Raw genomic sequence first — 72089 nt, 5'->3', positions numbered from 1 at the left:
AGAAAAACATGGATCATTTGACCATGTTTTTTAAAACTTGTTTTTAAAAACTGGTTTTAAATTAAAGAATAAAAAATAATTTTTAAAATCAAGTTTCAAAAAACCATGATTAAACAGAACCAATATTTTATAAAAATAATTTGATCTACTAATATCCTTCTAATGAATTTCAAAATTTTTAAGATCCCAAGTTGGTAAGAATACCCAAACCAGGGTATTCTCCTTCATAAGATTGTTTCTTCTATGCATAAAGTTATCTCCATCAATCCAATACAAATTTTATCGTGTTTTTATGTAACCTTTCTCTGAAACCTCCAACATTTTAAGAACAAAGTGAAGTTAAATCTTCTGAATTAGAAGATTGAAATAGAAATGTCTCACTTCTCATCCATATCCAAGCTTTGATACAAATTTGTTTGGGTTAAAAATCGAAAACAAACACTAGACCAAATTAAGAAATTAACGAAGAATACAAGAAGCTCAAAAGTCACTGATTTATATACCTAATTAACCCTCCAAATATAACTGAGATACTAACATCACTTCAACTACCTAAAAGTTAAAATTTGACTCTACTATTTGTACTAAAATCCATCGGGGCTACAAGAATTTCCCATGACTCAAGATCAACGTTGGTTCTCAGTATTATTCAGAACTCAAACTGGGAACGGGCTCAACGAGTAATGACAACACTCGATCCTTAGTTTCACCATATTCAATACCAAACCCATCTCCATGCTGATACATGCACTGGGCCATCCTAGCAAGATTCGTTGCAATTCCAATAAAAGTTTCAGGGAATGGAGACTCTACAGCTCCATCTTCATTTAGCTTCTTCCATGTCTCTCCAATCAAATAACTTATGTGTTTACGGGCTTCTTCAGAAGCACCAGTTTCATACATGTAACACTGGATTGACTTGGGAACATCTCCTCTTTTCAACTCATCCTAAGACCAGCATAAAAAAAACCATTATAATGTGTCCATGAACAGAAATTACAGAAATATACATTTATTAGGACTCGTAAGGAGATTGTGAGAGAGAGTAGCATACAGACCAGTGATGTTCCCAGATCATCTGAAAGCCTTAAAATCATTGATGACCAACGGATAATATTGTGATATCTCTCTAAGGACTGCAAGGCCTCCTTGGTGATTGGATTTGCGACAAGAAAATAGGCATTGTCTAGTATTACAGGACCTGATATTGAAATCCATGAATTGCTAATGTATTCTTGTAGGCTTGGTGTATATCCACTATAGTACCACTTTGCCTCCAGTAAGTAAGATTTACATAAGTCTGCCCACTGAAGGATTAATCATAATAAAATGAGTCAAGAGTATTACATGCATGTAGACAGCATATGGAAACTTATAAAAATTTAATATCAAAGAAATGGAATGAGTTCAAAGTTGCAGACAATACCGCTTTTCTAAGATAGAAAATGATGTGTAAACCATGTTCCTTAAGAGCATCATAGGCCATTTCATTAGTGGAGTTGTAGAGGGCAAGGAAGCACAACTTCATATATTCTGGAAGTGGATCCATTGCATTGATATCCCACCTAAATATGTAAAGAAGATATTTGAATTTTTAGAGCAGCAAACTTAATCAGAAGCATATGATGCATAGAGGATATGGAAAGTAAGACAAACAGTAACCTGTCAACAGCATTTGTAAAAAGCTCAAGTTCATCCAATGTACCATAAATGTCGTAAACATCATTAATTATAGTTATGAGCGTGTTAACCTTCGTGGACATCCTCCTATAATATCCATACTGAGGCTCAAATATCTCTCCCACAGTCCATAGGAAATTCTCCATCAGCCTGTCCCTAGCAAATTTCAACTTTTCTCCCAGGCGTGTACTCCTCCACCAGCTTTATAGGAGCTCAGGGAGACAATAAAAATATTATAAGAGTATGATATAGAGTTTTTGGCTGGATCTCAAAACATTGAGAAAGTGGATGAACTAATTACCTAGACATGTGTCTTAGATCCTCCTGGTGTGTAGCTTGTACCATATTGAAGTCCAATTTAGCAAACTCCAGCAAGATAGGATTCATGTCCTGTCTTTTCTCGTATACGTCTATGAACCACCTTGCCTCTAACCTTGGCATTCTCCAATGCAATGGAAGCTCTAAGGCATGGTTCACCTCAATGGCAAGATTTTGATCTATGTTGTGCTCAAGGCCCTTTCCAAGATGTCTGTGTGCGAAATCTCTGGCCTGCTCCAAGGTACTTTCTCCTTGTACACAAAGGTATGAAGCTTCGTACAAGCAGAGCACTCCCTTCATATCTTCACACAGGCATGCCTTAAAGATCCCTGTTTCGTCCTTGAATCTACTAAAAACATCTGCATTAATAAGAGTGCTTTCTAGTTAAGTACCTAATTTTATTTGGGATAAAGTCATAGCTTACACATATCTGCAAAAAGCATTATAAGAGCTTCCAAAAGAAAAAGGGATAAACAAATAAGAGACCAATATTTGTATTGTTGCCTATAGTTCATTTAAATTTAAGTTCTTAACTTATTTAAAACAAACAAAATGAATAAGTGAATCCTACACAGCCACACCTTCAGGCACATCATAGCCATGCTGCCTTAACAGTCTAAATTCAAGAGCTGTTGCGTATAAATCATCTTTCTTCCACTCTTCGTGCTGATTGTACTGGTTGTATATGCTGTCCAATATTCTCTTTATTGCATCCTTGAAGTGATAATATAGTCCAAGCCTTTGCAAAACATCGATTAGCTCCAGCTGATCCAAAGGCTTCTTCACTTTCCCAAGCATTGGCTTCACATCTCTCTTTAGCTTATCAAGTCTTCTGGTGTATATTTCTCCCTGCATACATAACCATGTATTTGTTAGTAGCACCAAGTGGAACATTAATAACTAGAATTAACCTGTTAGCAATATTCATGATATATAAACCTACCACATAATCACTTCTCAGTGACTGAACATAATCATAGTCCCAAATGGGAGGATGGTAGTTTGCAGTACGCCGAACAATGATTTCCTCGCAAGTGCTGTTGCCAATCATGGATTGGTTTCCTGGAGGAGAAGCCTTGCAACTGCTGGATCTTCTCATAATTGGAAGTCTTGTGTGAGTGATCAGAATAGGAATTGAAGCAAGCATGGAAAGAGCCGTGGAGATATGTTAGTATTTATAAGCATCTACAAAGGTTTCAAGCAACGCTTCCAAACCTAACTTTATAAATGATTTTCAAATTGTTCATTTCAAAAGATTTGAAACCACCTCGAATACTTTTACTATTTTGGCAATATGAGAATAGGACTTGGATCAAGTAAATCTAAAAAAGGGGTTTTGGAATAAATTTGTAACAAAGTTGTTTTAATTTAGACTGTAGAGGCCTATAAAAACATTTTTGGCCAGTATTGAATTGACTTTGCTGAGACAGTTGAGAAGGTTGGTGTTGCACAGTTCTAGGGGGGGATCATTGGATATTGAGCCTTTAACATTTTTAATTAAATAATTCTATTAATTTCTTCAAATTATTAGATCATTTTTTGAATCTCTCAAATATCCTAAATTATGGAGTGAGTATAGAAAAAAAAAAAAATTTTAGCTTATAATACTTTTATTAAAATAACTTCTATTAGAAATACATTATTTACAAGAAAGCAATGAATTTTTAAATATAAACTAAATTTTTTTTACTAATGTGTTTTATAACAAAAAAAAAAAAGAAAAAGAAAAGAATAAAATGCCTATTAAAGTTATATACATTTATAATTCACTAACCATATTTTTTTTAGGATTGAAAATGGAGATGCAGGCAAGATAATGATACCTACGTAACAATAAAAAGAGACTAAACAAGGGAAAAGGAAACCTTTGCATCCAAGCAAAATGTTAAATACTTTGTTTATCTTAGTTAAAAAACTTAAATAAAAAACTTTGTAATAAAAAGAATTGGTATCAAAGCATGATTCTTCTATACTATACCACATGGTGACACCAATAATTTGTTTTCTTGTATATATAATAAGATAAATCGGTTAACAAAAGGAACGTAACCAAAGAAATTTAAATAAGTTTGGATTGCATATATATCAAAAGTATAATAACTTTGCAACTTTTTTTTAGTTGGTCAATTATTATTTTGATAAGAATTTTTATATAAGTTTATGATTTAATAAATAAAACAGTTCATTAAGAAAATTAATTAAATATATTACATCTAACATTTGGAAAAATTAATATTTATCTTTATTTTTTAATTTTGTAGGAAGGAGAATGAAAAATTGTAGATTTGTGTAACTTAATTAGTACGCTAAAAATGAATTTCAATTTGATTAATGATGAAGAAAATATAACACAATTGAAGGTCTCATTACCTTGAAACATTCTTCATTTATTTTATGTGAATATAATCATGTAAAGAAAAATATCATGTGAAATAATAATATTGTTTTTTATATCCCTCATATATACATATTTTGATTTATACTTTTTTGCATTTAGATTACAAATTTTATACCTTGATATTGTTATTTCATTCTTCATACCTTAAACACATTTTTCATACTTTGGTCACAATTTTTTTTTTATCTAGATTACATTATTTGTATCTAAATCACTTTTTTTTTTCATTTCTAGATGGTATACTTTGTACATTGATACTTTGATAACATTTTTTGTATCTTAGTACCTTAATCATATTTTGTCATATTTTTTGTATCCCGCGGTCACTTTCTTTATACTTAGGTTGCATTATTCATACCTTAGCACTTTAGTTACTCATGTTGTATTCTAGTTATATTTGTTGCATGCTATAACAATTTTTGTATCCATGTAACATTTTTTTATATTTTAATAGTTTGATAACATTTTTTGTATTTAAATCACTTTTTTTTACACCTAATTACCTTGGTCACCTTTTTCATACTTCAATAAGTAGGTCATATTCTTTATACCCTAGTTACATTCTTTGTACCTAAAACATATTTTTTGTACCTTAGTCCTTAGTCATATATTTTTCACCTTATTTGTATTTTTCAAATTTATTCAAATTATACATACCTAGATCATTATATTTTTAAATGATCTTCTCAAGCTCTCATAAACATAATTTTCCCTATCTATGTACTTCGACTATATTGTACCATTGTCACATTCTTCATACCTTAAACATACTTTTCATACTTTAATCATATTTTTTTTATACCTTGATCACATTCTTTGTACCATGTCATGTTGACTTATGTTGGTATCTACTTTTAGAATTTAGAAATAAAAAAAAACATTTTTAATCTCTTTGAAGGAATTAAGACATTTTATTTTTGTATTAAATTTTTAATTGAAAATAAAATACACATATTATTATTATTATTATTATTATTATTATTATTATTATTCTTATTACTACAACTACTACTACTACTACGTCAATCACATAACATGCATGATGTTATTGAAAACTTAATATTATGTAGGGCAGACAATGATGCTTAACAAAAGACTTAGCATTGAAACAAGACATATAGGGGGAGATAATGATGCTTACATAACAATAAAAAATAAAAATAAATAAATAAATAAAAGACTAAGTAACTCCTAAAAAGGTACGTAATGATGCCTCAAACGAGACTTAGCATTAAAAACCGTCAATCACATAGCATGCATGATGTTACAAGGAACTCCTAAAAAGGTAGGTAGTGATGCCTAAAATGAGATGTACCATTAAAAAACATCAATCACATAACATGCATGATGTTATAAGTAACTCCTAAAATGGTAGGTAATGATGCCTAAAATAAGACTTAGTATTGAAAAAGGATATGTAGGGTAGACAATGATGCTTAACAAAAGACTTAGCATTGAAACATGACATATAGGGGAGATCATGATGCTTACATAACAATAACAATAAAATAAAATAAAATAAAAAGACTAGGTGGTGTTTGTTTTTTGGCTGAATAGAAAAAGCCAAATATTTTGGCTTTTTCTATTCAGTTAAAAGTAACTCATTGACATCAACCAATATAATTAAACTAAACTTATTGATAATAAGTTCACTTTAGTTATGTTGGTTAGCATCAACAAGGTACTTTTAGCTTAATAGAAAAAACCAAAATATTTGACTTTTTCTATTCAGCCAAAAAACAAACACCACCTAAGTAACTCCTAAAAAGGTAGGTAATGATGCCTAAAATAAGACTTAGCATTAGAAATCGTCAATCACATAACATGCATGATGTTACAAGTAACTCCTAAAAAGGTAGGTAATGATGCCTAAAATGAGACTAAGCATTAAAAAACATCAATCACATAACATGCATGATGTTATAAGTAACTCCTAAAATGGTAGGTAATGATGCCTAAAATAAGACTTAGTATTGAAAAAGGAAATGTAGGGTAGACAATGATGCTTAACAAAAGACTTAGCATTGAAACAAGACATATAGGGGAGATAATGATGCTTACATAACACTAGAAAAAGACCAAGTAGTGGAAAAGGATGAGCCTTTGCACCCAAACAAATTGTTATACAGTTTTTTTATTTTAGTTAAAAAAATTAAATAAAAAACTTTGTATTAAAAAGGTTGGTAGCGAAACATGATTCTTCTATACCATACCACATGGTGGCACCAATAATCTGTTTTCGGAGAAAAAATAAAATAATAATAAAAACAAATTAATTGATTAAAAAATGAAAGTAATAAAAGAAATTTAAATGATTTTGGATTACAAACAAATCAAAAGTATAAAAACTTTGCAAGTCTTTTTTAATTTGTCAATTATTATTTTAACAATATTTTTTATATAAGTTTATAATTTAATAATTAAAACAATCCATTAAGAAAATTAATTAAATATATTACATCTAACATTTAGACAATTTAATATTTAATAGAGTACAATAAGCACAAAGCTTTTATTTTTATTTTTCAATCATTTATTTATTTATTTTTTAAAAAAAGAGAGAATGAATAGTTGGAGATTTTTAGAACTTAATTAGTATGTTAAATATGAATTTCATTTTAATGATGAAGAAAATATAATAAAAAAAAAATTGAAGGTTTGTAGACCCCAAAATTTATCCCAATTTTATTTTTACATTAATTTTGAGTTAAATTTTATTCTTAGATTTAAATCTTGATTACATATGATATTTTTTACTCACTCACCATTTAATTATTTATTTTTATTATTTTATATCATATTATTTTATTTTATTATTATTATTATTATTATTATTATTATTATTATTATTATTTTCCCTCCTATCCATTCATTGTCTCCAAAAAAATGTATAGGTTTATTGTTGTTTATGAGATTTGGATTGTTGAATTAATATGAAATTTGACTTTTATTAATTAATATGGAATTTGGGTTAATTTGTTGTTGGTGAATTAATATAAAATTTGTGTTAATTTATTGTTGGTGAAATTAATTTGGAATTTACTCATTCAGGTTAGATTAATTGATAATTTATAATTTATATGGTTGTGTTCATTTGAATTATTTAAATTGGACATAATATAATATTGTGGTGTATTTTTGTTACATTTGGGTTTGCATATTAAATTAGGTTGATTTTGGTTATGGATTTGAGTAAGGGTCTCCAACGGGCGGGCCGGGCCGGGCCGGGCCGTAAATAGGAGGCCCGCGGCCCGGGCCGTAAATAGGAGGCCCGCGGCCCGGGCCGGGCCGGGCCTATGGGCCCGTTGACTGGTCAACGGGCCGGGCCGGGCCGGGCCGAGCTCAAATGCTAAGCCCGCGGCCCGGCCTATGAGCCCGCGGGCTAGCGGGCTGGCGGGCTGGGGGGCGGGCTGGGCGGGCCGGGCCCGCGGGCAGGGCCGACGGGCCGGGCCGCGGGCTTTTTTAAATAAGCCAAAATGGCTTTTAAATAAAAGAAGGAAGAAGGGGGGATTCGAACCCCTCCCCTCAAGCTTAAATTTCAAGGCTCTAACCAACTGAGCTACATTTCTTTTGTGCTTATTAAATGAATTAGTTATATATATATAAAAATATAGTATATTATTTTTTTTTTAAAAATAAAAGGCGGGCCTAAGGGCGGGCCTACGGGCCGGGCCGGGCCTAAAGTGGGCCGCGGGCCGCGGGCTTTTTGGAGACCCCTAGATTTGAGTTTGCTTATTAAATTGGGTTTGGATTTGGGGATATTGAATTTAGGCCTAGTGGAATTTATTTTAATTTATCATATTTTGAACTTATTAGATTGTTCTTGTATTTTGGTTATTAATTTAAAATTTTTGGACTAGGGCTTATGGCATGTGAGATATTTCTGGTTGGTAAAATTTGCTAATTTAGGCTCATTTTTAATTAATGAAATTTATTGGACTAATTTGAAGTTTAAATTTGAGCTTGAATATTTATTTTGAACTTTGTAAATTTTTGAATATTTACATTTGGACTATTTTTGTTTTTGCATGGATTCATTCTACAATTATATTGTCTGAGCATGAATTTATTACACGTGGAACATGAAATTTCATGGAAAAAAGTGAGACTCGAAAAGTTATAGGAAGACATTGACCTTGTTGTAGGCTTGTTTGGGTACACATTTTATTTCCCATTACTATTTGGCTTTATTTTTTATTAGTTTCTATAAATATTTATTTATTTATATTTATTCATTATGTACAGAATTGAATATTGAACAAACCAAAAATCTTGTTTAAATAGGAAGAACAATTCAGTAAAAGGTTTTAATAAAATAATAATTCAGAAAATATTCTTTTTAATAAAAATAATTTTTCTTAATAAAAATTCAAAAAAGTGTTTCTAGGAAAATCTAGAAAATTGTTTTTAATAAAATTTTTATAAAAAGAAAAAAAAAATTAAATGATTGTCCAAAAATTTCTTAATTTCTTAATAATAAAATTTTTCTTAATTAAAATGTGATTAAAAGTAATTTTTAGAAATAGAGGATTTAAAAATATATATATATATATATATATATATATATATATATATATATATATATATATATATATATATATATATATATATATATATATATATATATTTAATAAGAATAGGATGTGAGTTATTTTTGTAAATGAAAGTTGTAGAAATTATTTTTTAATAAATTTGGATTGAATTTTAACATTTTTGAATAATGCTATAAAAGTCTTTTTTTTTTTTGCAAGTAAAGTTATTTTTTTAAAAATTATTTGTATAAATCACTTTTTTTAAATGAAAATGAATCAAAATACTTTTGTAAATAAAATTGTAAAAATTCATTCCTTTTTAGTAAAAGCAAATAAAAATAATTTTTGTAACCAAATTGAAATTTTATAATAAATTCTTTTGATACATAAGTGTAAATAACTTTTTTTTTAAAAAAAATAAAAAATTGAATACAAATAAAATTGAGAAAATAAAATTAACTCTTTTTTGTAAATAAATAAATTAAAATCATTAATTCAAAATTGTTTTTAATAAAATCCTTTGAAATTTCTTGAAAACTATTTTTTTAATATTTTTTTTATTTAGTTCAATAAATCATTTTGCATAATTCTCTTGTTATGTATTGTGCCTATTCTTGTAATTTGATTTTTTATCATAATTTGTACATACTCATTTGTGCAGAAAGCAGCTCTAAAATATTGCTCTGCCTTTCCAGACTGTCATTCCCTGAGATATTTGCTTCACGAAACTGACTTTTGGCTTTGCCAAATGGATGTCGCAATTTTTTTCCCGTTTCTTTTTCTTTGTTTTGGCTCACCTAATGGATGTTGCAATTTTTTCTTTGGGAAAATTACCCTTTAGGGTAGGTGGGGGTAAAAAATGACCGGAAAGGGTGGGTGAATATGATAATTCTTTTGAAGACTTCATATTTTTATTTGATCAAATTGCCATTTTGATTAAATTCTAAAATTACAATTTTTTAAGAAAATAAAAAAAATTGAAAAAGAGGAGAAGAAACTTGTCGTTATACTGCTCTACTCATGAAGGTTTCCCTTTTACATTGTTGGGGTGTTTTCATGATGGTATCGTATTGTGTTATTCACGAAATAAAAAAGAAATAAACATGAGATATATTTCATATTTTTTTCAAAAGCAAATATTTGAATGTAATATAATTTTTATTTTAAATAAACATGTAACATTAAACACTAGGGTGTCCATTATATTTTTATTTTTTTACAAACCAAATATAAGCATAACATCCACGGAATATAATATAAAAAATATATATATATTTTTTGATAGGTATAATATAATAGAATATCATATCTAACTAGAAATGATATATTAGGATATCCACATCTTATCCTATCTTATCCTGTTAACCAAACATAACATGAGTAAGAAAGGTATCATAAATTTAGCTTTAGAATTTAGAGAATGAAACAACTTCAAATCCTTTTAGTCAAAATGCATTATAACCTTTAAATAGAACAAGAAGAATTTTACATTTTAGATGATCGTTATTTAATAGGAAAATGACATTTTGATTTTATTTTTTATGAGTAAAGCAAGAGAATATTCTAAACAAGAAACACCAACAAAGTGCCACAAAGTACATAGGAAATATACAACAAATGCCTAAAAATAGCTCCACAAGAAAAGAGGGGCAACAAAATCTACTAGAGAAAGGGGACCAAAAACTATAAACAACTTAAACCAAACCAATAGATAATAGAAAAAAAGGTGTTTCAACTCTTGATCAGAATGCTCCTCATTTTCAAACGATCTACTGTTTCTTTTCTTCCAAATTGTCCAAAACAAGCATATGGGGGCCTTTTTCCACTTTTTACTCATAAACAAGCCATGTCATCCCAAAAGCATCTCTATGACCGAAAAGGGAAGCACCCAAGACACACCAAATAAGGAAAATAGTAAATGCCATTAAACCCTTGTCATTACATAGTGAATATGGATATGGTCAATGGATTCCTCCTCTAAATGACAAAGGAAACATTTCTTTGCCAAAGACCACCCTCTCCTCTTTAAATGATCCAAGGTCAAAACCTTTTCCCAAGTAGCCTCCCAAGCAAAAAGCCCACCTTCAGTAGTACCCAAGAGTTCCAAGTACAAGGAACACCACTAGTAGTAGCACTGAAGAAAAGAAAAGTTGAAACTATACCCTGAGCCTAATTTGAAAATTTTGATAGGAATAGGAAGGGTGAAACTGTCAAAGATTCTAAAAGTCTATGAGGACTAATCAATTGACCTTGCTCTCACACATTTAAAGCCTGGAATGGAAACCAGAGAGGTTGAATCCATATATGCAGTGCTCCAAAGTAAAATTGTTCTACTAGGTAACAGAAAATTCTCCATATGGATAGAAGCACTTACCTAGAAAATCATCCTACCACTTTGGGATCAGGGCATCATTAGCTGGAGAAGACTCCAGCCAAACATATGGCTAGGCCCATGGCAACTAGCAACCAATGGCATTGTGATTGTTGAGCAGTGAAAGATGACTGGTAATAACAACATCGAATAACAACAAGTACCTCAGTAAGAGTACAAATCAAATAATGGCATCATCTTCTTCGATTCCCTAAAATAAGCTCCACCAAAGATGATACCCTAACATGACAACTCTTTCTTGTCCTTGTTGTAAACCTTCACAATATTATTTAAACAAACGCATTAACTGATAAGCTCTTTTGGAGTACCAAAACCCTCGATTGAGCATCTATCCATCCACATTAAAACCATACCTAATCCACCTCACTTCTTCCAGAGGCCTGGTCCTTAGCCCAATAAAGTTACCAACAACATTGAAAATAAAACTTAGAATGCCAGTACAAGCAAACAGTTTGCACTAGGACAATCGTTGAAGCCCAAGATGGAAGAAAATAGAACAAAGTTTTGATTACACAGGGATGCTTAATGCACCTTACAACAGTAAGGCCATGTCATCAAAGTAAAACAAAATTATAATTAACTTAGTATATTTCAAGTAGCAGACCATCTGAAAAATTGTTTCCCATCTATGCATCCAAATTTAAGGGTTGCATATCCCTGTCAAGGCCCCTAAACTAGAAATTCTAATATCTACTCACTTCCCCCCTTTAATCAGATAATTGAATTCCGCTTCTGCATATTGGTTATTGAAGTAAATAATAAATATAAAAACTACAAAGACTTCATTATAATAGTACAAACAAACTGCAAACCCATTTGGCTCATGAGCTGTACTTACCATATCAAATAGTTTGTTCTATTTCTAAGGATATCTTTAATTGGTTTTATGGAAGATATTGTTAATTGGTTTTATGCAATAAAAGAGTCAAACAAATAGCACATCAATAATACAAAACAAAACTTCAGTGATAATCATGACTGGAAAAATATTTATTAGGAATTTTTTTAATGCACAGGTGCTTGAAAGCTGGCCATGCCTTCCTGTTTAGCTATTGGTTTGTCTATCATTCTAGCAATGACTACTTTTGAAATTTACTTGCACTATGTCAAATTGAAACATCAATGAAAACACCATGGAAACCAATGCAATGGTCTAGCACTAATGTGATAATGATTAACCACCAACCACAAATGACCTCATGAAACCACTCTCCAAAACAATCAGAAGATAACAAGGACAATGATTAAAATCAAATTAAAAGCATATATGTGTGTGTGTCTTGAGCATGTCTGTCAGAAGATGACAAGGCCAATGATTAAAATCAAATTAAAAGCATATATATGTGTGTGTGTGTGTGTGTGTCTTGAGCATGTGTGTCTTATACTTTTAAAATGTTGTGCCATAAAACACAACTTACTTCAATTTCATTAGAGATCAATTGTCTTGACCCCACGATATAGCTCCATTAAATCTGGAACTTGGTCCACGTACTTGTTCACATAATTGGTCAAGAACTTAGCCTCGCTTTGTGTGAGCAACCATGCAATCTTTTTGTGCGTCTTAAGCAGCTTCTTTGAAGCCAAGATGTTCAAAACATTAAACCTTGGTTGTATCCTTGCATCAAATGAATACAAAAGAAGCCTAGGATAAGTAGCTATTGCAGATGGCTTCAACTTCATTGTGTAAGTATAAAAATTCATTAAACTCTTGATTTTCTCCTCTGAACAAGCCATAAAATATGGTTGACGCTTGATAGCTTTGAAAATCTCAACTTCGGTCAAACCAAACTTCTTATACAGTTCCACTTTCCTTTTCCAAGTTGATTCGGTCATCAAGAGAATCACTGGAATAGCAGTTACGTATGTAGAATCGGTTGGTTTGATATCCAAACTTCTGGCCCTTTCTGTGGCATACAACATCCTATCAACATTTTGCACTATAGCCCTCGGTTGTCATGTAATCAATTGCGATATTCTTTTACGAGGGAACCCTTCTTTTATCAAAAGAAAAGTGTTTGGCTTCAAAATTCCCTTCAGATCGAAGCTTAACAACCATGATCCGCGCTTTATAGCTGTTACAATTTTCTCATTGGTTTCAAGGAACTCCTTGAGAAAATCGAGTGACGGTTTTATATGTTTATCCAAGCCAGCGTTCAAAAAATCGGCCGAGTCCGGTACGACTCGGCCGAGTCCGGTACGACTCGGCCGAGTCGTATCCGCCTCGAAGTGGACCGTGACGAGTCCGATACCAGATACCTAGACTCGGCCTGAATCGGTTGGACTCGGATGAGTCGACCGATATTCCGAGTTAAGTCGATCAACTCGGGGAAAAAATTCAATAGATTCTCTGCAAAAAGCCCCACAACAAATCTTGATTTTTCAGAGAAATCAGAGATTCCTCTACAAAAGAAAACCTATGAAACCTATGAAAATTAAAAAAAAACCCGTGAAGATTTGACAAACCTGTGAGTCCGTGACCCTTTCAATTTTTCAAAAGCCTTTAAAAAGAGGCTCGGTTGAAGAAATCCACCATTGCCGGAGTCTATAATCCTCATCTTTGGTGCGGTGCTTGGTGGAAGGTAGCAGATCGTGCCACGAGAGGCTGCATCTTCGTGGTTTGGGGAAGAAGACCGCATCAGTGCATCAGAGCATCTTCGTGGTGTTGCTGAGTTGGGGAAGAAGAAGAAGAGGGCCTTCGTGGTGTTGCTGTGTAAGGGCTGTTGCTGTTTTGGGGAAGAAGAAGAAGATAGAGGCAAAACGCGGTGTTGCTGGGGAAGAAGAAGAAATAGAGGGGGTTAGGGCAGCCTGGGCAGGAGGTTTGAGTCGTTTGACCGATAGGTAACAAATTCATATAGACTTATATTGAATAATTTAATTCAATCATAGAATAGGTTAGAATTTTATTACTTGATTTAATAGGATTTAGTCTTGCAAATCTTAAATATTGTTCCTAATTTATATGATATATTATTCCTTTTCAATTTAATATATGTAATCTCTATATATAATTGAATATTGTTGCTATATATAATTTGTTATTCATTTTCAAATATTGTTGTCATATATCTTATAAACTAAATAAGATATAATTAATAATTTTAAATTATTTCATGATTTTTTTAATTTTTAAAAATAATTTTGAAATCTAAAAACCAATCTAATTAATTACATATAAAATAAATTTTTTTATAATATTATGTTGATAATTCAATTCTAAATGAGTACATAGAATGAAAATTTTGCTCATTTTTAAAAAGTTAAACTTTATTAATTATTCAATTTAAATAAAATATTATGAAAAATTATTAGTTTAAATATTTATTATTAATTTTTAACCCAAAAAATGATAAAGATGTTAATATTTTTATGTTTCTAACATATGCTAAAATAGTATTTTTTTTTTATAAAAATAAAATAAAATTAACCTATAATTTTATTTAATATCATATATATAATATGTTATTCCTTTTCAAATTAATATATATAATCTTTATATATGGTTTAATATGTTGCTATATATAATCTATTATTTCTTTTCAAATACTAAATAAGACATAATTAATAATTTTAAATTATTTCATGATTTTTTTAATTTTTAAAAATAATTTTGAAATTAAAAAACCAATCTAATTAATTACATATAAAATAAATTTTTTTTATAATATTATGTTGATAATTCAATTCTAAATGAGTACATGGAATGAAAATTTTGACTCATTTTTAAAAAGTTAAACTTTATTAATTATTCAATTTAAATAAAATATTATGAAAAATTATTAGTTTAAATATTTATTATTAATTTTTAACCCAAAAAATGATAAAGATGTTAATATTTTTATGTTTCTAACATATGCTAAAATAGTATTTTTTTTATAAAAATAAAATAAAATTAACCTATGATTTTATTATAATATCATATATATAATATGTTATTCCTTTTCAAATTAATATATATACTCTCTATATATGGTTTAATATTGTTGCTATATATAATATATTATTTCTTTTCAAATATTATTCCTATATGTCTTATAAACTAAATAAGACATAATTAATAATTTTAAATTGTTTCATGAATTTTAAAATTTTTAAAAATATAATGTACAAGAAATTGTCTTGAATACTTTAAAAATATCACTCAATTTTCTATTAGTATAAATAAATTTAGATTATATTAGTGACAAAAAATTTCCCTATTACTCAATTACATTAATACTATATCGCAAAATTAAATTACTATACAAAATTAATCATTATTGAAATTTTTTTCTTCAAATAATCATAAATGATTTAATAATACGGAATGAAGGGTATGCATTTACATGGTCAATTACATTGATTTTAATTTAAAAAACATATAAATAAGTGGAAAAAAAAAATGATGAACTTAGGTGAGATCATGTTTATTGCTTTTTTAGTACAATTTATTTTTATATGGCAACAATATGAAACATATAAGTGAGTGGAAAATTGAACATTATAATTCTTATATAAATGTGTTTATATATATTCAATTTGAAAAGTAAATTGTTTTCCTTTTATACATGGTTAGGTTAAAATTTCAAAATGGCTTCAAAACATGATATTGGTTGGGAGCATGCAGAACCTGTTGATGGTAGTAGAAGAACCACAAAGTGTAAATATTGTGGGAAAGTTATACATGGCGGTATAACAAGATTAAAGCAACACATCGCACATATATCTGGACAAGTGGAAGGATGTCCACGTGTACCGGTAGAAGTGTCACATAGTGTTAGACAACATATGTCTAATACTTCAAAAGAAAAAGCACAGTTAAAGAAAAAAAAAGAACGACTTTTGAATTCCTTAAATAGAGATAATTTCTATGAAATTGATGAGGGTGATTCTGATGATGAAATTGAGGAAGTTGCTATGGCTGATTTTGAAAGAAGACAAATGAAACAAGCAATGAAAGAAAGTCGTCGAATTTTTGAAGAAGGTGGACAAGAGCATCAGCAGGATGGTAGTTCCTCACAACCTTCTAATGCTAGGATTAAGCGCGGACTGACACGTAGCTTCAGTGTAAGAGAAGGAGCTAGCATACCTCCAAAAGGAATTGATCCCTACATGTTCCCATTAAAGCAGAAATCAATAAAAAGCTTGTTTTCTACTGAAGGCGTGAAGAAAGTGGGTAAAGCTATTTCTAAATTCTTTCTCTTTAATGCAATACCCTTTAATGCAGCTGACAGTGGGCCTTACTATCAATCAATGATTGATACCATAGCAGAAGCAGGTCCAGGCATCAAGGGTCCCACGGGATACCAAATTGGAAATACATATTTGGAAGAGGAGGTGCAAGAACTTGAGGTATACATAACAACATTGAAGGCTAAATGGCCTATTTATGGGTGCACAATCATGTGTGATGGTTGGAGTTCTAGGACTAGAAAGCCTATCATCAATTTCATGATTTATTGTGATAGAAGTATGATATACCATTCTTCAGTTGACACTACCAACATACCTAAGACAGCAGACTACATCTTTTCCCTTATGGATAAAGTTGTAGAGGAGTTTGGGGAGGAAAATGTTGTTCAAGTAGTCACTGATAATGAGGCAAGTTTTAAAGCAGTCGGTATGTTGTTGATGGAGAAGCGAAAGCATTTGTTTTGGTCTCCTTGTGCAGCCCACTGTATTGATTTAATGCTTGAAGATATTGGAAGCATGAAGCAGATTAAGGAGACATTAGATCAAGCTAAGATGATCACAGGATTTATTTATAATAGCTTGAAAGTGGTGAATTTGATGAAAGTGTTCACCAAGGATAGAGATCTGTTAAGGCCAGGAATAACCCGTTTTGCCACTGAATTCATTTCACTTGAGAGTCTTATACGTTATGAGGCTGATTTGAAGAGAATGTGCACAACAAATGAGTGGCGTGAATTCAATAAAGATAGGAGCAGAAAAAGTGTAAGAGATAAGGTATCCAACCTTATCTTAACTGAGCGATTTTGGAAGAAGGCCGGAGAAGTTCAAGCCATCATGGAACCTCTCGTCAAAGTATTGAAATTGGTTGATCAAGATAAAAAGCCCACACTATCAATCATTTATGAAGCAATGGATAGAGCTAAATTGGCTATCAAGGCATCGGTCAAGCAATGGGAAAAGTATTGGGAAGTCATTGATAGAAGGTGGGAAGGTCAATTGCACAGACATTTGCATGCTGCAGGTAATAAAAAAATTCTTTATATATTTTTTATTAATTTTTTTAAGTACAAATTATTATAAACTGATCATTATTTAACTTATGGCAGCATATTTTTTAAATCCAATGTTCCAATATTCAAAGCATTTCTCCAACCATCCGGAAATTAAAGTTGGATTAAAGGAGGTTATCAAGAGATTAGAGCCAGATTTGGATAGACAAGCAAAAGCTATTAACGAGGTATAATAATAGTTTGTGACCTTTATATAATGCATTTTGTATATGTAATGTGCATTAACAAAAAAAAAATTGTTAATGATGTAGGTGAAATTATTTGTTGACGGCCAAGGAGAATTTGGAAGTGCACTCACAAAGAAAGCAATAAATCAATCTCTTCTAGGTACTCAATACATTTATGTCTATTACAAATAAGAAGTTGTCATCATTTTTTGTTAAATATATCATAGTGATTAATAAGTATGCATTTTCTTTATTATAGCTGAATGGTGGAACAACTATGGTGACGAAGGTCCACATCTACAAAAGATTGTTGTTAAAATTTTAAGCCAAACTTGTTCTTCATCAGGTTGTGAAAGAAATTGGAGCACATGGTCATTGATTCACACAAAGTTGCGCAACCGTTTGGCAATGAAAAAGTTGCATAAGTTAGTTTATGTGCACTACAATATGCGACTTCGAGTTAAGAATTTGATGCAAGAGCGAAGCAATGAAGATTCATACAATCCAATTGATCTGAATCATATCTTTAATGATGATGATATATTAGATGAGTGGATACAAGAAGGAGAGGAGCCTATTTTATCATCTGATAATTTGGATTGGTTGGATAAAGGTCTTCCCACTAATGAAGAAGGTAGAGAAAGAGATGTTGATTCCCGTCGTAAAGGTAAGGCTTCTAGAACAATTTCTTCAAGTTCTAGTAGTGATGATGGTGACAATAGGGGCAGTAGGCGGGGTGGTGGCACTAGTGGGGGCAATAGAGGAGTTGGTGGCACTAGTGAGGGTATTGGGGGAGATGGTAGCACTGGGGGCGGTTATGTTAGTCAAGTAGATCCTGGCATGTCATGGGCACAAGGAGGTGAAAATTACTATGCCACACAAGATACAGATCATGGATATCGACCAGGGATATGGGAACAACGAAAGCATTTGGAAAGACTAACTACATTTCCCAGCGGTGATGATTATTCTAGTGGGCATGATTATCATAGATCAAATCATCACCGTATTGATGAGCACTTACAAAATTTGGGTATATGATCAAGGCCATATTTCAGAGGGGTAGATGATAGATCATATCACAACTTTAGAGACTGTGATAGCTCTTCCAGTACTTTTAGTAGAAATGATTTTAATCAATTTCCAATGATGCATCCAGAGGGATATTCAAATACTGGAACACGAGCTAGTGACTCATATGGATATGATCAATCTTCTAGTAGCAGTAGCATTGCTTATCGAGGTTTTGGATACTATCAAGCTGGTGTTGATCCCGAACAGCCTTCGAAACCATATTTTCCTAATTATGGATCATCAACCCAATCATCTCACCCACCATATTTGAGTTATGAACCACTCTTTCAATCATATCCTTACTACGGGAATTGCCACCCCAATTTGTATGCTCGTCGTAGGACTGATGATGATGATTGATTCATGCCCAGTTGGTGTCTCAGCTGATCCATGTCCAGCTGGTGCTCCTTGGATGAGGGAGTAATCAACAAAATTTATACCTATAACACCATACACTAGGGTAGCAAATAAAAAGCTACTATAGTATAGTGGCTCTAGGATCGTTCACTGGGAATGATGAACAAGCAATCAATGATACCAATTCCAAGTGAATTGGTCTTGTTTCATTTCAAGGTTAGCTTAAGAAATAAAACACAAACTTTGATTGGTAAAGGTTTAGACTTAAACTAACTAACTAAACAGAAGTTTGGAATAATTTAGGAAGAAAAGCATTCCCTGGAGAGTTAGGTTCACTGGGGTGGTTCCTCATGCAAAAGACATAGCTCCGGTCAGATGGTTCATTTCCTCGCATTAGAGATTCAACATGTAGTCAATTCTCTAACCGGTGATGTACAGAGACTCCTTCAATTAGATTTCACTTTAATTCTCTCACTGATGCAACTTGCAATGGTTTCAGCCTCTCACCAAGCCCCAACCATTCAAGGTGATCTTTAACCTTGGACTTCCCTTCACAAACTCGCAAGAGATAACTAATGGAGGTCTCCTAGGAGTCCAAAAGCTTACCAAGTGTTGGTAATTCCAGAAAATCCTACCTTGAAGTCACCTCCCAGAGGCTCGCAAGGGGTAAACTAGTGCATTTCCATGGTTGGAAATCACTTGCCTTACCAAGTGTTGGCCCAGGTGACTCCAAGGTGTTTTAAGTTAACTAAAAACATTGAAATCACTAAAGGATTTCACTTCCTCTTCATTACTAGCTAAAACCACAAAGCTTTGCATTCTTGCACTTGGAACCTTCCCCGGCAACCTTAGCTCCAAGGAATTAGAGGTTTAGTTACTCATTCTCTGGGGAAAACTCCTTAGAGAATTCATAACTTAGAAATAAAATGAAAATACAAAGCGAGAAGGTAAGGCAGTAGAAAGAAAAGAGACTTTACTTGCTTACCCAAACGTTTACAGAAGGAACTCCTCTGTGAGAACAGGCTCCCGAGAGGTATATATATATGAACATAATATAAAACTAATTATTACATAGATATTTAGTCTTTTTACTAACTTAAAAACTAAGGAATCATGTAATTGGAGGCTTACAAGGAGTATTTTGGGAATTAGACAACAAAAATCTAATGGAAAATATCTCCCAATGTCGGTAGCAAATATCGGGAGGCTTCAGGAACCATTTCGCAGGAGAAAAATGGTGTCTGCGAGATTTCGCAGACACCCAAGAGGGCTGCGAAATAATTTCGCAACACCAAGCTAAACTCGCAGGGCTGCGAAGTGGCTTCCACCTTGAGGTTCCAAGCTTCCTTCTCGTGGCATAAATCGTGCATCGTCAGAAGGAGAAACACCTTACTGTACAAAAATGCTGCGAAATCACTTCGCAACAAAAGGGTGATTTCGCAGCACTTTGCAAAATACTTCCTTCAGCTCTGAGTGATTGGCTTGTAATGGCTGTAACTTCTTCGTTTCAACTCCGAATTGCACACCGTTTAAAGCATTGGATTGTTGACTTCCTGAGCTTTGAAATGGTATATAGCATGCATCATTTGGACTTCAGAAAGAGCTCCAAAAGTGGCTGCTACGACTGTCATCAAGAACATGCTTTATGGCAGATTCTCTTTGCTTTTTCTCCTTGCAATCCGGATTCACTCTTGGCAAATGAATTCTAAGCTTTGCCCATGATTCCTCATAGCTCTCCTCAGTCTTGACTTGCTTTGGTGATCAAAATACTAACAAAAACACCAAAACTTACACAAAGTGATTAAAATTGCTTTAAAGGATCCTTAACATGCCAATTGAGTTAAAAGGCCTAAACTACTACTCAAAAGTGTTTAAAAGGATTAATTAAAGGCTATCAAATAGCACTTTTTGAGTAGTAATCACTCCCCCCAACCGACATATTGCTAGTCCCTTAGCAATATAGGAGAGAAAAATGAAAATAAATAGCAAATTATACTAAAATTTACAACATCATGCTGAAAGGAAATAATTCTCAAGTGGCATGATGATCTAATTCTCACATGAATCATTAAAGAAATACAAACCCAAATCTCAACAAGAGTCATAACACCTATGCTAAACACTGTCAATCAAGGGAGTGCATTATGCAAACTGAAGTTTTAAAATCATTTCCACTTTCTAAGAATCAAACTTTAATCTTCCACAAAAATCTATGTGTATTGGTTCCTTAGCTTCCGAGAATAATATGCTACTAATTGCACCCCCCAACCTATCTTTTTTTTTTTTTTTTTTTTTTTTTTTTTTTTTTTTAAGGTAGCTTTATGGGGTACTCTTTCTGACTTGTCCATGTAATGGGGGTCCATCAATGACTCCCAACCAATTAAGGTTTAGGGCACCAAGTTTTAAGGATCTTTCAACCACTAACTCCTCGGATTTTTCCCCGGACTTTTAAGAATGAGTTTCTAATACCCAAGCACCTACCATATGCTAACTCCACCTATTCACCCTTATAACGAGCATTGAGGTCGGTGACTCCCAACCAATTAAGGCTTAGGGCACCAGGCTTTAAAGATTTTCACCATATACCCCTCAGACTTTGCTCGGGTTTCAAGGCAAGCAAACAACTTTCTTTATTTCAAAGGCTCATTGGCCTTTTGCAGGGTGTTTCAATTTTTATCAAATGAGGTCAAATATACCAAGTCCCAAAATTATCCTAAGTCAAGAGGGAAATAGCTTTTCATCTTATAATCAGAAACTAATGTGCACAGTGTGTGAATAGCTTAAAGTGGAAGAACTAAATTCAATTTCACTAGAAGCTTCAACAATTGAACCACTTTAGTAAGCATAATCCATACTCTAAGTTAAGTGAAAAACAACAGTTCAATTTCTCTTGGTTTAATTTGAAATTTTTTCCTCAAAATTCATGGAGAATAGAGTAACAAGAGTAAAAAGTAAAAATTACAACTAATTAACCAATATACTTGCAATACCAAAAAGATTTAGCATACTTCCTTCCTCATACCCCCCAACCGAACTGAGCATTGTCCTCAATGTGATTTGAGTGACTGTAATAAAAGGGAGGAAGTGGTACCTCCTTGCTGATATCAAATTCGAATATTGATTGGGGAAAACCACATGTTTCAAAAAGAATAGAATATGTGAGAAAAGGAAATAAGAATAACTTAATGCTAACTTTTAACAAGAAATATTCAACTTGTATTACTTTGAGTTCATTTGATTACAATGCTAAGGACAAGTAACACAAGGAATCCCATATATAGTACCAAAATACTGGGACTTCATTTCAACTAAAAAAAAAACAAACATGCATAAAAACATAAACAACAAATATATATAATGTCTGATTAATGGGGTGGTGGTGCTAAGCAGAAGGATCTACCTCCTCAGTAGGTGGATCAGCTGGGGCTTCGGGCTCTGGAGGATGAGACTCTGAAGGCTGAGAGTGTGGCTCTCGTGGAGTATCAGTGGAGGGCTCTACAGCTTGTGGCAGATCGAAATGGACTTGGAGCTGCCTTAAGATGGCAGCTTGTTGAGCCTGATTGGCTAGCATTTGCTCTTGGCATGATCTGATGGCTGCCATCTCTTGAGCAAGACTGCTCTGAGAAGCTGTAAGAGTCTCCAATGCACGGCACAACTCTCGATATTCAGATATAGGAATAGCCATCCTCGGTTCAGCTGATGTGGATGGCTGAGATGAAGCAGGTGCAGCTGGTGGAGCTCTAGGAATGGCAGGAGTGGCAACTGTTATATCTTCAGGTCTATGTCTTGGGGATGCTCTCCTTGCAGCTGGTTGAGGCTACCCAGGCTGATCAACTTTGTAGGCCGTCATATTATTCCATTTATCAAGAGTAAATGGCTCACGGCAAATTCGCTTTCTCTCCAGCTGAGGCTCAGCCGGGTATCCTAGATGCTCCAAAATTTGGCATAGCAGCCGTGGGAAGAGGAGGGGAATGCAATCTGCTCTCTGAAGCTTCTTTCTGTGCACCTTCTCTTCAAAATAGAGAAGGGCTGCCATGATCAGATGATGAGGCCCAAAGAAAAATCCTTCTGACATCTTGTAAAGAGCTTCCAAGAGGACTCCCCTTCTTTGGGTCCAATGCTGCAGGGGATAGATATTATGCCTCAAAAAGGCATCAATAAAAAACATAACTGGAGGAAGCTCCCCCCTCAGTAGATGTGATCGATTTGCAGCTCCTCTGGAAAGGGTGCTCACCATCTCTAGCTCAGTAGGATTTGTCCAAGCTCTAAAATTGTCGAATTGGGTTGGCTCAAAAGGAATTTGCAGGGCTTCAGCAATATGTCTTGCTCCCAATATACCATGTCTCTCATCAATAATAAAATGAATCAAGGTTGGATTCCTGACCTCTTTAGTTGTCATGGATTGGTAGAAATCCGTGACTACCCGGGGATAGAAAAAATCTCTTGGAGCTAGAAGATGCTTCATATGGTACCTCCTCAGCAGCTGGAATGATTGGGCAAGCTCCGGCCTCACTCTGAATGCTGCTAAGTCGAAGCAAAGCTCGGAATGGAATGCCCGAGTTCGACAATCCAAGTTCCCCTCAATCGGGGGCTGAGGTAGCATTGGCCTCCGGATTACTTCTTCCAGAGCTGTTTCAGCTTGAATTTGGGGCTTGGGAAGTGGCGCTTGAGGCTCCTGAGATTTTTCTTGCGGCGCCGGAGATGGTACCGGCGATGGAACTGGAGTTGCAACTGGAGAAGGATTTGGTGAGGATACCGGAGTTTGAACCGGTGACTGCTCTGGGGATTGTTCAGGGGATTGCTCAGTCAAATCGATGGGTTCTGAGCTCTCAATCCTTGGCTTCTTTTGTAATGGTCGACTTCCGGACCTGGTTAAATATCGTCTTGCCGGCGGCTTTGGTGGTGCCGGCTTCACTGGAGGAGGATTTGGTCTCGACGGCGAAGCCTCTGGAGCAGAACCTGGACTTGGCTCCTTTCGCAGCGTCTTTTTGCGGTTCGAAGGAGATAAAGATTTAGCTCCTCGTGTTCGCGCCATTTTGGGCTATCGAACTTTGGCCAGCGTTGCTGAACGGAGGAGATGACCGGAGGTTCGGACGGCGTGGCTTGGTGAAGAAGACGAAGAGGCTGCGAGAATGGTGCTCTGATTTTTGAAACCCTTTTCGCAGCAGAAATGACCGGTATAAATAGGAAAAACGGAAGCCTAAGGGTCAGTTTAAGTTTCGCAACAAAACGCCAATTTCGCAGCAACTTCGCAGTGAGTTTCGCAGCTGCGAAATGAGAGTTCCTGTGCTGCGAAGTGGCACTCGTGTGCCAAAACCACTTTCGCAATTGCGAAATACCCTGCGGAATGAGACTTTTGGTGCGAAATTACGCTTTTCCATTTCGCAATGAGTTTCGCAGCTACGAAATGGATGCTACTGTACTGCGAAATGGCACTTGTGTGCCAAATTTGGTTTCGCAGCTGCGAAATACCCTCGCAGAGACTTCTACAGTGTTGCGGAATGGTTTGGCAACAAAATGCCCAATTCGCAGAGGTTTCCTTCATTCTGCGAAATTTCGCAGAGCTCTGTTTTTCCCTTGTTTTTGCTCTATTTCTGCTCCGATTTCGACCCAATTTTTTTTCTTTCAATCTCCTTGAAATTTCTTCCACCTGGGATCATTCAAAACGATTAAAACACACCTAAAAACATGATTTAAGATCAAAAACTAAGATCAAAAGTATGGAAACAACTTAAAAATTTACAAAATTTACAAAAATTTTGGACTGTGATAAAACCACGTCCAGCAAACCCTTTTTCACTTAGGCTTTTTGAGGTTCAAGGAGGTTGATTGCCTCCTTTTCTGGTTTGAATGGCTCCATGAATGGCTTGAGACGATATCCATTGACTCTAAAGCTGTCCTTGCCATTGGAATTCAATAAGTCCACCACTCCATTGGAATATACTCGGTGAATAATGAACGGGCCTATCCACCTCGACTTGAGCTTCCCAGGAAAGATATGGAGTCTTGTGTCATACATCAGAACTTTTTGCCCTTCCTGAAATTCCTTGTTGTAGATGAGTTGATCATGCCACTTCTTCATCCTCTGTTTTGCAACTTTGGAATTGATATAAGCATTATTTCTTAATTCCTCCATCTCATTAAGGTCTAGAAATCTCTTTTCTCCGGCCTTGATCAAGTCCATATTTAGCTTCTTTATTGCCCACCAAGCTTTGTATTCAACTTCCACAGGGAGATGGCATGCTTTGCCATAGACAAGACAATAGGGAGACATCCCAAGAATAGTCTTATAAGCTGTTCTATATGCCCACAATGAATCATGAAGCCTAATAGACCAATCTTTTCTGTTGGAATTCACCACTTTCATCAAGATGTTCTTTATTTCCCTGTTAGCTAGCTCAACTTGCCCGGAAGTCTGAGGATGATAAGGTGTGGCCACCTTATGCTTCACTCCATACTTGGATAACAGAGCTTCAAAAGGTTTGTTGCAAAAATAAGCACCTCCATCACTGATTATGGCCTTGGGCACCCCAAATCTTGAGAAAATGTTCTCTTTAAGAAACTTGAGAACCACCCTGTGATCATTTTGTTTACAGGGGATTGCCTCAACCCACTTAGAAACATAATCTACCCCCACCAAAATGTAAGAATTACCAAAAGACATTGGGAAAGGTCCCATGAAGTCAATGCCCCATACATTAAATAAATCAACTATCAGAATGGGGTTCATAGGCATTTGATTTCTTTTTGTTAGCTTTCCAAGCCTTTGGCATCTATCACAACTCCTACACATGATGTGGGCATCTTTAAAAAGAGATGGCCAAGTAAACCCTGATTGCAATACCTTCATGGCTGTTTTCTGAGAGGCAAAGTGGCCTCCACATGCATTCTCATGACAATGAGATAGAATCCCTTGCTGCTCATCTTCAGGGACACACTTCCTAATAATCTGATCTGCACAATGCTTAAAGAGAAAGGGCTCTTCCCAATAATAAGAATGAATTTTGGCAAAGAAGTGCTTCCGGTCCTGTGCATTCCATTCACTTGGAATTTCACCAGTTACTAAATAATTAGCAATATGAGCATACCAAGGAGTTTTTACTAGGAGCATGAGTGATTCTTCAGGAAAATCATCATTGATAGGCAAGGGATGGGAATTATGTGCTATAACTAACCTTGACAAGTGGTCAGCTACTACATTCTCCACTCCTTTCTTATCTTTGATTTGAAGATCGAATTCTTGTAACAAAAGAATCCATCTAATCAACCTTAATTTTGCATCTTGCTTTGTTAATAAATACTTCAAGGCTGAATGGTCAGTGAAGACAATGATGAAAGACCCCACTAAATAAGCTCGAAATTTGTCCAAAGCAAATACCACAGCTAACAATTCTTTCTCTGTAGTTGTGTAGTTCCTTTGAGCTTCATTTAGTGTTTTACTTGCATAGTAAATCACATAGGGCTTCCCATCTTCTCTTTGGCCAAGCACAACTCCTATAGCAAAGTCACTGGCATCACACATCAGTTCAAAAGGTAATTGCCAGTTAGGGGCTCTCACTATTGGAGTTGTTAAAAATTTCTTCAGTTGATCAAAGCTATTCTGACACCTTTCATCCCATATAAACTTAGCATCCTTAGCTAACAGCTCACAAAGAGGTTTTGAAAGACTTGAGAATCCTTTTATAAACCTCCTATAGAACCTTGCATGGCCAAGGAACTGCCTTACTCCTTTCACAGTTGTTGGAGATGGTAATTTGGCAATAAGCTCCACCTTTGCTTTATCAACTTCAATGCCTTTTTCAGAGATGATATGGCCAAGGACAATTCCTTGACGTACCATAAAATGGCATTTCTCCCAGTTCAGCACCAGGTCTTTTTCAATGCATCTATGAAGAACTGCTTCCAAATTAACCAAGCATTCCCCAAATGTACCTCCATATACGGTGATGTCATCCATGAAAACCTCCATAATTCGCTCCACCATATCACTGAAAATACTCAACATGCATCTTTGAAATGTAGCAGGTGCATTGCATAAACCAAAAGACATTCTTCTATAAGCAAATGTTCCAAATGGACATGTAAAAGTGGTCTTTTCCTGATCTGCCAAATCAATTTCAATCTGAAAATACCCTGAATACCCATCCAAGAAACAATAGAATGGATGTCCAGAGACCCTCTCCAGCACTTGATCAATAAATGGCAATGGAAAATGATCTTTCCTAGTGACAGCATTCAGCTTTCTATAATCAATACACACCCTCCATCCTGAAGTGAGGCGTGTAGTAATTTCTTCCCCTTTTTCATTTTGAATCACTGTGATCCCTGACTTCTTTGGTACCACTTGAGTAGGACTCACCCAAGGGCTATCAGAAATAGGGTAGATGATTCCTGCTTGAAGTAGCTTCAGCACCTCAGCTCGCACCATCTCTTGTAGATGAGGATTCAACCTTCTTTGAAATTGACGAATTGGCTTTGCTTCCTCCTCCATATATAGATGATGAGTACAAACTAAAGGACTAATGCCTTTCAAGTCGGATATTTGCCATCCTATTGCCTTCTTACACCTCTTGAGAACTTCCATTAAACAATTCTCTTGATGACTGGTCAGAGATGAAGATATCACAACAGGACATTGATTATTCTCCTCAAGATAGGTATATTTCAGCTCCACTGGTAAAGGCTTCAGATTGAGTTTTGGAATTTCTTTTTCAACAGCTGCCTCCTCTTCCTTATTGAACAAAGGTAGAATCTCTTCTACCTTTCTCCAACTTTGTAGAGTAGCAAGTCCCATAGGAGATTCAGAAAAACTTTCCTCAATATCCACAAGACTATCATTCAACTTGTCTTGCATATGTTGATTGCAGTGCTCCTCCACCAAAGTATCAATTATACATAGCTCCTCTGGACCTTCTTCTTCTTCTGGAGTGATTTGCTTTTTAGACATGTAGAAAATATTGAGATCTAGTGTTATGGTACCAAAAGTGAGTTGCATAAGCCCATTCCTGCAATTGATGATTGCATTTGAAGTTGCAAGAAATGACCTTCCAAGGATGATAGGAACTAAATTAGCTTCCTTTACAGTAGGATCTGTATCAAGAACAATAAAATCTACTGGATAGTAGAAATTATCCACTTGAACCAATACATCCTCAATTACCCCTCTTGGAATTTTCACTGATCTATCTGCCAGAGATAGAGTGATTGCTGTTGGCTTCAACTCTCCAAGGCCTAATTGCTTGTAGACAGAGTATGGAAGCAAATTCACACTTGCTCCCAAATCTAGCAAGGCTTTCTCCACTACCTTTCCTCCAATCATGACTGAAATGGTAGGACTTCCAGGGTCTTTGTACTTCAAAGGGGACTTACACTGTAAGATTGCACTTACTTGCTCAGTCAAGAAGGCTTTCTTATTTACAGTCAACCCTCTTTTGATAGTACACAAATCCTTTAGGAATTTTGCATACGTTGGAACTTGTTTAATCATATCCAGTAGTGGAATATTAACTTTCACTTGCCTCAAGACTTCAAGGATCTCAGCTGCATTTCTAACCCCCTTTTTCCCATGTAATGCTTGAGGAAAAGGTGGAGAAGTTGATTTCTTCAGCATTTCTTCCTTCAGAAACTCTTTCTCTGGAGTTGCTTTCATTGTTGAATCAGATTCCTTCTTTTCTTCTTTCTCAACATGTGGCTTGGGTGTTGGCTGCTCAATTTTCTTACCACTCCTTAGAGTGATCAAGGCTTTGACATCCTTCACCTGTGATGATTCTCCCTCATGGCTTTCCACTTCATGGACACCTTTGGGATTTTGGTTAGGTTGAGAAGGAAATCTTCCCTTTTCTTGCAGTGTATTCAAATTTGTAAGCCTGGAGATTGAATACTGGATGTTATCAAATTTTTGATTCATATCATTTTGCATTCCATCCATCCTTTGATCAAGTCGAGCATTGGTGGCTTCTTGCTTTCCAATAAAATCTCCCACTACCTTACTGAGATTGGCTACTATTTGTTCAATACTTGAAGATTGTTGAGATGGTGGATCCGGCTGTTGGTACTGAGTTGCCCTGGCCTTCCATGAGAAATTTGGATGATTCCTCCAACTTGAGTTGTAGGTATTTCCATATGGTGCATTGTTATTGGGCCTAAATTGTCCAACAACATTTGCTTGATCTCTAAACATTTCCCTTTCAGTTGGAATTGCAGGGCATTCCTCCACCAAATGTTCAAATGATTGACAATTGGGACACAGCTTCACTTGCACTGGTGCTTCAGCAACAGCTTGCACTTCATGTATTCTTTTCAGCTCCAGCTCCTCCAATCTTCTTGTCATAGCTGCCAACTTTGCTTTCATGTCATCATCTTCTTTTAAAGTATACATCCCAGCCTTGGCATTGTAAACATTCAACTGAGATTTCATCTTTCCCACTTCTCCTTTAATTGGTTCATCCCATCCCCTTGAAACATCGGCTACATAGCTCAAGAAATCCATAACTTCCTCTGGATTTTTGCTCATGAAATCTCCTCCACACATTGTCTCGAGGAGTTGCTTCATTGAGGAGGACATACCATCATAAAAATAGCTCACCAATAGCCAAGTATCAAATCCATGGTGAGGGCAGGCATTTATAGCTTCCATGTATCTTTCCCAACACTCATAGAATTTCTCATTCTCTTTAGCTGAGAAGTTTGAAATTTGCCTTTTCAAGCCATTTGTTCTATGAGTGGGAAAAAATTTCTTGAGGAATTCAGCTTGTAAATCAGTCCAAGAGCGGATACTCCTTGGCCTTAAAGAATTAAGCCAAATTTTGGCCTTATCCTTTAAAGTAAAAGGAAATAACTTAAGCCTCATCAAATCAATTGAAGCTCCCCCCTCTTGGAATGTATTACAAACATCTTCAAATTCCTTGATGTGTGCATACGGATTCTCACTTTCCATCCCATGGAAAGTTGGTAGAAGTGGAACAAGATACGGTCTGATCACTAGTTGCTCTGTAGGGGGCACTATACATGATGGTGCACTCATACGAGGTGGATGCATACGATCCCTCATTGATCTGAATTCATTGAGATTGTCTTGACGACCTTGGTGACTATGCTGATCTTCAGGTGTAGCTTCCATGATATTCAAGATTACTTCAAATTCTCCTCTCTGAGGTGTATCACACTTAACAAGCCTTCCTCCACTATCTCGTATCCACTTGGGCATACACAACTAGTATCCAGCTGCAACTTAAATAAAAAACAGAGGACAACAAGAGAAACAGGGCTACAACAGCAAAATTAAACTAGACTAAATTTAAAAAGATAAACTTAGATTATGAATTAACAAAGAAAGAATGAAAATTAGTAAAGTGAAAGAAACGTTACCAACTTGTGATGAAAATCACAAGTGCTCAACAATGGTATCAATTTAAACTTGACACTCATTCCCCGGCAACGGCGCCATTTGATTCATGCCCAGTTGGTGTCTCAGCTGATCCATGTCCAGCTGGTGCTCCTTGGATGAGGGAGTAATCAACAAAATTTATACCTATAACACCATACACTAGGGTAGCAAATAAAAAGCTACTATAGTATAGTGGCTCTAGGATCGTTCACTGGGAATGATGAACAAGCAATCAATGATACCAATTCCAAGTGAATTGGTCTTGTTTCATTTCAAGGTTAGCTTAAGAAATAAAACACAAACTTTGATTGGTAAAGGTTTAGACTTAAACTAACTAACTAAACAGAAGTTTGGAATAATTTAGGAAGAAAAGCATTCCCTGGAGAGTTAGGTTCACTGGGGTGGTTCCTCATGCAAAAGACATAGCTCCGGTCAGATGGTTCATTTCCTCGCATTAGAGATTCAACATGTAGTCAATTCTCTAACCGGTGATGTACAGAGACTCCTTCAATTAGATTTCACTTTAATTCTCTCACTGATGCAACTTGCAATGGTTTCAGCCTCTCACCAAGCCCCAACCATTCAAGGTGATCTTTAACCTTGGACTTCCCTTCACAAACTCGCAAGAGATAACTAATGGAGGTCTCCTAGGAGTCCAAAAGCTTACCAAGTGTTGGTAATTCCAGAAAATCCTACCTTGAAGTCACCTCCCAGAGGCTCGCAAGGGGTAAACTAGTGCATTTCCATGGTTGGAAATCACTTGCCTTACCAAGTGTTGGCCCAGGTGACTCCAAGGTGTTTTAAGTTAACTAAAAACATTGAAATCACTAAAGGATTTCACTTCCTCTTCATTACTAGCTAAAACCACAAAGCTTTGCATTCTTGCACTTGGAACCTTCCCCGGCAACCTTAGCTCCAAGGAATTAGAGGTTTAGTTACTCATTCTCTGGGGAAAACTCCTTAGAGAATTCATAACTTAGAAATAAAATGAAAATACAAAGCGAGAAGGTAAGGCAGTAGAAAGAAAAGAGACTTTACTTGCTTACCCAAACATTTACAGAAGGAACTCCTCTGTGAGAACAGGCTCCCGAGAGGTATATATATGAACATAATATAAAACTAATTATTACATAGATATTTAGTCTTTTTACTAACTTAAAAACTAAGGAATCATGTAATTGGAGGCTTACAAGGAGTATTTTGGGAATTAGACAACAAAAATCTAATGGAAAATATCTCCCAATGTCGGTAGCAAATATCGGGAGGCTTCAGGAACCATTTCGCAGGAGAAAAATGGTGTCTGCGAGATTTCGCAGACACCCAAGAGGGCTGCGAAATAATTTCGCAACACCAAGCTAAACTCGCAGGGCTGCGAAGTGGCTTCCACCTTGAGGTTCCAAGCTTCCTTCTCGCGGCATAAATCGTGCATCGTCAGAAGGAGAAACACCTTACTGTACAAAAATGCTGCGAAATCACTTCGCAACAAAAGGGTGATTTCGCAGCACTTTGCAAAATACTTCCTTCAGCTCTGAGTGATTGGCTTGTAATGGCTGTAACTTCTTCGTTTCAACTCCGAATTGCACACCGTTTGAAGCATTAGATTGTTGACTTCCTGAGCTTTGAAATGGTATATAGCATGCATCATTTGGACTTCAGAAAGAGCTCCAAAAGTGGCTGCTACGACTGTCATCAAGAACATGCTTTATGGCAGATTCTCTTTGCTTTTTCTCCTTGCAATCCGGATTCACTCTTGGCAAATGAATTCTAAGCTTTGCCCATGATTCCTCATAGCTCTCCTCAGTCTTGACTTGCTTTGGTGATCAAAATACTAACAAAAACACCAAAACTTACACAAAGTGATTAAAATTGCTTTAAAGGATCCTTAACATGCCAATTGAGTTAAAAGGCCTAAACTACTACTCAAAAGTGTTTAAAAGGATTAATTAAAGGCTATCAAATAGCACTTTTTGAGTAGTAATCAATGATGATTTTGAACCCCCTCGTCATTCAACATGGAATTGATTGTTGTATTGTATGTGTTGTTAGTAAAAATGTTATTATATTTGAAATAAAATAACTTTCTTTTTATTAGCATTATCATAAATAACTTTGAGTAGATACTTTTATAACTATTTAAATAATTTTAAATGTGAGACAATTTTATTTTTTTAATTTTTTTAGCTTATTTAATTGTATATATTTTTCTGATGATTTACATAATATTTTTATATTTTTTTGAATTTTCTAATTAGCTTATTTTACCTATCACCCGATACCAGGCCGATACACCGAGACCGATACGCCTCGGGACCCTCCGAGTCAGTGACCGATACCGCGACTTTGAACCATGATCCAAGCTTCGCCTCAAAATATTCGGATTAGACACAATAAGCTCATGAAGGACCGGACCCACTAAGCCATTGTCATGGAGATACTCTATTTTAAGCTTGAGCTTATCTACTTGGGATTGGAGGATCAGGGGATACCTTGACACAAGTTTTGCAATATGGGTATCGGAGAATCCAAGAGGATTGAGTAATTCGAGCACAGACTCATGTTTTTGCGGTTTGTTTTCATCAAGGTTGAGCTTCTGAGAGATGGAAATGGCAGAGTCCGAGGGAAGCCCACAAGATTTCACAAGAAATTGGGCTGTGTACGATGGTGATAATAATGTTGAAGATGCAGAAGACAACGAAGATATATACAGGGTTGGAGATGTTGTGAGGAAACGTTTTTGCATCAAACAAAGCAAACTCTTCAAAGGAAGCTTAGCCATTTCGATAGAGATTGATTCAAAAAAAGAAAGATCTTACAAGAGAAATTACCTGGATTTGGCATATAGAGACCAAAGCACCTCAAAGCAAAACCCTAGACACCCTAGAAACCGTTGGGCAGAGACTCATTAGTTGCAGAGCAGAGAATCAAGATGGAATTGTAGGGGTTTAGGGTTTTTGATGTGAGGAAAGAGAACAACCAGAGGGTCACATGAGGGGGGGACTCTCTTCCTCTCGCTCATACTGACACTTTTCCCATTGAATGTACTATTCTACCCTTTTAACGCTTATTTAAAGAATTGATTCGGAAAATTCTAAAATCCATTCATCTAACCCTTTTCATATTTTTCCTAAACAAGTAATTAATTTTTTACATAAATATCCTTTATTATTTCAAATATTTACATATAAACCTTTTAAAAAAAATAATAAAAATATTCTTTTTTAAAAAACCAAAAAAATAATAAAGGATTAAATTTCTAAAATTAAATTTATAATGACTTTTTTAATCAAATAATCCTTTTAATTAAATAATCATTATTTAAGGTAACATTAACATATGTTGTACCCAAAATAATCTTTTTGATAAACAAAAATTGAAAGCGGTCGTCTCCACATTCACCTATTCCCCTTTTATGTTTTCAAATATAGAAATAGGAGTTGTTTACATATAAGATATAAAAACTTTTGAAAATATGATATTTTCTAAAAATTATTTGAAAAATTTTAAGATATTAAAATATTTGTATTACCTTAAAATAAAAAAAATAAAAATAAAAGACACTTTTAAAATATAAGATAAATTAATTTCTTTTATAAGAATTACTATATTCTATTTAGGAGTAACCATTATTTAAGGGATTTTTAAAATTTATTTTTCAATTATTAGAGTATTTTAAAATGATATTTTAAACTATTTAATAAGGTTTTAAATCATTTGTTAAATTTAGTTAAAACAATAAAAAAGACTATTACTTTTAAATAAGATTAAAAAAAATAAAAATTCTTATAATTAGTTTTAAAATGGTAAAATTAAAGGTTAATTTTTATGAAAAGTAAAGAAAATAGCTAAAATTTTTCATTCATATTTTAGTTGATACACATATTTGTAATAATTTAATTCATTAAATACTTAAAATATTGGTTTTGAAATTCACAAAGCTTTAAAATTGTGGTTTACCAACGTGTGGGAAGCTTTGCTCCATGTGTTCTTCCAAAGTTCAAAACCCTTTGGTCGTCCAAGGTAAGTAGATAATCCGTCTGGATGAAGATAAGCTATGTATGATGTAAGAGGAGAGATAAATTTCCTTCTTCCCTTAATGCTAGACGGAATGGACAGACCAAGCCGATTGGGACTTCTAGACAGACAAACCAACCTAGCCGAAAATCCAGACATTGGACAGATGATTAATCACACCTAATGACTGAACGGCAATCTAAACGACATTTAGACCTAAAAATCAATGTTAATCAGTCGTTATTTGCAATCAACAACATTGACAAACATAAATGCACAGTCAACAAAATGGTCTGAGATTCTTGCATGATAGCTAACAAATGACACCAATTAGCAACTCTTGTTTGGTATGATTGCCTAATCCACGCTAAGATGATGGCTTTGACTGCCTTATTAAGGCATGATATCCACCACAACGATGATCATTAGCACAAGAAAGGCATGAATGCACAATCAAGGTTGTGATGATGACACCATATGTCCTATAAAAACCACGCTAGAAGCATGAAAAGGGTATGCACACATAGCCATTCAAAAAAGTTGGATTCACTCTTATTAGATTTTGACTTAACCTTCGGAGGAGTGTGCTCGAACCATCTGTCCGGACATCCTTTTGTGCATGGAAGAAGTTTGTCTGACTCCAGTGAAGCTAGACGAACTTGTATCCAGTTGGCACTACACCAACACAACCTATGTTTGTTGTCAAGGGTGGGAGGTAGTATGCCTAGGTAGTTATTTGTTACTACAAGGGTTAAAATATGGTTTGATGCAAAATCTAAACTCTAGGTGAGGGCCCCAACTCTAGCCTTCTTTGGGAACTCTAGTCCCCACATATATATTGTATCCCTCTTCCCATTCTAGGGCTTGGTCCACAATTTCTACATTACAACTCAACATCAATACCTTGACTTTGCTTTTGCTTTGGACACTATGGTCTCACCGTAGTGTCTAATTTGCATAAAAAAAAAATACTTATTTAAGTTTAGCACTATTATTCAATCTATAATGGTTCATATATAAGGTAATTTAGTTAGCAATTTCTTGGGTTTGGATATTAAATATTTTTAAGTACTATGTTTTTTTCATTTATTAGTTCTACATCATCTCATCTTATCTCACTCACATGACATTAGAACATTGAGTTCTATAAAGTTTTTTTTTTCCTCAAATCTATGAATGATAATTTGATTCTTGCTTGGTTTTAGACCAAGAAAGTTCTCCTACCATCTCTAATAACATTCCTTTTATCAAAGTTAAAGGCTTTAAGATTAATGTACATGTATGTTTAAAACTAACCAAATAGTGTTGAACTAATAATCTAGATTGTGAGCATAGTCTATAGCATCCTATTCTATCTTCCTAATAGATGACACTCCATAGTGGTATATATTCTAGATGAGTATTATAGGTTCAAAGTCTATAAAACCTATAACCTAAGTTGTAGTACCGATTGTAACTATCTTGTCCTAAGGGTGTGCTAGAAGATAGTGAGCCTTCTATAAACTAAATTTCATAGTAGGATCATTATCTAATAAGATGGAATAAGAGTGTGTGTGTGTATGTGTTGTTAGAGAAAAACTAAATACAATTCTAGGGAAAAGTGGAAGTATAAATGAGTAACAATAGTTTAGGTCTAATGGTTGAGTACAACCTAAAAGTAGCAAAATGTCTTAGAAAGAAAAAGGTAACATGACCGGCATAGTTAAGGATAACTAAATAAGTTCATGGGTTATGAGCCCTAAGGCTTACTCTTAAAAACTAGCTCTGGCCTTAACTTAACTTCAACTAGACTTATAGGCTCCCCTTTTTAAAAAAAAAAAAAAGGGAAAAGGATTGAACAACAATTTGGTAAATAGTCACATTACACAAGTGTTGGTCAAGTGACTAGTAATCTCTTTAACAACATTGACTTAGTCAAACATCACCATTGACCAATATTTCCCTCTAGCATGAAGATAGCTAATCCCTCTAAACATCTTATTATAGAAAATAACTTCTCATGCAAAAATGTCCAAGCTTCAACTACAAATGGACTAGTGCTCTCAATAATATATGTAGAAACATTTAGATTGCTCAAAGTAGCTAACTTGTTTAAAAGTGTACCTAGAACATGTTGCTTGACGACAATAGCCAAACCCCCCATGGTCCTTGTAAAACCATCCATACTTGGGGCCTCCTATCAATTGGTGGTCTAGTTCAAGATATATATGGTCTCACCATAGTGTTCAATTTGGAGAAAAAAAATACATATTTAAGTTTATTACTAGTATTCAATATATAATGGTTTGTTTATAAGATAATTAATCTAGTTAGAAATTTCTTAGGGTTGACATTACATATTTTTAAGTACTATGCTTTCTATTTATTTATCCATTTGACGTTGGTGCATCTCACTCTTATGACATAAGAACATTGAGTTCTACAAAGTTTTCTTAGATCTAAGAATGATAATTTGATTCCTACTTGGTTTCAAACTAAGGAAGTTCTCATACTAACTCTGATAACATTCCTTTTATCAAAATTAAAGGCTTTAAGATTAATGCACATGTTTGTTTAACACTAACCAAATAGTATGGAACTAATAAACCAGATTGTGAGCATAGTCTATAACATCCTAGTATGTTTCCTAATAGATGACACTCCAAAATGGTCTATGTGATTCTAGATGAGTATCATAGGTTTAAAGTACTCTATAGAACCTATAACCCAAGTTCTAGTATTCATTGTAACTATCTTACCCTAAGGGTTTGCTAGAACAAAGTGAGTCTTCTACAAATTGAATTTCCTAGTAGGATTACTAGCTCAACAAATGGAACAAGAGTATACTAAAACAATAAAAAACGAAATTGATATATATGTTGGTAGAGAAAAGTAGAAACATAAATGAGTAACAATAGTTTACATTTTATGATTGAGTATAACCTAAAAGTAGCAAAATGTCTAAAAAAGAAAAAGAAACATGACTATCATAAATAAGGATAACCAAATAAGTTGATGGGTTATGATCCCTAAGGCTTACTCTTTAGAATTGACTGTACACTACTACAAAAATAGTTTATGGTGTCACTATTTACGGTGTCACTTTTAAAATAATGACACCATAGGGTTTATAATTAATAAAGGTGACACATCATATAAAAAATCTTCAATTGAGGTAATTAGATGATATTAATTTTATATTTATAGTGTCATTTTTTGGGAAGTGACATCATATAAAATAAATTTTTTTAAGTATTATAACTTGATGAGCCCACTTGTAGAATTAATAATGATGGATACTATATAAAAATCCCATTGTTTCCATATCTCACCCACAATCCAAAAAATCTCAATATATAAATCCTATATATAAAATCATGATCTTCTTCAACCTTTTCTCTCACCCATCCATAGTCAACACGCTCAAAACCGACATTCTTCACTTTGTGGACTCCCAGGTAACCCAAAATCTCTTGGATCTATCTTTTTTTTTTTCTTTTATTAATGTCATTATATTAATTGTTTCAACATTTTTGTATTATGGTTTTTGTGAATTGTGTTTTCTTGAGTAGTAGGGAAGAAAAATTTAGGTTTAATCTTCTAGCATGGAAGAAAAAACTATAGATTAATTGATTTTTTTTAATCTAAACCAAACACACGATCAAGTCCTTAAAAAAAAGTGAAAAACAGGAAAAAAATGAATGATTTTTAATATGTATTTGTGTGAGAATGACAGGTATAGAATTTTTTTAAGATATACTATCACATAATCTTCATCCTTTCTAAAATACGAGAGAGGAAAAAAAAAAAGAATGATTTTTCTGTTTGTATCTAAGTGGGAATGAGATATAGAATTTCGTTGAGAGTATCCAACCCCAAAATGACCAATCCGGGAAGGCATGTGTGGTATTGACAGGAGATGATAAGATGGAAATCATAACCATAGCCATGTTCTCTCTGTGTCTTTCTAGCCTCTTCAATTAATTCATGGGCATATATATTTTATTTAGTTTTTATATTTAGTTTATTTATAGTTTATTTAGTTTCTAAAATCCAATTAGTTAGATATTTTATTTGATTTTGTTTTTATATTTAAGTATTTGAGTTTTGGAAAGTTTTTATATTTTGTTAATAAAAATAGAAATTTTTATATTTTTTATTATTAGGAATTTCTATTTTGTTAAATTGTAAGTATCTATCTCAATAAGAGATTATTAATATTCAAATGAAAGTGATGAAAGAGAGTAAATATTTTAATGCTCAATTATATTTTAATGTTATTTTTTTTTTTACATAAGGGTTTATTTATGTTTTCAATTTTGAAGTTCCCTTTCCAAGTCCAGCAACAAAAGTAGTGTCCAACTTTAAAATGGGCATGTATGGTATTGACGGGAGATGATAAGATGGAAATCATAACCATAGCCATGTTCTCTCTGTGTCTTTCTATCATCTTCAATTAATTCATGGGCATATATATTTTATTTAGTTTTTATATTTAGTTTATTTATAGTTTATTTAGTTTCTAAAATCCAATTAGCTAGATATTTTATTTGATTTTATTTTTATATTTAAGTAGTTGAGTTTTGGAAAGTTTTTATATTTTGTTAATAGAAATAGAAATCTTATATTTTTTATTATTAGGAATTTCTATTTTGTTAAATTGTAAGTATCTATCTCAATAAGAGATTATTAATGTTCAAATGAAAGTGATGAAAGAGAGTAAATATTTTAATGCTCAATTATATTTTAATGTTATTTTTTTTTACATAAGGGTTTATTTATGTTTTCAATTTTGAAGTTCCCTTTCCAAGTCCAGCAACAAAAGTAGTGTCCAACCTTAAAATGGGCATGTGTGGTATTGACAAGAAATGATAAGATGGAAATCATAACCATAGCCATGTTCTCTCTATGTCTTTCTATCCTCTTCAATTAATTCATGGGCATAGATATTTTATTTAGTTTTTATATTTAGTTTATTTATAGTTTATTTAGTTTCTAAAATCCAATTAGCTAGATATTTTATTTGATTTTGTTTTTATATTTAAGTAGTTGAGTTTTGGAAAGTTTTTATATTTTGTTAATAGAAATAGATATAAGGACTTAAAGGGTTTATATTTAGGTAGTGCTTGAGCCAAGGAAAATGATAGTCCACTATCTTGACCCTATGCATCACAAACCATGTGAGGACTTAAAGGATATCGTAAACATGTAAGTTCTTCCTATTATTTTTCATAGTATTATTTTTAAATAAAAAAAATACATTCACCTCAAACACATTTTTTTTATTATTTATATATATTAAAACATATAACATTTACCTATTTTAAAAATGTACCCATTGAACTTATTTACATAGGGCTCTTCGAATATCTGCAAAGAAAACATCTAAGAGGGAGCCATCTTAGCAACTAGTGCAGGTGACATCCAAAAATTTTTCTTTACACATTAGCTTATGCATTTGCACCATTTATATATGTGAGTACTAATGTTATTTTATAATTGATCGATTAGTGTCCAAGACAAGAAGGAGGGTTCGAATGTGGCTACTTTGTTATGAGATTCATTAAAGAGATAATTTTTTATCCTACAATTATTGCTTCAAAGGTATTACTTATTTAATGAATTGTACATAGTTTTAGGCTTCCAAATGTTATGCATTTTAATGTTATTTTCTTATTTGATTTCAGTTTGGTAATAAAAAAAACATATTCTCAAGTAGAATTCGATGAAATTAGAGGAGAATGGGCTACTTTTGTGCTACAACTAATCATGAATCATGTTGATGCATCATGATCACCATGCATGGTGAGTCCCTTAGCTACTACATGAATTTTTCCATAGGTATTGTATAGTAATGCTTATTCTTTGAATAATGTTTCTATTTGAAAAAAAAAAATTAATTCTTAGATTTGTTCATTTATGATAACATAGATCCATGTTTATTTTCTTCAATAAAAATCTCTAAAACTCATTAAAATTTGAAATGCAGGTATACACTCTTGGGAGGGTGAAATGGAGAATAAAAAGAAAGAAGAAGGCAACAAGATTTTGGGTTTTTAAATGCAACTCTTATGTCATACGTTGTAGGACATAAACGTTACTTTAATTGCAACTGAGAAATTTAGATTTTTAGATGGGACTTCTATGTCATTTTATGGTTAGCTAGTTTTATGCTTATGAATGGAGGTATACATGAATCTTGGGATCTTTAACATTTCTAAATCATGTTTTGGTATGTATTCACTCTTCCTTTTTAGTTTTGATGGGTTTGATATGTTGGACGTACTATCCTTTTGTGAACATTTGATATACAAATATTATTAGATGATCAATGTATTATGAGTTATTCCAGAAACATTACAGAAAAATGAGTTAAATATAATATGATTGTTATATTTATGGACAAAATATAAACAGGTTAATCTTATTAGTTCATAAGCATTACAAAAATCAACAACTAAAACCAATCATATATTCCACAATAATTTACAATGATGTGATACCATAACTCAAAGGTGATGCATTTAATGTGACATCATAACTCAAAGATGATGTATTTAATGTGACACCCTATCATCACTAGAAATATATGGTGTCACTTCTGAATGGGTCACCATTTATCTACTTTGGTGTCACTTCCAAATACGTCACCAATTGGTACCCTCTATGGTGTCAGTGAAGAAGGTGACACTATGTTGTAGTGACACCTTATGTTTATGGTGACTCGTTATAAATGTCACCATATACCTTTTTCCTTGTAGTGGTAGCTCTACCTCAACTTCAACTAGACTTCTAAGCTTTTCATCTTAATAAAAAGAAAAAAGAAAAAAGAAAAAAGTGAACAACAATCTAGTAAATAGTCACACTATACAAGTGTTAATGATTAGTTGAAGGTAAAAGCAGTTTTAAAACATAGCATATAATAATTTTGGTGAATAAAAGCTACCATAACATAGTCATAATATCATTTTAGGATAACTAGATGTAAAATGTGCAATTATAGGTTTTAACTTTTACCTTTGTCAATCCATCGACTATACATAATTCCACCACATGTGGCCACTCTACATTACCTCAGTCCTTGGGGTCTTGCTATCTTGCTACCCTAGATTACACTACAAAGGAGCTCATCTCCTATTCATCCATTAGAGGGAAAAAATAAACCATACTTTACTGCTTTGGGCTTTACCACCTATCTCGACATAAAAAACCATACCACTATCTTATAACCTTCTTCCTTGCTTAAAAGAGCAACTGGATTTACATGCTTCTCATATGAAAAAAAAGTACTAAATAGAGAAAACAAAAGTATGGTGAATAGACATAATGCACAAATGTTAATGGTTAGTCTAAGGTAAAACCAATTCTAAAACATATCATATAATAATTTTGGTGTAAAAAAAACTACAATAGTACAATCATAATAACAATAAAAGAAAAGTAGGAGATGTTAAACAAAAAAAAAAAAAAGCAATCATAGGTCTGTGCTTATGTGTTTGTCTATCCATCAATTATATACAAACCCACTACACATGGCCACCCTATGTCAACATGGTCTTCGAGGTTTTGCCACTCTAGAACACACTACCAAGGAGCTTATTTTGTAGTCATCCATCTAAGGGAAAAAAAAGCATACTCTATTGCTTTGGGCTTTTCCATTTATCCAAACATCAAAAACCATGCTCCTACCTTATAACATCTTTCCTTACTACATAATTTGTATGGAGTTATGGACCAAAATTGCATGAAACATCTTTTAGGTGTATGATTGGAGCTCAAATGTTGCTTTAATGACACATAATGACTAGATTTATGGGATATAAATAGCTCAAATCATCAATCTTAACTTAAATTGATGCTAATATCCTAGTTAAAGATCTAAATTTTATTTTAAGCTTAATTGAAAGTTTAAAAGATGAAAAGAATGCAAGTTGCAAGTCATTTTCACCCATAGTAGAGTATGTGGTTAAATATTCATACATGAGAGACTTGAAACTTGTGGAACACAAGGACACCTAAGCAAGAGTAAAACAAGTGAGTCATAGACATGAAAGATGAGCAACGAATGTTATGGAGATGGTTAGAGAATAAGCAAACATGAAAAGGAAGGTTAGAGGCCATTGCTCAAATATTAAATTGAAATTTGGAATTTTAAATCTGGCAACAACACATACTTTCACTTTAATGTGAAATACAAAGCACTTCTTGATGTAATTTTGGGTCTAGCTAAATATTATTTCAATGATGGGAATTAGAAAGGCTTCAAACAGTTCATAAATCAGAGTTGAAACGAGGAGGTTATGGGTAATTGAAATCAATTGGGTAGAACTAATGTTAAATTTGAATTTTGCCCAAATTCAAATTCATCCACTACCTAAGGGAAGAAACCAACATCCAATTCAAATTTGCACTCCAATTCGAATTCATTTACTACCACTTCAAGCCTAAATCTTTTCCACTTTGAATTTGGCATTTTTGGCACCTACCAACGCATGATGAACTTGGGTAATTTAGAAATCAATTTTTTATTTATTATTTTGGGATATTATATAGTATTTTTTTTTTAAATAAGTGGCCAATTATATATATATATATATATAGATATTCTTTGTTTTAGGATTTAGGAAGTTATACAATGTGGGGAGAGAGATTGATGTTTTCTTCTTAAATTCTATAATAAAACTCTAATCTTCTTCCTTTTCTTATCCATCTTTCTATTATATTTTCTTGGCAACCAAAAATGGGTTGTGAGGAGAAATTTTCCCCCATGTTTGGCTAATTTGATGGATTTAGAGATGTTAATATATTCCAAAGGAAGAGTAATAATAATATGGTAATGTTGTGATTTTCTTTATATTTTCAGGTTTAATTTGGTAGAAATAAATCTTCTGGGTTAGTTCATTCTAGATAAGGTATAAGGAATTCTTACCAAGGTCTTAGTGATTCTTAGAAAGATCTAGATTATTAGTTACCTTGGTTTAATTCTACTATTAACAAATATAAGGGTTGAATATACAAGATTAAAATATAGGCTTTTAAGCAAATAGAATTGAAAACTAGAATTAACCATCATATTCAATTGGTTTAAGAGATCCACTTTCAAAAATAAAAATATAAGTTTTGGATGCAATATTGGTCCTAAGATTCAATTTGATTTCAAATTGACTTTGATCCTAAATCTTATATTTTACAATGCTCTCTCTAAAGGTTTGACATTGGATTATGAAATTCTTCACGATATTTTCTTTTGTTCTATTTATTTTATTAAATATGTTAAGAAAATTTGTCCATATTTTATTCTTATTTAGTTAAATTGGGATTTCATTAGCTTTAACAAATAATTAATCTTTCTAAAGTATAGACAATTGAACATATTAATGATGATCTCAAAAGATGACAACTTGGAATACTATAAAATCATAGTAACTATATCTCTGGTTTGATTTTCTTGGTCAAGGTTATCTAATATTTAGGTTTTAGTATTTTAATTATAATAGATATTATAAAAACATGAACTAAAATTATAACATCTTTGTATCCTAGTCTCACTTAGACAACCCCTTTGAATTGAAATTTACAAACTTTCTAAAAATAAGCATCTAGGAAGATAGAATCTAAATCATGTGGAGCTTAAGCTAGGAAGTCCTTTGATAAGTCTAGATATCTTAAAAATTAACAACCAAGTCAAATCATTACTTAGACAATTAAGCCTTAAATGGGATTTGTCCCATATTTGCCTACAACAGAGGCCTAAAATATAGCATGTTGAAACACTACCGATTTTCTCTTCTTCTTTTTTTTTTTTTTGCTTTTTTACAGTTCCAAAAATTATGAAACTCTCAAGATGAGTCTAATAAATTTTTAAAATGATTTGAAAGCCCATAACAAAATTAAATATATAGTACCACAATTTCAAGTGTCCAAAATTTTATTAACATGTAGTGTTGAAAATCTTACAAAATTTACCATATTTTTCCTTATGCAAACATATTTCAAATCTAGTTGAATTGGAATTTGTGATTTTATTTTTGAATTTAATAATGTACAAAAATAACAATGGGTTAACATTCTTAGCCAAGGCATCCCAATTTGTCTATAATTTTTACATGAGAGTATCGTAGTCTAAATGTAATGAAACTTCGATGTTTAGATTCACTATTGAATCAATTATTTTATAAAACTAATAGAAGTCCTATTATCCTTCCAAAAAATCTCAAAGTTTTAAGAAATGTGATTGGTTCACTCATTGATGTTTTCCAACTTGATTAGAATTTTCTTCTAAGGCTAACATTGTTCAAATATAACCAAGCTTAAATAGTTAGATTAATTATTGAGTCTAATAGCTTGTTTGATGTGTGATTTAAAACAGTTTTTTGCTTTCAAAAATATAAAATTGCTTTTAAAAACTTTCTAACATTATTTGGTCATTGTTCTTTGAAAATAATTTTAAAAATAATTTTTAGACAATAAGTAGAAGTTGTTTTAACCAATTTTTAAAAACAAAAGAAAAACATGGATCATTTGACCATGTTTTTTAAAACTTGTTTTTAAAAACTGGTTTTAAATTAAAGAATAAAAAATAATTTTTAAAATCAAGTTTCAAAAAACCATGATTAAACAGAACCAATATTTTATAAAAATAATTTGATCTACTAATATCCTTCTAATGAATTTCAAAATTTTTAAGATCCCAAGTTGGTAAGAATACCCAAACCAGGGTATTCTCCTTCATAAGATTGTTTCTTCTATGCATAAAGTTATCTCCCATCAATCCAATACAAATTTTATCGTGTTTTTATGTAACCTTTCTCTGAAACCTCCAACATCTTAAGAACAAAGTGAAGTTAAATCTTCTGAATTAGAAGATTGAAATAGAAATGTCTCACTTCTCATCCATATCCAAGCTTTGATACAAATTTGTTTGGGTTAAAAATCGAAAACAAACACTAGACCAAATTAGGAAATTAACGAAGAATACAAGAAGCTCAAAAGTCACTGATTTATATACCTAATTAACCCTCCAAATATAACTGAGATACTAACATCACTTCAGAAGCACCAGTTTCATACATGTAACACTGGATTGACTTGGGAACATCTCCTCTTTTCAACTCATCCTAAGACCAGCATAAAAAAAACCATTATAATGTGTCCATGAACAGAAATTACAGAAATATACATTTATTAGGACTCGTAAGGAGATTGTGAGAGAGAGTAGCATACAGACCAGTGATGTTCCCAGATCATCTGAAAGCCTTAAAATCATTGATGACCAACGGATAATATTGTGATATCTCTCTACGGATTGCAAGGCCTCCTTGGTGATTGGATTTGCGACAAGAAAATAGGCATGGACTAGTATTACAGGACCGGATATTGAAATCCATGAATTGCTAATGTATTCTTGTAGGCTTGGTGTATAGCCACTGTAGTACCACTTTGCCTCCAGTAAGTAAGATTTACACAAGTCTGCCCACTGATGGATTAATCATAATAAAATGAGTCAAGAGTAGTACATGCATGTAGACAGCATATGGCAACTTATCAAAATTTAATATCAAAGAAATGGAATGAGTTCACAGTTGCAGATAATACCACTTTTCTAAGATAGAAAATGATGTGTAAACCATGTTCCTTAAGAGCATCATAAGCCATTTCATTAGTGGAGTTGTAGAGGGCAAGGAAGCACATCTTCATATATTCTGGAAGTGGATCCATTGCATTGATATCCCACCTAAATATGTAAAGAAGATATTTGAATTTTTAGAGCAGCAAACTTAATCAGAAGCATATGATGCATAGAGGATATGGAAAGTAAGACAAACAGTAACCTGTCAACAGCATCTGTGAAAAGCTCGAGTTCATCCAATGTACCATAAACGTCATAAACATCATCAATTATAGTTTTGAGCGTGTTAACCTTCGTGGACATCCTCCTATAATATCCATACTGAGGCTCAAATATCTCTCCCACAGTCCATAGGAAATTCTCCACCAGCCTGTCCCTAGCAAATTTCAACTTTTCTCCCAGGCGTGTACTCCTCCACCAGCTTTATAGGAGCCCAGGGAGACAATAAAAATATTATAAGAGTATGATATAGAGTTTTTGGCTGGATCTCAAAACATTAAGAATGTTGATGAACTAATTACCTAAACATGTGTCTTAGATCCTCCTGGTGTGTGGCTTGTAACATATTGAAGTCCAATTTAGCAAACTCCAGCAAGATAGGATTCAAGTCCTGTCTTTTCTCGTATACGTCAATGAACCACCTTGCCTCTAACCTTGGCATTCTCCAATGCAATGGAAGCTCTAAGGCATGGTTCACCTCAATGGCAAGATTTTGATCTATGTTTTGCTCAAGGCCCTTTCCAAGATGTCTGTGTGCGAAATCTCTGGCCTGCTCCAAGGTACTTTCTCCTTGTACACAAATGTATGAAGCTTCGTACAAGCAGAGCATTCCCCTCATATCTTCACACAGGCATGCCTTAAAGCTCCCTGTTTCGTCCTTGAATCTACTAAAAACATCTGCATTAACAAGAGTGCTTTCTAGTTAAGTACCTAATTTTATTTGGGATAAAGTCATAGCTTACATATATCTGCAAAAAGCATTATAAGAGCTTCCAAAAGAAAAAGGGATAAACAAATAAGAGACCAATATTTATATTGTTGCCTATAGTTTATTTAAATTTAAGTTCTTAGCTTATTTAAAACAAACAAAATGAAGAAGTGAATCCTGCACAGCCACACCTTCAGGCACATCATAGCCATGCTGCCTTAACAGTCTAAATTCAAGAGCTGTTGCGTATAAATCATCTTTCTTCCACTCTTCGTGCTGATTGTACCGGTTGTATATGATGTCCAATATTCTCTTTATTTCATCCTTGAAGTGATAATATAGTCCAAGCCTTCGCAAAACATCGATTAGCTCCAGCTGATCCAAGGCTTCTTCATTTTCCCAAGCATTGGCTTCACATCTCTCTTTAGCTTATCAAGTCTTCTGGTGTATGTTTCTCCCTGCATACATAACCATGTATTTGTTAGTAGCACCAAGTGGAACATTAATAACTAGAATTAACCTGTTAGCAATATTCATGATATATAAACCTACCACATAATCACTTCTCAGTGACTGCACATAATCATAGTCCCAAATGGGAGGATGGTAGTTTGCAGTTCGCCGAACAATGATTTCCTTGCAAGTGCTGTTGCCAATCATGGATTGGTTTCCTGGAGGAGAAGCCTTTCAACTGCTGGATCTTCTAATAATTGGAAGTCTTGTGTGAGTGATCAGATCAGGAATTGAAGCAAGCATGGAAAGAGCCGTGGAGATGTGTTATAGTAAAAGACTGCTCTACAATCTTCCGATTGGTGGGTTATTTAAGATCCAAGAAAGCACTATGTATTGGAAATGCAGATTCGTCTGAGCTCCTAATGCTAGGGAAAAATATCTCTAATTTCTGGAACATGGGCAAATCCCATCTCGCTGCCTTGTGGGGCTAGGTACCTCTGCGTGCCAGCTTTGGGTTCTCATGTAGAAACTCATGCTTCAACAATTTTAATATATTAATTCTAATTTGTTTTCTTCCAACCAAGTAGACTTCCAAATATCGATCCCAAATCAGGGAATACTTCTAATATTTTTATTACCAATACTTATATCTAAAAAATTATGAAAAATAAGTAGCATTTAAATATAGATTAAACAAAAATATTTTTATTACTCTTTTTAATAATTTATTACATAACAAAAAATAAATTTTGAATGAACACCTATATTTAAATGATTTTTATATAATAAGTATTTGTAAGCATTAACAAAGATTTTTAACTCTTTCAAACCTAAATTTATAAATGATTTTCAAATTGTTCAGTTCAAAAGATTTGAAACCACCTCGGATACTTTTCACTCTTTTGACATTATGACAAGGAGGACTAGTTATGCTGATGGGTGAAACTAGTACAATAATTGAAGTGTCTGAAAGATTGATTAACGTTGGCGGGTGAAAGATTGATTAATGTTGGTGGGTGAAACAGCCGGATTGATGTCTGATTAGAAATTTAACCAATTAAAATTTTCACGGACACATCTCTAATGACTTTTAGGCAGGGCCTGGCATCAATGGACAAAAGTGAACCCAATTTGCAACACATCAGATATGGGAGGTGGGTGAAGATTTGAAATAAGTTTGTAACAAAAAGTTGCTCTAGTTATTTTTTGGTGTGGGTTATTGAAAACTTGGAGACTATATTTTACCTATATTTAGATTTTCTTAGGCTATGTGTGGTTTTGAGAAAGTATTGAGGAAAGAAAAAAATGTTAGAGAAAATAGTTTTTTCATGTTTGGTTTCAACATGAAAATAAGAAAAAAAGAATCAAATATAATAAAAATTAACAAAAAATTTATACATTTTAAAATTATTTAATCTTTACATAGAATAGGAAAAATAAGTGAAATGACTTTGAAGTGACATATAAAATAATTTATTGATTTTATTTTATTTTTTAATTTTCCTTCACTCTATCTTTTTTTCTACATTTCCTTTCTATTTTCTTTCATTCTCATTTTCCCTCATATTTTCGAGGAATGAAACATAGCCATAATATCTTATGTTTGGGAAAAATGATCTACCATGAGGAACTATAAAGAGAATTTATCCCATCTCATTTTTGTTTTTGTTTTTGGGTTGAGGTATTTTACCATGGTATTACACATGCATTATGATTTGAACATCAAACTTAGTGATCAATATTATGCACATACATCCATATTGGGTATGATTACTTTAATATTTTTGTTATATGAAACAGAAGATTAGAAGAAACTATTAGGACAAAAAATAATGTGATCTCAAAAAACATTTATATTTATTTTCATTTCTCACTATAACAAATATGGATTTTTTTTCCAAATCAATTTATGACTAAAAATATATTTTTAACGATAAAAGAAATTTTACCAAAAAAATTGTTGTTGACAACATTGCTGCTATCAAGGATGAAAATATCGGTAATCACAGATATATCGGTAACTTGCTTTTATGGATATATCGGATATATCGAAGAAATATCGGCGGATATTTTGGAAAAAAAAATTTGGTTGGCCAAAAATTGATCAAAACTCATGAAAATGTAAGAAAAATCTCATAGCAATATAATTAGAAGTATAATAGACATTTTAAAGTTGTTTTGTTGAATAATTTGATATATGTATGATATGATTTGTGATATTAGATGTAATTATATCATGTCGGTCAATAAGAAATGTGAATTTTGTAATTGTACACTCATTATGAAGCTTTATGAAAGACTTGATTTCATTAAATATTAAATAATTTGTACATATTACATTGCAATGACCCTTTAGTACCAAAATGAGGATCGAAGTGGTTCAATGTAATTGGTAGATGAAGGAACCCCGTCTTGCTGTTGGAGACAATATTGGTACCAACTCATTGAACCTCAATAATATTAGTTAAAAATTCTAACATGTCATGCATATATCTCTTACCCACTGCCTCTACATGGATAGGATACTCGAGGTTGACCCATGTGTTCATGTCAAATCCTCCTTGCATTTGATATGGAACTTGGTATGACATTTGTGCATCAGAGGGGTAGCTCAACATACCATACTCTTCATCAGTTGAACTTGAAGGTTGACCATAACCCATCACATAAGGAGGGTAGACATTAACCTCATTTGAGGAGTCACTAAATTGAGTTCCTATACTCATAGATTCAAAAATCTCTGAAAGTAACTCTTCATTATATGGAGTCATAGTCTGTTATTTTCCTTTAGAGGGCTTCCCAATGGCTCCTATGCTTGGACCAACTATTCTAGAGCCATGATCTTCATCTTGTGTGTAGTGCGTGAAATCATTTTCACAGGTGAATTGACTCATTGGATATTGACTTTGTTGGCGTTCCCCAATATCTCCTCTTGCGTTATCACCTCCATCATTAGTTCCACCTCTTGAACCATCATAACTAGAAGCAAAAGTACTAGCAGTGCTAGGTCTACTACTTTGGCCAACACTCGTGGAGTCAACCTTTTGGTGGGAATCCAATGCCCTTTGAAATGAATCCTCAGTATCTTTGGTAAAACTTTCATTGTGAACTTCTTCGGACAACACACGTTCAACATCAACTCCAATTTCTCGAGCATGAGTGACAATTCATGGATTAGGATTACCAACTTCATCATCCAAGTATATAGGCCTAACCCATTGGAATAATTGATTATCTTCTTCTTCACCCACCTTGGCTAAAATGTTAAGAAGATCAAGATAATCTTTCTCAGTAACTCTATCATTTTTTGCCTCCATATTATGTAACTTTAGCTTCATATTGTAGTAACAAAAGACTAATTGCTCCAGTTAGGGGTAAGCCAAATGATTTCGTTGCTTTGTGTGGATGAGAGCAAACGTGCTCCAATTTCTCTCACAAATAGAAGATGACGCAGTTTGTGAGAGAACTTTAATGGCCAAGTTCCTCAATGTAGGTGTTTGGTTCCCATACATGAACCACCATTCAACTGCAAGGGAATTCATAATTATATAAATTCTTATGTGATGAATTTACAATAATGATAATAAAAAAATTTTCTATTAAGAAATGGTACTCATCGGCATCATGGTTGACATTGATGCAATCGCCGCTTGATCACTGAATCCTCTCTTTCCATCTCGAAAAAGCACAAGCTAAGTATTCAATATTTAATTTGTTAATATCATATTTGATAGTAAACGTTCAAATAAAATAATGAATGAAATTATTCTTTGATTAGATTAAGTAAAATAAAAGTATCTTATTTACCTCATTTCCAAATTGACTAATCAATTCAACATTTGGGTCTAATTTAGCAAATACGTCATGGACTACTTGAATTAAATCCAGATCACTACCAACTCCAGGCCTATATTGAAACCTTGGATTTAAGAAGTATGCTACAATAAAATTATGTAGATTTAGTATTGTGTAAAAGAAAATGAAATAAAATCAAAGTAACAATTGATGAAAATTAAGTACTTGCTGCATGAAGTGGATGTTTTAATGTTTTTTCCCAACGATCTTTGATTATTTTGAAGATCCAATCACTAACTTGTTGACTAATGAGATTCTCTTTCATCACTTGCATAAGCTCATACAGAAACGACATTATGGGAACAACTTTTGAATCCATGATTCAAAGCACCACGTATAGTGGCTCAAAGTATGAAACAACATGTGTCACTTTATCCTAATACTGATGGTCAAACATTAGTTTCTCCATATCTCGTCCAATGTTTGTCCGATTGAGCTTGTGTTTTGCCCATTCATCACTCATAAACAATTTCTTCAAATCAACCCTTTTTTTAAGAAGACTTTTAAGAGCAATATAGTTTGTAGCAAACCTTTTAGCTCCCAGTCGAACAATGTCTCCACCACAGTACTTTCTCATTTCTGCAAGTAACCAACCATGATTGTAAATGAAGTTGGTTATCTTGCGGTCACTGCATATTACATCTGCAACACTAGGTCTTATCCTGATGTCTTCAAACATTAGTTCAATACAGTGTGCCACACATGGGGTCCAATATAAGTTAAACTTATTCATCAATACCTTCCTTACTTTCACGAACATTGACCCGTTATCTATGACAATTTGGACCATATTATCTACCTCGACTTCTTTGATAACATTCTTTAATAGCTTGTATATGTATTTGTGGTCTTTGATATTGTTTGATGCATTGAATATCTTAAGGAACACCGTACTCCCTTTTGGATAGACCATAAAATTAATTATACTTAATCTCGTGGGCCCTGTCCATCCATCTGACATTATGGTGCAGCCATATGTCTTCCATTTATCTCTTTGTTGGTTCACATAAGCTTCCATATCTTTGTATTCCCTTTCCAAGTACTTATTCTTTATTTCATATGGAGATGGAGGTTTGATTCTCATTCCTACAAATCATATGTAAGAAATATTTGAAACATAACACAAAAGACTACACCTACTCAAGGTATGAAACAATACAAAATTTGAGAACTTATAAATTACTTGTTTGTTGTGCACCAATAATCATATTCTTGAAGTTGTGAGAGTTTGCTTTATTGGGTGCGACTATCATAAATGAAGAATTTGTTTATTAAATGTCCCATCATTTATTTAATTGAACCATCCTTTAATATATTTTTAATATTTTTTTGTCTTGCTGTAGAAGACTTGTAGAGAGAGGGTGCAATAGGTAGTGATGGGTCTGAATGTTGTGTGCTTTGAGATTTTCGCATTCTCGGTGCACCACTAGGGCATGACGACTCCCTTGTTTTACGCTTGCTTCCTACAACAGTTTCATATTGTTGTCGTTCCCATTTTGTCGCCTTCAATGCATGAATTGCTTCTCAATAACCATCCCGCTCATCTGGGTGCATATCTACTGGATACATGTACACTTCTTCATTTTCATCATTATCCTCGTCCATAACATGCATATGCCTGGCCCCCATAGTGCCACGTAATTAGGCATGGATCTCTTCAATATGTGTAGTCTTCTTTGCTTTTGCTTTATTTTTTTCATATAACATCTCTCGTGTCTCTTTTCTCACTTTAGGTGGCACTGTAGGACACTTTTTGGTGTTGTTATTTGAGTCTCTATGCGCTAAATGATACTTGAATCGACTAATGCCTCCACTCTTCATCAGCAGTCCACAAAAATTACAAATTGTCTCATTTCAGGTTCCCCTCTACTGTGAACAATACTTCCAAGCTAGATCTCGACCGAACATGCCACTCCCACCACCTCCACCACCACTTCCACTTGCACTAGCCATTGCAAATCTATTGAACATATACTATTTAATTATAATTGAATAAAAATTTAAATTAAGCAAGTAATTAAAAATAAACTTATTGCAAATCTAGTAATCATGCCAATCAAACTTATTGCAAATGTACTAATTAATTACAACTAAAAAGAATTTTTTTTTTGAAGAAATTGGGAAGCTAATATTTTTAATTAACTTAATAAATCAACTAAGCTAAATTAATTCTATAAAAATCTTCTAATTCATTCAAGAGTTATAAAATGTACTAATTAATTCAAACGGACTAATTAATTACGAATGAAAAGGAAATTTTTTTGAAGAAAATGGGAGACTACTAATATTGTTAATTAACTTAATAAATTCAGCTAAAATAATTTTATGAAAATCTACTAATTCATTCAAGAGTTAAAAAATATACTAATTAATTCAAATGGACTAATTAATTATGATTGAAAAGAAAGAAAAAATTGAAGAAATTGGGAAGCTACTAATATTGTGAATTAAGTTAATAAATTAAGCTAAATTAATTCTATGAAAATCTACTAATTCATTCAAGAGTTAAAAAATGTACTAATTAATTCAAATGGATTAATTAATTACGGTTGAAAAGAATTTTTTTTTAAGAAATTGGGAAGCTACTAATATTGTTAATTAAGTTAATAAATTAACTAAGCTAAATTAATTCTATGAAAATCTGCTAATTGATCCAAATGTACTAATTAATTACGATTGAAAATAAAACTAAATTGAAGAAATTGGGAAGCTACTAATTGTTAATTAACTTAATAAATTAACTAAGTTAAAATAATTCCATGAAAATCTTCTAATGCATTCAAGAGTTAAAAAAACGTACAAATTAATTCAAATGGACTAATTAATTATGATTTAAAAGAAAAAAAAATTGAAGAAATTGGGAAACTACTAATATTGTTAATTAATTTAATAAATTAACTAAGCTAAATTAATTTTATGAAAACCTACTAATTCATTTAAGAGTTATAAAATGTACTAATTAATTCAAATGGACTAATTAATTACGAATGAAAAGGACAAAAAATTGAAGAAAATGGGAAGCTACTAATATTGTTAATTAACTTAATAAATTAAACTAAATTAATTTTATGAAAATCTACTAATTCATTCAAGAGTTAAAAAATGTACTAATTATTTCAAATGGACTAATTAATTACGATTGAAAAGAAAGAAAAATTTGAAGAAATTGGGAAGCTACTAATATTGTTAATTGAGTTAATAAATTAACTAGGCTAAATTAATTATATGAAAATCTACTAATTCATTCAAGAGTTAAAAAATGTACTAATTAATTCAAATGTACTAATTAATTACTATTGAAAAGAAAAAAAAAATTGAAGAAATTGGGAAGCTACTAAATATTGTTAATTAAGTTAATAAATTAACTAAGCTAAAATAATTCTATGAAATTCTACTAATTCATTTAAGAATTAAAAAATGTACTAATTAATTACAAATGAAAATTAAAAAAATTGATGTACTAATTAATGATAATTGAAAAGAAAAAATTAAATTAAATTGAAGAATTAAAGAATATATTAATTAATTACACTTCAATACAAAAATAATTAAAATTTAAAACAAACATACCTTTAAAAAGAAAAGTAACCTTGGGAGCAATGAGAGATCAAATATGAAATGTGGATGAAATTAATGAAAAATAAGCTATTTATAGAAAAAGTTGGGGCAAAATAGCCGTTGGAATCTCATTTTACTGTTGCAAAACAAAATTGGCTATTGGATTGAAATCTGGGCGAAATTTGACCATTGGATCATCATATAACTGTTGGGGTTCAATTCTAGCTATTGAATCACATCCAAATTCATTTTGGACTATCAGAAGCACATGAAATTGACCATTGGAGCTCAGACCAGATTTGGACTATCAAATCAATGTGGGGAAGTTGGGAGCCGTTGGATTAGAGGACCAAGAAAGTAGATGAAGGCACCTAGGTTGAACCAGATCTGGATCGTCAGATCAACACGGGGAAGCTGGGAGTCATCGAATCAGAGGACTAGGAAAGTAGATGAAGGCGCCCAGGTCAGACTAGATGTGGACCATCAAATCAACACGGGGAAGTTGGGAGCCGTCGAATCATAGGACCAGGGAAGTAGCTGGAGGTGCCGATTTTTTTGGAAAAAATCAGCAAAAAATTGGCGATACAAACCAAAATTTCACCAATAAACTACAGTGGTTAGCAATTTTTTTGAAGATTTCGTCGATTTTTCGCCTAAAGCTGATTTTTCCACAATTTTAACCGAAATTTAGCGAAATTTCTCTCGTTGACAATTCACCCCTTTTTTTCGTCTTGCCGGCCATCAAAACCTGAAATTTCGACGAAAAAAATGGAAATTTTCATCCATGGCTACTGTAAGTGCTCGAGCAATTGTTTTGAGCTTAAAAAAGGGTTTGCATCAAAGGGCTAAACTTTACCACAAAATATATAATTTGTTGTAATAAGTCTCTCTTCACCATTAAATGAATTTTGGTGACAAAAAAATATTAATTTTCCTGATAACATAAAGTTTAACAATTGTTTTGAGCAATGTTTTCAGAACCGAACCGGTCGTCGAACCGGAAAAGTTACTGATTCACAGTTCACTAGTCAGATCGATGGTCGGACCGATGGTCGAACCGCGGTCGAACTGGTAACCTCATAAATATATATTTTATATTTTATTAAAATTAAAATTAATTATAAAATATTTAAAATATATAATTAAAAATTAAATAATATTTATAATATTATTTATTCATTTTTATATAAATTTATTAATGGTTTAAATTTGTTAAACAAAATATATACAATATTTAAATATGAAAATATATTCAAAATGGTAAAAAAAAAAAAAGTTGTTTTTAAATATTAAAACAAATTGAAAATGAAAAAAATATGTGATTTATATATATATATATATATTATTTTTTGAAATAGCCAATGTAGTTATTTTCTGTTAAATATTAACACAAACAAAGATGCAACACAATGGAATGGTTATGCTCATTATGAGCTTGTGGTTCATTGTTTAAATCCTTATGTTGCAGCCTGTAGGAACAAAGTTAATTTTTGCTTTTAAATCCCTTTACCTTATCCCACATCAGAAGTAAGAGGAAAAATAAAGTGCTTTATAAACCTCTTTCTAACTAACTTAAGCCAGGTGATCAAGCCAAGTGGTTGTTGGGCCTTGTGGTGTGGTACTTGAGTAGAGGGCCCATTTTGCAAGATAGGGGTGGGCATTTAACGTTGGGTTGTGGAGAGAATATGACCCATTTTGTTATAAAAAAAAAAGGGTAAACAATTAATGTTGGGCGGTGAGGGAGTGACCCACTTAGTCAAAAAAAGGCTAGGGGTGTTGAATCGTTCGATTTTCCAAGAACCGCCCGACCTAAGCGGTTTGATGATTCAACCGTCAGCCCAAGCAGTTCAGCATCGGTCCAATTGATAGTCGGCCCAAAAGGGGGAACTGAACCAAAAAGGTCACCGATCGGACCAACCGGGTCCGGTTTTTAAAACACTGGTTTTGAGCCACAAGAAAGGTTTGGATCAAATGGCCAAGCTTTACCACAAAATATATAATTTGTTGTAATAACTCCCTTTTCACCATTAAATGAGTTTGGATGACAGAAAATTTCAATTTTCTCGATAACATAAAATGTGGCAATTGTTTTGAACCACAAAAAGGGGTTTGGATCAAAGGGCCAAGCTTTACCAAAAAAATATATAATATGTTATAATAAGTTCATTTTCACCATTAAATGAGTTTTAGTGACAAAAAATATTAGTTTTCTCGGTAACATAAAGTTAGGCAATTGTTTTGAGTCATAAAAAAGGTTTGGATCAAAGGGCCAAGGTTTACCACAAAATATATAATTTGTTATAATAAGTCCCTTTTCACCATTAAATGAGTTTTGGAGAGAAAATATCAGTTTTCCCAGTAACATAAAGTTAGTCAATTGTTTTGAGTCACAAAAAAGGTTTGGATCAATACCACAAAATATATAATTTGTTGTCATAAGTCCTTTTTCACCATTAAATGAGTTTTGGTGATAAAAAAGCATCAATTTTCCCGATAATGTAAAGTTTGGCAATTGTTTTGAGCCACAAAAAATGTTTGGATAAAAGGGCCAAGCTTTACCACAAAATATATAATTTATTGTAATAACTCACTTTTCACCACTAAATGAGTTTTGGTAAGAGAAAAATATCAATTTTCTTGGTAACATAAAGTTTGTATAAGTCCCTTTTCACTATTAAATGAGTTTTGATTTTTTCCATGAAAGAAAATGAGAAAATATTTCTTTTCCTTGTGATAAGAAGGTTTGTGGTGAAACCTATTTCAGCTAAAAGAATTTCCACAAGTAAAAAAGAAAAAATGTCTATGGCAAAATTTGTTTTCTAGCTATGACAAAATACAACAAATTAAACAAAAAACAAAACATAAGAGACAAAAAGCAAATGGTGTCAATTTAAGTTACTTTTCCACCACAAAAAAATATCTGTGATGTAAGGTAAATTTTAACCATGAAAAATAAAAAACAAAAAGGTATTAGTGTGTTAACACATAAGGTAAATAAGTTGGATGAAAAAAATTCAAAATCAATAAGTTATCTTTATAATTTTGTAGCTTATCATATTATAAAGGAACATGACATTTATGTATACATACAAATCTTTCTTTTGAAAGATGCCATTCAAAATTGTTCAATGGCAATGGATCTATTGATTACTACCAAAAAGTGCTATTTTGTAGACCTAATTATAATGGTTTTAAGCACCTTTGAGTAGTAATCATATTCATTTAACCCAATTAATTCATTAAGGTCCTTAGTAATTGGTTTTAACCATTTTGTGGCAAGTTTACATGTTTTTATCAGCTTATGAATCAATTTAAGCATGCCAAATGATGGAGGAGCTACTTGAACAAGTTATGGCAAAGCTTATGGAAGCTCAAATTCATGAAGAAACCAAGCTTTGGAGCTCCATATCCCTTTGCCAAAGTCGTTCAAAGTATGCAAGGAGAGAAGCAAGGAGAGAGGAAAAACAGAGTGAAGAAAACAGAGGACACCAGCTGCAGTCTTCTTTTGCACTTTTGGAGCACTTCCCGAAGTCCATTTTCTACATTCTATATACCATTTCAAAGCTCAGGAAGTCAAGAATCCAATGCTTCAAACGGTGCACGATTCGGAGTTGAAACGAAGAAGTTACAGCCACTGCAAGTCAATCACTCTAAAGTGTTGCGGAATCAGCCTTTTGTTGCGAGAATTTCGCAGCCTTTTTGTACAGTGTTATGGATTTCCTCCTGAAGCTACCCGATATATGCCGCAAGCTGGAAGCTGAGAACCTCAAGGTGGAAGCCAACTTCGCAGCCCTGTGAGAATAGCTTTTTGTTGCGAAGTAATTTCGCAGCCCTTCATGAGTGTCTGCGAAATCTCGCAGACACCATTTTCTCTTGCGAAATGGTTCCTGGAGCTTCCCGATATTTTCCACCGACTCGTTTGGATATTTTTCTTCAGATATTTTTGTATAAATTTCCATTTTCTCCTTGTATTCAGCCACTCATGTAATTCCTTAGCTAGGAAGTGTCCAAGGAAGGGTAAATTACCTTCCTATATAAACTCTCTTGCATCCACTGTAAAAGGATGCTCGGAGAAGGATGTAATCCATCGATCAATATATAGAATATACAGAGCCTTGCTCTGTTTTTCCTTCTCTTTCATTTTTCATTTCTTTTTCTTTCTAGCCAACCAAACTCTGAGGATTTTTCCTCAGAGGATGAGAGGCTAAGCTTTTTGTCTCTTTGAGTAAGGAAAGCCGGGTAAGTTTCCACATGCATAATTTGGAAGTTTTGTTGTTTTAGTTTTTAATGAAGAGAAAGTGTGACCCGTTAATGGTTTTTATCTTTTTAGTTAACTTAAAACACCTTGGAATCACCTGGGCCAACACTTGGTAATGCAAGTGATCTCCGTTCATGGAGATGCACTAGTTTACCCCTTGCGAGCCTTTGGGAGGTGACTTGAAGGTAGGATTTTCTAGAATAGCCAACACTTGGTAAGCTTTTGGACTCCAAGGAGACATCCATTAGTTATCTCTTGCGAGCTTTTGACGGGTAATCCAAGGTTAAAGATCACCTTGAATGGAAAGTGCTAGGTGAGAGGTATGAGCCATTGCAAGGTGCATCAGTGAGAGGGATTTAGTGTTTGAACCCATTAGTGGGAAGCATCTGTACAACACCGGTTAGAGAATTAACTATATGTTAATTCTCTAATGCGAGGAAAAGAAACAAGTGACCGGAACTCCCTTTTTGTATGAGGAATCTGAGCCTAGTGATCTGAACTCCAAGAAACATCTTTTCTTTGTAGTTAAAATCAGTTACTATTTTTGGTTAGTTTAAAGCCAAACGTTTTTCATTCAAACATCTTTATATTTTCTTTTAAAGCTAACCTTGAAATGAAAAGGCACCAATTCAACTTTGAATTAATATCATTTGTGAAGTGAAAACCCATCCCAGTGAACGATCCTAGAGCCACTATGCTATAGTAGCTTTGTCTTTGCTACCCTAGTATATGGTGTAATAGGTTATAAATTTTGTTGATTAATCCCTCAATCAAGGAGCACCAGCTGGACACGAATCAGCTAAGACACCAATTGGGCACGAATCAAATGATGGCGCCGTTGCTGGGGACCGAACCCCGAATCAGATGGTGCCATTGCCACTTCCGCTGCTAGGGACGAATCATCTATGTAATAACATTGTTTGAGCCCACAAACTCATTCATCATTTGCTACCTTGACTTGTGTCAACCTTGACTATATATTCCTCCTCCCAATTTGAGGCTTGTCAAAGAACAAACACTTTCAAATTACTAGTCACAAGGACTAAAAAATCCAAGACTTTGATCTATAAGTACAAGAGAAGAGAATTAAATGATGATAAACGAGATAAAACTATTATTAAATTACATTTCTTTGTGACAACACATTATTTTAATATTTATTTGTATAATCTTGAGGTTATTTGACATTAGTTTTAGCTTATCAAAATTTAAGTTCATTAAAATGTTATAAGACATTATTTTACTACTTAGTAAATTTTGGTATAGTTGTATAGTTGTTATAAAATATGAAAAATTTATCTTATTATGAGAACTTATGGATAGTCATCCATATTTATATAAATCTTTTCTTAACTATGTATAAAAGGGAAGACCAACTAATGAAATGAAATAGTAGTATCTATAACCATTACAATTTTTCTTCTTCTTATAATTCATTTATTTTGAAACACATTATTAATGCGAGGTTAAAGTGATAGCTTCAAATATCATTTATTTTTTTGAGACTCCTACATGAAAAAATATTTATTTATTTTTAGGGACTCCGTATATCAAACTTCACAAGAAGGTACATCATCATATATATAATTTCTATTATAATTGTTAATCCTTTTATGTAGTTAGAAGATCAGTCAAATTTTAATTATTCATAACTTGAATCTATGTAATATATATATATATATATATATATATATATATATATATATATATATTACATTATTAAAACTCATATATCCCAAAGCTATATAAAAGATATTGTATTATAAATTAAAATTATGCATAGTTATAAGCTATATAATTATTAATCATAACAACACATTATGGAAACAAAAATATGAACATTTTTCATACTAGCCAAAGACTATAACAAATTGTTGTTTCTAATTTAGAAGTGTTAGATATGCTCATTAGTGTATTATGTTTGAGATTTAAATTTTTTTATTTTTACTTTTAAAAAAAATTGAGTCTCAATGTTAAAAATGCAAAGTTTGAATGGCAACTAAAAAAAATTTAACTGACAAGACACCAAAACATTACTAAAGATATAATCAAGCTCATCTTGAAACCAAAACTCAACAATAAAAAAATAAAATAAAACAAAAAGTGTATTTGTCCAAATTTGCTACATTGCCTTCTTATAAAAGGAATTTAACTCAAATTAATCTTTTATGATATATGAATTTTTTGCTTAAGGGTAAGATATAACATCCTAGATAAGATTTGTACGTCTTAATCATTTGCAAATAATTCAATTGGATATGATAAAAAAATTATTTAGAATTTATTGATTTTAAATTTCTTTATTAATATAAGGAGGGGATGAGTCTCCTTAAATAATATCGACATCAATATATCATGAAATAATTAATTTTTTAAATCATTGTCAACTTTAATTATATTATAACTCTTCACTCATCCATCAATATTAACGATAGAGCAATAAATAACCCAAAAAAAAAAAACTTTTCTGGTCTAATCTTGTCAATGTTTCAAAAAGGAGGAACATTATTTACCAAAATGCATCATGAAATGCATTAATCTTCCCCAAACTCAACGAGGTCTTCCTCTGTCTTTCCCTCATTCGGTTCTCTCTCTCATATATATATAAAAAAAGAATATCTCCACCCCCGAAAGCGTCTACTGAAGGCCTTTTTCGAGAAGGTGCCCTATTTCTCTCCTCTAACTACCCTTGTAGAGAATATCATTTACCTATAGAAAAACACCTCCCCTCACAGCTCAGCCTGACTATTCTTTCTTGATAGCTCACCTAAAAAAAAAAGGCTCCAAAGCTTCCCTACCAACTGTCTCTAAGAAGTCCCTAGAAGGCTTTCTCCAAAATGTTGAAAAGAATGGCCAAGCTGAGGAGCTCCCCTACCAGCTGGTTATAAGAAGTCTTTAGAAGGCTTTCTCCAAAATGCTGGAAAAAAATGGGCAAGATGACGACATGTGTCCTCATCCTAAGCCGGTTGCTTAGCCTCTTTAAAAATGATAAAACCTCAGAGGTCCTCCTAAAGCTAAAAATTAAACCAAAAAAACCAAGCCTAACAGATCTCTAAAAAATCACACTAGGACCCAAATTACCCCTAAATAACCTCCAAAATGTGGCTTAAAAATCAACAATGAGCTGAGCAAATATTGACCAATAAGGAACGATGAATGATCAAGTAAGAGGGATCCTAGATGTGTACTAAAAATGAACGTAGAGGGAGAAGAAAATAAAAATGAGAAAATGTGCTAGGGAACAAAATAAAGGTGTTGACGCTCTCTCTGTTGGTGCTCTCTCTCTCTCTATTCGCTTGCCTTGTTTTAGAACCTTCTCTTTTATATATTTATAACGTTTTCTACGTGTTATGTTCCCATTGGTTGAATGTATTACTGAAAAATATTCCCCAAGATTTGGGATGAGGCTATGTTCACATTAACACAACCATTTTCGAGCTCTTTTCCGCATGGATGGTTTGTGTAGCTGTCAAGCACAGATGGTTCGTGTAGTTGGATGTCGGTTATCGTCTTCATTGTGGTTACTTGAGTGCCCACTTCATTTGCCCCATTTTCTTGTTTAAAAGAAGCCATTAAGAGATCTTTTGAGTGAGAAAAAAAAAATTTAATTAAGAGACTTTGCCTCCTATTACAAAAAACTTGTTTAAATTCATATTGTTTAGAATACGGGTTTGCCTTTTGTGTTTCAACTTTTTGCATACATGTTAGGTTTACTTTGTTTTGAATGAATGTTTCATGTTTACAAGACTTGTTATTCTTGATTGTTGTCGTCATAATTTATGATCGTTTGGTTTATAGCATGCATTTTGTAATGATGATACTTCCCTTTGATGGGTATGTTATCTAACCAAATGTTTACTCATGATATCACTTAGCATGATGACACTTGGTTTGAATGATACTTAGTATGATGGAGTTTTAACTGTAATGATGTTTGTTGTCATTGAGACAAAACGTTATCATTGAGACGAAACTTTTGTCATTGAGTTGAATGGTGTCATTTAGACACATTAAGGCATTTTTCCAATGTTATTTAGATGAATTGGTGTTTTTTTTTTTTGTGCTGATGTTATTAAGATTAGTTAGGAAATTTCAGCTAATGTCATTTAGGTGACTCACGGCATTTATCTAATGCCATTAAGATGAATTTGGGAATTTTGGCCGATGTTGTCATTTAGACGACTCGAGGCATTTAGCTAATGTCATTAAGACGAAGAAGGGAATTTTAACCAATGTCAATTAGATGACTCAAGGCTTTTAGGATATTGAATTTGAAATTTAAAGCATAAACATCTAAATTGAAGTCAAAGAAAAACAAGTAAACTATAGTCCCCATTGCAGTTTAAAATAAAACGAGTAAAAAATAACATGGCTTCTTCCCATGGGATGATAACAAAGTAACCTAACCAATTGTCATTATAATGGCAGAAATTAGAGTTAAAACTATTCTTGTGAAAATAGTGCTTCCATTGTAATGCTAAGTGGATTATAACCATCATAGATAGCTCTACGACATTATATCAAAAATCGGATCTGACTAGTCAATTCAATGGGTTGAATCATGGGATGATTCTTTAATAATGTTCTAGAAACTGAATCGGATCCGTTGGTAGTTTGTGGCTATAGTAGTGTGGTCAGTATGCATTCAATTCTATGCAAACAACACAGTGCCAAAATGCCCTTGCATCATTTTAAAATTAGAGTTCTCTCACCTCTTCATTCACATTATAACACAGGATATCTGAATCAGAAACACGTCCTTCAGATTACAGGGTGCTTCAGACTTCATGAGTGGAAAAAGAACACCTCTATTGACAAAAAAAATGCATTTATAAGATATTGCTACAACAATTATAGTGTTTGTGCCAAAGTGAAGAAACTTAAAACTCTTTGATACCATAAATAAACTGATGAGGATGAGGAATTCTAGTAAATTTGGATCATCTTTTCTATTATGGTATTGTGTTTTATATAGGAGTCTATACCACATATGATTTGAGAAATGGTGCAGTTTTTGGAAGGTAGTTACATTTAGTAGGGGATATAGTCGTTAGAGTTCATTTTTAGTTCAAATTTTTGTATTTGTAAACCACATGAACAGAGAGTTGAAAATAATAAATTGAAGATTTCATAAGCTTTTAAACCAGGAAGTAATGGAGAAAAGAACAGAGAGAATGGAGAAATTGTTACATATAAATTTTGAGTAAAACAATGGAAGAGTGGTGAATGCTCATTTTATAAGGAAAAATAAAACCAAGTTATCGAATTCAAGGGAAACAAATTGGAATGTTGTTCAAATTATGAATTGTTGTGTGTTGTCAACAACCCCACTTCCAACCATCTTTCCCAAAGTAACATAGGAAGTGAATATCATTACAAAAAGCCCTAGATGTCCAACCATACGTTAGTAGTTTTATGCTTTTCAATACTTAACATTAATTGACTTACCACCATGTGTGCAAAACCTTAGTTTAATTCAAAAAAATTAAAACATATGTTAAACCTTTGTTGCGGAAAAATAACCAAATAACGAGATGTGATAGTGGAAATTAATAAGAATTCAATCAATAGTGCAGTAAAAGAAAATAGACAATCATTTACATGGTTTGATCAAATTGATCTACATTTAAAGGGGAAGAGGACTTGGATGATGTATTATCACTGAAAAATTACACCCTAAAAGCTCTTATATGAATCAAGCTTTTATGCACACACCTTACCATACAACATAAACAGAGATCTCCCTAAGAAGAAAACAATTCTAACCTTGTCTCTCTTTAACCACCAGAGAAAAATGCTATAACTCTTGGTAAATGTGCATATTGGTAACGACCCATTCAGTTTTTTTTATTTATTTTTTATTATTTTTTAAACGTGAGTCACACCACAATTCTTCACCTTGACTCAAGTTTAGTGCATCCATAAACTTTCAAGTCCTTTCCACAAGCTTCCTTTACTCTTGCACTACTCCAATCATGCTCAAATAGGGCTTGAATTTGTTTGAAGGAAGAACTTTTGTCAACATATCAACTGTGTTGCTCTTAGTACAGATCTTCTTCATCACAACAAATCCTCGAGCAAATATGTCCCAAATAAAGTGCATTTGAACATCGATATGTTTAGTTCTCTCATGATATGCATGATTCTTCATCAAGTGTAGAGTACTTTGGCTATCATAGTGTATAACCACAACTTTTTGATTAATTCCTAACTCATTGATCATTCCTTTAAGCCATAAGCCTTCTTTCACAACTTCAATTGCAACTATGTATTCTGCCTCTATGGAAGAAAGAGCCACAATTGACTGTAGGTTTGCCTTCCAACTTATTGCACTTCTCCAAGCTATAAACACACATCGAGTCAATGATTTTCTCTTATCCACATCTCCACCAAAGTTCAAATCTACAAAACCTTTTACAACTCCACCTTTAGCTAAACCATCTCCGTAAAGTAATCCAAGTCTACTAGTCCCTCTAAGATATTTCAATATCTTATCGACTACTTGCCAATGGACTTTCCTTCGATTGCTCATGTATCTACTGACCATACTAATATAATATGCTAGGTTTGGATGAGTGCAAACCAAAATATACATTAGGAATTCCACTACATTTGAGTATGGTGATTCGTGCCCACTTGGTGTCTCAGCTGATTCGTGTCCAGCTGGTGCTCCTTGATTGAGGGATTAATCAACAAAATTTATAACCTATTACACCATATACTAGGGTAGCAAAGACAAAGCTACTATAGTATAGTGGCTCTACGATCGTTCACTGGGATGGGTTTTCACTTCACAAATGATATCAATTCAAAGCTGAATTGGTGCCTTTTCATTTCAAGGTTAGCTTTAAAAGAAAACATAAAGATGTTTAAATGAAAAAGGTTTGGTTTTAAGCCAACTAAAAATAGTAACTGATTTTAACTACAAAGAAAAGTGTTTCTTGGAGTTCAGATCACTAGGCTCAGATTCCTCATACAAAAAGGGAGTTCCGGTCACTTGTTTCTTTTCCTCGCATTAGAGAATTAACATATAGTTAATTCTCTAACCGGTGTTGTACAGATGCTTCCCATTAATGGGTTCAAACACTAAATCCCTCTCACTGATGCACTTTGCAATGGCTCATACCTCTCACCTAGCACTTGCCATTCAAGGTGATCTTTAACCTTAGATTACCCGTCAAAAGCTCGCAAGAGATAACTAATGGATGTCTCCTTGGAGTCCAAAAGCTTACCAAGTGTTGGCTATTCTAGAAAATCCTACCTTCAAACCACCTCCCAAAGGCTCGCAAGAGATAAACTAGTGAATCTCCATGGATGGAAATCACTTGCCTTACCAAGTGTTGGCCCAGGTGACTCTAAGGTGTTTTAAGTTAACTAAAAACATAGAAATCACTAACGGGTCACACTTTCTCTTCATTAAAAACTAAAACAACAAAACTTCCAATTTATGCATGTGGAAACTTACCCGGCTTTCCTCACTCCAAGAGACAAAAAGCTTAGCCTCTCATCCTCTGTGGAAAAATCCTCAGAGTTTGGTTGGCTAGAAAATGAAAATGAAAGAGAAGACAAGAATATATATGAAAAACAGAGCAAGTGCTCTGTTCTTTGATTCTATATATGATATATCTATATTACATACTTCTCCGAGCGTCCCCTGAGAGTGTTTACAAGAGAGTTTATATAGGAAGGTAATTTACCCTTCCTTGGATACTTCCTAGCTAAGGAATTACATGAGTGGTTGAATACAAGGAGAAAATGGAAATTTAGACACAAAAATCTGAAGAAAAATATCTAAAAGAGTCGGTGCACAAATATCAGGAAGCACTAAGGACATTTCGCAGGTGAAAATGGTGTCTGCGAGATTTCGCAGACACTTAAGAGGGCTGCGAAATATTTTCGCAACAACAAGTTAAACTCGCAGGGCTGCGAAATTGGCTTCCACCTTGAGGTTCTCAGCGTTCCAGCTTGCGGCATGTATCGGGTAGCTTCAGGAGGAATTCCATAGCACTGTACAAAAAGGCTGCGAAATTCTCGCAACAAAAGGCTGATTTCGCAACACTTTGGAGTGATCTGCTTGCAATGGCTGTAACTCCTTCGTTTCAACTCCGAATCGCGCACCGTTTGAAGCATTGGATTCTTGACTTCCTGAGCTTTGAAATGGTATATAGAATGTAGAAAATGGACTTCGGTAAGTGCTCCAAAAGTGCAAAAGAAGACTGCAGCTGGCTTTCCTCTGTTTTCTTCGATCACTCTGTTTTTCCTTTCTCCTTGCTTCTCTCCTTGCATTCCTTTGAACGACTTTGGCAAAGGGCTATGAAGCTCCAAAGCTTGGTTCTTCATGAATTTGAGCTTCCAAAAGCTTTGCCATGGATTCCAAATAACTCTCCTCAATCTTGGATTGTTTTGGTGATCAAATTACTAACAAAAACACCAAAACTTGCATAAAGTGATTAGAATTGATTGCAAGGGTCCTTAACATGTTAATTGGGTTAAAAGGCAATAACTACTACTCAAAAGTGTTTAAAAGAGTTAATTACAAGCTATCAAATAGCACTTTTTGAGTAGTAATCATATGGTACCATAGAAATTTATTGCTTATCTTCTTTAGTTTACGGTGCATCAGCCAAACTTAACTTCAAATTAGATTCCATTAGAGCCACCACTGATTTAGCCTCTTTCATGCCAAACCTTTCTAGAACCCTCTCAATGTAATCTATTTGCAACAACCATAGCTTTCCTTGTGATCTGTCCCTCTTGATCTCCATCCCTAGAATCTCTTTAGCCGATCCTAGATCCTTCATCTATTTTGAGTTCAAGAGTAATTTCAACCTATTGATTTCCTCTACGTCCTTGCATATCAAAAACATATCATCAATATATAACAACAAGTAGATGTAATTCCCATTTTTCAACTATTGATAGTATACACAACTATCATATTGACTTTTACCGAACTTGTTCTCAACCATTAAACTATCAAAACACTTGTACCATTGTCTAGGTGTTTGTTTCAAGTCATATAACGATTTCTTAAGCAAACACACATGGTCTTCCTTATTTTATTTTTTTTTGAAACCCTTCGATTGTTCCATCAGTATATTTTCATCAGTGCTTCCATGTAAAAATGTTATTTATACATCCATTTATTCCAACTCATAATCACCCACAAGCTGTCATTGCTAGCAACATTCTGATTGAAATGTGCCTTACCACCGGGGAGAAAATTTCTTAGTAGTCAATACCTTCCCTTTGCCAGTACCCTTTTTCTACTAAACATGCTTTGAATCACTTAAGTTCTACCCTAAGAATACCAAATTCTTCTTGTATAACCATTTGCAACCCATGACTTTTGTGCCCTTTGGTTTTCTGACCAATTCCTAAGTTCTATTTTTCTGAAGTGAATTCATTTCCTTAACCATTGCTTCATACCATTGACTTGACTCCTTACTTTTCATTGTTTGTGAGTAACTAATGAGATCTTCATTCATTATCCTCTCCGTTGTTTGCAATGCATAAGCAACAACATCAACTTGTGCAAATTTATGAGGTAATCTAATCTCATGCTTTATTCTATCCTTAGAAAATAAATAATCTTGCGGATGTTAACCCTAAACTGTTGACTCATGTTGTTCTTGACAACGGTAAATTGGTTCACCCTAAGCTATTGATTCATGTTGTTGGCCACCACTAGTTGATTCATCTTGTTGGACTGCACTTATTTCCTCAGTTCCAACTTTTGTTTCTTGTGATTCCTCCACTTGAAACACCACTGAATGTTTCACATCATAATCCACAACTTCACCACTTGTTTTTTCTTCCAAACCCAACAATTCATCTTCTTTGAAAGTAACATCTCTACTAATTATTGCTTTCCTCAAATCTAGACACCATAGCTAAATGCCCCTTTACTCTAATAGGATATCCAAGAAATAAACATTTCTTTGTTCTTGGTTGTAACTTTCCATCATTTTCAAGTGCATATGTTGTTGACCTAAACACTCCAAGGTGTTGGTAACTCCCTGGTTTACTTGTCCATACTTCTTGAGGTGTTTTGAAATTTATGGCACTTGAAAGGCATTTGTTAATCAAATGACATGTTGTATTGACAACTTCTGTCCAAAACTTTGCAAGTAATCTTGCATTTATCAACATGCATCTTGCTCTTTCAAGAATAATACTATTTATCCTCTTAACCAGACCATTTTGCTGAGGCATGCTCTTCATCGTTCTGTGCCTTACAATTCCTTGGTTCCCACATAAATTAGAAAATTTCTCTCCACAAAACTCAAGTCCATTATTTGTCCTTAAACACTTTAAATTTCTACTAGTTTGATTATCTACCATCACTTTCCATTGTTTAAACTCCTCAAATGTTTCATCCTTTGATATCAATATAAAAACCCATACTTTTCTACTAAAATAATCAATAAATGTCAGAAAAATACCTGACATCATTTAAGGATTGAGTTCTAGTAGGTCCCCAAAGGTCTGAGTGCACATACTTTAGCACTCCTTTTGTAGTATGTCAACTTATACTGAACTTCACTTTGGTTTTCTTCTCTAGTAGACACTGCTCACAAAAACCAAGACTTAATTGTTTTTCTTTCCTAAGCAACCCTTGTTTACTTAAGATTTACAACCCTTTCTCACTCACATGACCAAGCCTCATGAGTCAAAGCTTTGTTTTTTCATCTCCATCTTTTGTAGCTACTATTGAAGTTTCAATTACTATTTCACCTTATAGGGCATACAAGCCATTTTTCCTGAGCCCTTTCATCACTATCATTGCACCTTTTAGAATCTTCAGTGTTATATTATCAATTTTTACATTACAACCCATTGAGTCTATCATACCCAAAGAAATCAAGTTTCTTTTTAAGTCTAGAACATACCTCACATTAGTTAACATTCTCTCCATACCATCATGTAACCTGAGTTTAATGGAGTCAATTCCAAATACCTTGAAAGCCTCATTATTCCCCATGAGAACTTTCCCTTCTTTGAGTTCCATGTAGCTAAAAAACCAAGATTTTATAGGACACATGTGAAATGCACAAATGGAATCCAAAATCCACTCATTGGTCAAATCCTTTTCAACCACCATGAGTACATCAACAGTATCATAGCTTTCAAAAGCTATCACCACATCTGTAGATTCACTATCTTGATCATTTTTCTTTGGTTTTCTTTTTGGACATTCACGTTTGTGGCGCCCTTCCTTGTGAAAATGGAAACACTTCCTTCTAAACTTTAACTTTGAATTGGATCTACAATGATTTTCTTTCTGGTTGTTGTTTCTCTTTTTTGGTCTACCATGTATAGCAAGACCTTCACCAGAGGTTATTTCTATTCCTTCAGCCCTTATGTCCATCTCCTTTGCATGAATTGCACTTACTACACATTCTAAAGATAACAAATCTTTGCTATATTTCAGATTGTCTCTCAACAAATCAAACACCTTTGGTAATGAGTTTAAAAGTATCACTGCTTGGTCTTCATCTTCAATCCTAACACCCAGACTTTCAAGATCAAGAACAAGCTTAGTAAATTCATCTATATTCTCATCTATCAACTTCCCTTCATGCATCTTAAAACCAAAGAACTTTTATTTAAGATAAATTCTGTTAGAAAGTGATTTTACCATATAGATCTCCTCCAATTTCTTCCAAATGGTAGAAATTGAAACTTCCCTTGACATTCTTCTCAATACTTGATCATCGAGACTCTAAATTATTGTGTTCTTTGCTTTCTTTAAGGTTTCTGATGTAATTGTATTTGTCATCTTTTCTGTATCTACAATTGCCTTATCCAGACCTAGATTTCCTAGCAAAGCTTGCATCTTAATTTTCCACAAATTAAAATCACTTTTCCCATCAAACTTCTCTATCTCTAGTTTGGATGTCGCAATTTAAAAAATTTCTTCAAATTTTTTGAGAAATTCCAAGATCATCTAGATCTCAAACTGCTTTAATCGAACCTCGCTTTGATACCACTTGTTAAACCTTTATTGCGGAAAAAAAAACCAAATAATAAGATGTGATTTCCAAAAATTAACGAGAATTCAATCAATAGTGCAGTAAAAGAAAATAGACACAATCATTTACGTAGTTTGATCAAATTGATCTACATCCACAAGAGTAAGGGGACTTGGATGATGCACTATCACTAAAAAAATTACACCCTCGAAGCTCTTATATGAATTGAGCTTTTATGCACACACCTCACCATATAACATTAACATAGATCTCCCTAAGAAGAAAGCAATTCTAACCTTGTCTCTTTTAGCACTCTTTTTTCTTCTTTTCAAATGTTCACCTGAACCACCAGAGAAAAATGCTATAACTCCTGGCAAACGTGCATATTGGTAACCACCCATTCAATTTTATTTATTTTTATTTTATTTTATTTTATTTATTTATTTTTAAACATGAGTCACACAACAATAACTTTGGTAGCTAATCTAGGTTTTGATCTTTAAAATTTTGAAATTTCCATTTTTCTTTGTAGTATCTACAATGGCTTAATTAAAAGTTCATTCTTAATAAGAATAATTTGGATCTAGTTGATTCAAATAAACACGTAAAAAATAGGTCAGTTTTTTAGTCTAACATCTTAAACAAGTACTAGGAATGACATAATAAAATAACTGGTAATGTCAAGAAATTGCTTTATATCTATTGAGTTACATTTTTTGAGGGAAAATTGTAAAAGAAATACCATATTGTTTCAATTCAATGTAGAAGAGTTTGATCCCATGATGAATTCAAATAACCAGATTCTATCAGAGTCTGAATAGTTATAAACATATGTTATGAATAAAAATGGGTCATACAATATGTATATTTGAAACTTAAGATCTAATCAGGTAAATATTT

General features: G+C 33.2%; 1 protein-coding gene, 1 long non-coding RNA gene and 1 pseudogene across 3 annotated transcripts; 1 reads left to right on the top strand and 2 right to left on the bottom strand.

The window, feature by feature from the left end:
- Positions 1-434: 434 nt before the first annotated feature.
- On the bottom strand, positions 435-3152 carry LOC132254947 ((-)-alpha-terpineol synthase-like). The gene is made up of 7 exons (XM_059742064.1): positions 2942-3152; positions 2580-2847; positions 1982-2357; positions 1663-1881; positions 1427-1565; positions 1059-1307; positions 435-948 (listed from the first exon to the last, which is right to left on the bottom strand). The coding sequence occupies exons 1-7, from the start codon at positions 3143-3145 to the stop codon at positions 646-648; spliced, it is 1758 nt and encodes a 585-aa protein (XP_059598047.1). The 5' UTR covers positions 3146-3152; the 3' UTR covers positions 435-645.
- A 36804-nt stretch (positions 3153-39956) lies between these two features.
- Positions 39957-40690, top strand: LOC132254958 (uncharacterized). 2 transcript variants are annotated; one of them, XR_009467428.1, is made up of 3 exons: positions 39957-40137; positions 40221-40338; positions 40523-40690. It is a non-coding gene; the product is annotated as an uncharacterized LOC132254958 (long non-coding RNA). The 2 variants fall into 2 exon arrangements; XR_009467429.1 differs by having other exon boundaries at positions 40221-40374.
- A 4855-nt stretch (positions 40691-45545) lies between these two features.
- On the bottom strand, positions 45546-47750 carry LOC100247093 ((-)-alpha-terpineol synthase-like; annotated as a pseudogene).
- Between the last annotated feature and the right edge of the window lie 24339 nt (positions 47751-72089).

The sequence above is a fragment of the Vitis vinifera genome, chromosome 13 (genome assembly GCF_030704535.1).
Source record: "Vitis vinifera cultivar Pinot Noir 40024 chromosome 13, ASM3070453v1".
In the NCBI taxonomy this organism is placed as follows: domain Eukaryota; kingdom Viridiplantae; phylum Streptophyta; class Magnoliopsida; order Vitales; family Vitaceae; genus Vitis; species Vitis vinifera.
Note: the sequence above shows the minus strand (reverse complement) of the source record. Positions and strands in the feature narration are given on the sequence as shown.

What these genes read in the sequence shown, in the direction of transcription:
- LOC132254947 (XM_059742064.1), bottom strand. Translation starts at nt 3,145, where the DNA reads ATGCTTGCTTCAATTCCTATTCTGATCACTCACACAAGACTTCCAATT. An exon ending in TTTTCTATCTTAGAAAAGCG is followed by an intron (nt 1,308 to 1,426) that starts GTATTGTCTGCA and finishes TTAATCCTTCAG; the next exon opens with TGGGCAGACTTATGTAAATC. An exon ending in ATGATCTGGGAACATCACTG is followed by an intron (nt 949 to 1,058) that starts GTCTGTATGCTA and finishes TGCTGGTCTTAG; the next exon opens with GATGAGTTGAAAAGAGGAGA.